At 50.9% G+C, this 68066-nt stretch overlaps 5 protein-coding genes, 1 long non-coding RNA gene and 1 other non-coding gene across 11 annotated transcripts in view; 1 reads left to right on the top strand and 6 right to left on the bottom strand.

The window, feature by feature from the left end:
- Positions 1 to 26838: 26838 nt before the first annotated feature.
- Positions 26839 to 28954, bottom strand: LOC128339086 (uncharacterized). Its single transcript, XR_008312832.1, has 3 exons — positions 28444 to 28954; positions 27907 to 28008; positions 26839 to 27205 (listed from the first exon to the last, which is right to left on the bottom strand). It is a non-coding gene; the product is annotated as an uncharacterized LOC128339086 (long non-coding RNA).
- Positions 28955 to 34007: 5053 nt separating this feature from the next.
- On the bottom strand, positions 34008 to 41545 carry LOC128338819 (lipocalin-like). The gene is made up of 7 exons (XM_053281810.1): positions 41431 to 41545; positions 40100 to 40242; positions 39298 to 39368; positions 37464 to 37574; positions 36480 to 36581; positions 35192 to 35214; positions 34008 to 34138 (listed from the first exon to the last, which is right to left on the bottom strand). The coding sequence occupies exons 1-6, from the start codon at positions 41506 to 41508 to the stop codon at positions 35192 to 35194; spliced, it is 528 nt and encodes a 175-aa protein (XP_053137785.1). The 5' UTR covers positions 41509 to 41545; the 3' UTR covers positions 34008 to 34138.
- Positions 41546 to 42671: 1126 nt separating this feature from the next.
- LCNL1 (lipocalin like 1) lies at positions 42672 to 46568 on the bottom strand. Its single transcript, XM_053282638.1, has 7 exons — positions 46450 to 46568; positions 46174 to 46313; positions 45658 to 45731; positions 45269 to 45382; positions 43992 to 44093; positions 43293 to 43314; positions 42672 to 42870 (listed from the first exon to the last, which is right to left on the bottom strand). Exons 1-7 carry the CDS (start codon positions 46549 to 46551, stop codon positions 42864 to 42866), a joined length of 561 nt encoding a protein of 186 aa, XP_053138613.1. The 5' UTR covers positions 46552 to 46568; the 3' UTR covers positions 42672 to 42863.
- A 2807-nt stretch (positions 46569 to 49375) lies between these two features.
- Positions 49376 to 54340, bottom strand: LOC128338785 (lipocalin-like). 2 transcript variants are annotated; one of them, XM_053281720.1, is made up of 8 exons: positions 54245 to 54340; positions 53879 to 54037; positions 52309 to 52448; positions 51801 to 51877; positions 51416 to 51529; positions 50396 to 50497; positions 50207 to 50232; positions 49376 to 49551 (listed from the first exon to the last, which is right to left on the bottom strand). In XM_053281720.1, the coding sequence occupies exons 1-7, from the start codon at positions 54323 to 54325 to the stop codon at positions 50207 to 50209; spliced, it is 699 nt and encodes a 232-aa protein (XP_053137695.1). In that variant the 5' UTR covers positions 54326 to 54340; the 3' UTR covers positions 49376 to 49551. The 2 variants fall into 2 exon arrangements, with proteins under 2 accessions (XP_053137695.1, XP_053137696.1); XM_053281721.1 differs by lacking the exon at positions 54245 to 54340 and having other exon boundaries at positions 53879 to 54112.
- A 4584-nt stretch (positions 54341 to 58924) lies between these two features.
- C8G (complement C8 gamma chain) lies at positions 58925 to 65246 on the bottom strand. 2 transcript variants are annotated; one of them, XM_053281809.1, is made up of 7 exons: positions 65077 to 65246; positions 62811 to 62959; positions 61884 to 61954; positions 61357 to 61458; positions 60819 to 60920; positions 59372 to 59410; positions 58925 to 59226 (listed from the first exon to the last, which is right to left on the bottom strand). In XM_053281809.1, the coding sequence occupies exons 1-7, from the start codon at positions 65212 to 65214 to the stop codon at positions 59201 to 59203; spliced, it is 627 nt and encodes a 208-aa protein (XP_053137784.1). In that variant the 5' UTR covers positions 65215 to 65246; the 3' UTR covers positions 58925 to 59200. The 2 variants fall into 2 exon arrangements, with proteins under 2 accessions (XP_053137784.1, XP_053137783.1); XM_053281808.1 differs by having other exon boundaries at positions 58925 to 59046.
- TRNAA-GGC (transfer RNA alanine (anticodon GGC)) lies at positions 63779 to 63847 on the bottom strand. Its single transcript has one exon. It is a non-coding gene; the product is annotated as a tRNA-Ala (tRNA).
- A 1375-nt stretch (positions 65247 to 66621) lies between the features above and the next one.
- Positions 66622 to 68066, top strand: part of FBXW5 (F-box and WD repeat domain containing 5) — a 7541-nt gene continuing 6096 nt past the window's right edge. For 2 of the 3 annotated variants that reach the window (XM_053281898.1, XM_053281896.1), the window contains exons 1-3: positions 66622 to 66756; positions 67638 to 67709; positions 67947 to 68066. The exon at positions 67947 to 68066 is cut by the window's right edge and continues 100 nt beyond it. In XM_053281898.1, the coding sequence (XP_053137873.1) occupies positions 67974 to 68066 (93 nt within the window). In that variant the 5' untranslated portion in view covers positions 66622 to 66756; positions 67638 to 67709; positions 67947 to 67973. Of the gene's footprint in view, positions 66757 to 67079; positions 67247 to 67637; positions 67710 to 67946 lie in introns of those variants that run through there. The other variant, XM_053281897.1, reaches the window with a different exon arrangement.

Here is a 68066-nt window from a genome sequence, read left to right as displayed (position 1 = left end):
CTGGGGGGCGGGGCAGAGCAGTGCCACTTCTCCCCACATAGTTTCTAGACCATGGACAGGCCACATTGGCTCTCCAGCTCTTGCTGAACTGCAACAACCATCATCCCCAGTCTATTGTGGCTAAGGATGATGGGACTGGTGGTTCAGCAATAGCTGGAGACCCAACATTGCCTGCCATTGTCGGCTTTCACGAAAGAATCCCCAAGAAATTCTGCCCCAAGTGGGGCTAAAGTGACCTTTGAATCATCACGTGGATGTGCCGGAGGCAGCCACCAATCTCTGCTCCATAAAGCGAGGGAGCTGGGAGCCTCCCGCCCTGCCTTTGGCCTGACTTTCACCTCCCCTCGGATAGGGGTCTGAAACATCTAGGGACACGCGTGGGGTCAGGCTGGGCCCCACAGTGTGAGCCACACCAGCACCTCCTCCACATCGCCTTCCACTGCGTGGGGAAAAGGCCCCACGGTGGAGGCGGGTCTTGTGCTAAAGTCCTCAGGCAGGCGACCCCAGCCATGGGCTAAGTTCAGGATTAAGTTCCTCAGGAGTCCCCCACTGAAGTGAACTGGCATCATCCATGCCAACGTGTCCTTATTTCCTCATTCAATGGAATGTTGGCCGCTATGTTCCCCGGTGAAGTCAACGTGCCCCATGACCTCCGATAAGCCTGCTCGTCAGTGGGGCAGCTGCAGATTGGGGAGGTGGGGAGGTGGGGAGGCTTTGAGTCCCTTCGGGGAGCCCGTCAAGAGGGGACTCGTAGCCCTGGGAGGGGACCGCAGGTGTCAACAATGCTGAGCTGGGTTGGCCAGTCACATTCTGACTCCGATGTTCCTGTGGATCTCCACTCTACTATTACTACTACTACTAATAATAACTGTTGTTGCGCTGCTGTTTAAATGCATCTGGCAAAGACTGTTCTTGGCCTGAGACCGAGGTAGGGAGATAGTTGCCAAGCCCATGCCGACGACAATCTCGAGGGTCTGACTTGGTAGAAGCGGGCAGCTTCCTGAGCTTGTATCTGAGGATGGGAGAAAGAGACCCTTCCTTCAAACCCCAGCACATTTGGGAAGGCCAGTGAAAACAGAGATGGGCCGGGCTGCAAGACCGCACGCTGGACCCTGAGCGGCAGGCGCCCGTGTTCTCCCCGCCCACCAGGAAGGTTGTCCCACTGAGGGGCACCAACAGACTGAGAGATGACTCACTTTCTAGTGTGTATCTTCCAACTTCGGCAGTTCGTTTCCAAGAAAAATTCTGCGCCAGGCATTTAAAATCTCTATGGGAGGAGAGTTGGTCATGTGGTAGCAAGCATGAATGGTGCCCTTTGCTAAGCAGAGTCTGCCCTGGTTTGCATTTGGTGGTTATGCCTTCTCCCGATGATGTTGACATGGAGAACTAGATTTGGGTGCCATCAGCGTACTGATAACACCCTGCACCAAGTCCCCTGATGATCTCTCCCAGTGGTTTCATGTAAATATTAAACAACCACGGAGAGAATATGGAGCCCTGAGGGACACCATACGAAAGTTCAGATTCTGAAGAACAGCAGTTTCCAAGGGACACCATCTGTAACCTGCCCCAGAGGTAGGAGCAGAACCACGGTAAAGCAGTGCCTCCCACCACCAATCCCCCCAGATGCTCCAGAAGAATACTATGGGTTCCTGACGAGGAGTTCCTGACGCAGACTGTTGCCAGGATGAATACCATGTCGTTGGTCCTTGGAATGGCTGCTTCCTCCCACTGGCTTCCGACTTCTGCTGACATCCCTGTACAGCCAAACCTTGTCCTCAAAAGGGTAAGGGAGTGGTTTAACGACATGAGCACGATTGTGGATTTCACAATCTCAGATTTATCTTGGGCCATAAACTACCATGTGATGTGGGCTCACACCAATGTTGGTAACCCACATTAAGCCTAGATTCAAATGGTTGTGTGAAACTGACCACTGTCTCTGTTCAGCCTATTGTTAGGCAAAGAAAACTGTGTGGTCCTTGAGCAAAGCACCATCTTGCTTTCAGATGGCCTTATCTGCCTCTCTGCTCCCTTTTCTGAACTTGGTTCACCTCCTCTCCCCCCCCCGCCTCCCAAATTGATGACAACTGGCCCATTTCGACCCTGTGTAAGGCACCAGGGTGTGTGTGGGTGCCTGTTAGACTGCCCAGCCCTCCCAGTGCCTGGCCTGCTGTGTCAACCATGTCTTGGGCTGTCAGCAAGCCAGAAGGGCTAAAACCACCTGGGTCAAGGGTGCCTTTGGGTTGCAATGCCAGGCTGAGCATTTACCCCACCATAGAGCTGGGCTAGAGTGGTCCTGCCCATAGAGTCAGGCTGGCTAGAGGGGGGCTGGAGGTTCAAGTCAACCCCTGGGCCCCGATCCTGCAAAGCCTCCCCACAGCTCAACTCAGAAGAAGTTAGTCCTGGGGGGCAGAGAGCAAACATATAAGCTCTTCTTTCAACACGCTTAATTTTCTGCATGAGCAGCATTGTGAAGATGGCGTTACAGGGTTGCAGAATGTTGCTGTTCACTCGCAGAAGAAACCTGTCCTGAGTGATTCTCACATCATGAAAGGAGAGATTGGATTGCAGAGACTCAAGGAAACTTACTTAGAAACGATTTTTTTAACAATTAGGTCTCCATTGCTCTGAGGCGTTATTTTAAAGCGATTGTCCTCTAATTTCATCGGCACCGGTTGATCTGCCACCGTTCCAAGGAGAAACCATTTCCCCTCAAGCTGGAAAGAGAAGGTTGCTCTGAGTTTGTTCTCAAGAAAGATCACTCACTATCTCAAGCAGCCCAATGAACTTCTCCCAAGGACAGCAGTGGATACCCAGGACAGGGGTGGGTAACCTTGACTCTCTAAGCTGTGGAGGAACTACAACTCCCATCATCCCTGGCCACAATAAACAGCAGCTGGGGATGATGGGAGTTGTAGTTTGGCAGCATCTGGAGGCCCACCAGTTGGGAACCACAGTTCTAGAACACACCCTTCTGCCACTCAGGGGCAGGCTGCAGAAGAGGAGGTCACACTTGGAGTTGTCCAGCACTGGAGGAGATGTGATTCCGAGAAGAGTCCCTTCCTTAAAGGGACAGAGCAACTCCCAGCCCTGCTTATCGGAGGAAATGTTGAGGTAATAATGGAGCCTTTCGACAAGCACCGTAGTGAAGCTGCTCACCTAGTCCTTAGAGGGTTAGGACAAGTTCCTCCCATCCAGCTTCAGGAAACGTGTGCCTTGCCATTTGGGGGTTGTGTGCTAGCAAAAGCCTAGGTAGAAGGCAGGGAGCGTGGCCGTCTGGGACACAGGAGCTGGGTGGGATAGCTTCACACACACACACACACACACACACACACACCCCACAGCTTGTTAAATTGCTGGGCAGGACAGCGCCATCCCATCCAGAGCCGTCGTGGTGCAGGCAATCGCACTCCCTACTTCGGTTTTCGCTAGCACACAACTGACAACCGGGAGTATGCACAACTCCCGAAGCTGGGTAGGTTGCTTGGCTTGCTGCCACTAGAGATTGTGTGGACAGCCCTACTATGAGATATGAGCACTGGGTACCAGTATGACTCAGTCAGCCATATTAATACCAGGGTTAGTATTGGGACTCAGTCCGGAAAGGAGCTGGCTGGCCAGGCCAACCCTTCCTTTGGCAGAGTCTGAAGGTGCACATTCAGCTCCCAGATTTGGGATGAAACTCCCCTTTGGAGATCCTTTGCTCTCACCTGTTTGCCTAGGGTGATCACGTCATTGGGAAGGGGAGACCCAGCTCCGAGTGAGGGTAGAAAGACCAGCACGGCACTCCACAGCACGCCTCGCATCCTTTTAACGGTCCTTTCTGCACACCAGCAGGGGAAGCTTCGAATGCCCAGAGAGATGCAGGGTCTTTGATGCCACCTTGCTTTATATTGCCAATGTTCATCCAAGCAAATCCGCCCTAGTACCGGGAAGTGAGTTCTACAGGGAGGAGAGAATGAGGCAAGGCAACAGGGTAATTTTCAGAATAGTTTCACTGGCAGGCATGTTCCAAAAATACGGGAACACTGTGCCCATCACTGGTATTTGGCTGAAATAAACTGCACTTTGAGGTCCCCCCCCCATCTCCAGGCCTGCCCCAGAAGTGTGGGTGAAGATTCACGATGAGCCTTACAGCCATCTCATCAAAGGCTCTAGGCCACAACGGTCTCCATGCTCACATGCAATGCTCTCAAGAGCGGTCAGCATCAAGGCAGTGCTATGAGTCCTCCAGTTCTGACAGCTCAGAGAGAAAGGAATCATCGGTGCAGTGAGAGAGCAGCATAACGGAACTCCCCAATGAACTGCACTGGGTAAGGGGCCATTGTTGTGCCACTCAAAAATATGTCTTCGAGGGCAGTGTTACCTTCAGGGACATATTTTCAAATGGCACAGAGGGCTGTCAAAATGGCATGGATACATTTTATTGGGAAGTTCCGGTCGGCTGCTTTCTCGCTACACCGGTGTGTCCTTGCTCTGAATGTTGACTGTTAATTCTCTTCTCAAAGATCATGTTTGTCAAAGGAGCACAAGTTAGCGCCCCCCTCCAATTCATTTCCAATGGTTCATGTTGTTTCTATGCTGTTCAGCACGTCTGCTTTGTCTCAGTTTTTCTGCATCCTAGAAAAAGTTTCATCTGCAGAATTCCTGCCTGCCACACAGCTATGGATGCCACAGGAACCACGCCTCGGAACATTGTTGTCTTTATAAAAAGGGCTGAAAGTTTTCATTTGTTACAAATGGCCGGTTTCCTTCCTCAAAGAAGCAAAGCCAACGATATACGGATGTTTTGCTGCTGCCATGTACATTTGCAACATTTCATCCGTACACTTCAGATTCCTGATTCAGATTAGGGGAATGAGGGAGAGGGAGAGAGAAGGTAGATTCAAACAAAAAGTGGAACCAACTTGCAATTTCATTCATCCCATTGTCCACAGGCGTGCGAACCCTAACCCTGTGGCAGATCTGGAGGTCCACTCAGGGCCTCAATGTGTGACTGTTTCATAGCTGCTTCCCTCATCAATGCAAAGCAGGCTTGGGTTTGTTTAACTCAGCTTTATTCAGAAACAGCTCCATGTTTCTCCTTCCCCTTCCCCCTCCCTTTCCTTTTCTGACTCCATCTGTGACTCTCTCTACAGGACTCCCCTTGGGAGAAACCTCTAATTAACAAAGCAGAGAGGAAAGTAACGGTTGTGCTGTCGAGTTGGTGTTGACTCCTGGCGCCCACAAACCCTGTGGTTTTTCTTTGGTAGAATACAGGAGGGGTTTACCATTGCCTCCTCCCACACAGTATGAGATGATGCCTTTCAGCACCTTCCTATATCGCTGCTGCCCGATAGAGGAGTTTCCCATATTCTGGGAAACACACCAGTGGGGATTCAAACCAACAGCCTCCTGCTCTCTGGGCAGGTTACTTCCCCACTGCAAACAAAACAGAAAGGATTGCTAAATGGATTACAACAGCAACCAAGAACAGCAACCCCAAGGTCCCTCTCCTGGTCAGTCACAGACAGCTCAGCTCCCATCAGAGTATATGCGAAGTTGGGGTTCTTTGCCCCAATATGCATCACTGTACACTTGCTTACATTGAAGCGCATTTGCTCTTTTGTCATCCAGTCAGTCACCCAGTTTGGAGAGATCTCTTTGGTGTCCCTCACAATCCGTTGTGGATTTCACTACCCTAACTAGTTTAGTGTCATCTGCAAATTTGGCCAGTTCACTGCTTACCCCAACTTCTAGATCATTTATGAACAAATTAAAGAGCACTGGTCCCAATATCGATCCCTGTGGGACCCCACTTCTTACTTCCCTCCATTGTGAAAACTGTCCATTTATACCTACCCTCTGTTTCCTGCCTTTCAACCAGTTACCCATCCACACATGAACCTCTCCCCTTATCCCATGACTGCTAAGTTTTCTCAAGAGCCTTTGGTGGGGAACTTTGTCAGAATCTTTTTGGAAGTCCAAATATACTGTGTCAACTGGGTCACCTTTATCTACATGGCACTCTCAAAGAACTGCAAAAGTCAGGAAAACAAACAAATGGATCATAGAACAAATCTATCCAGAATGTTCACTTGAGTCACCAATGACCAGGCTCAAACGATCATACTTTGTACACATTATGCTCGCTTGAGAAGTCCATAATGCTGGGGAAAGTGGAAGGAAAGAGAAGAAGAGGACGACCAGCAGCAAGGTGGATGGACTCGATTACGGCAGCAATGAAGGCACCACTGAGAGACCTGAAAGGCCAAGTTGAAGACAGATCATCTTGGAGAGAATCTATCCATGTGGTCTCTAAGAGTCGACACCCACTTGATGGCACTCACTCAGTGGCTCAATCAGTCAACCAATCAAACCATACTGAGCTAGTTGACATTACTGAGCCATAATTCCTGTTTCTCAGGAATTTGGGAGCCTCGTGATGGAGCTTCAAAAGGCTCTTTTTTAAAAAAAACCAGGCACTTGGGGGTCACGGTGGTGGTGGTGGGGGTCAGGGGACATTTCCTCCAGGCCTCCTTATTTGTTTTTGAAGGAAAGAAAGCTTGTGCCTGGCACGCTAGTTCCTTGCAGGACCTTTCAAACACACAACAGGAGGCAGAAGTGGGATAACCCTTGGGGTCTTTTTATTCACATGGGAGTACGGAGCCCAGGACACCAGGGCAGGAACCTTGTTCGTATCAGGCTCAGGAAATTGCTGTAAGGGTCGTCTTCCTTAGAAATGAGGCCCTGGACCCCTGGAATCTGGCAACGCTCCGCGAGGCTCCGGGGTTTCCTGCAAAAACACAAAGAGATCTTGGGAGCGGCTGAGATGTGGGAACAAGGTGCGTTCCAGACTCTTTTGCACCTCACAGGCATGTAGTACACGCAATGAGACAGTTCAACAGGTTGGGCTCAGTTACCCTCTTCACACGCCTTTGCCAGCCTAGGGGTGGAGTTCAGGTTGCCAAGCCCCCAAGAGGGTCCAGGAGTCCCCAGGAATTAAGTTCCCTTAGAAAGCAAGGCTGGACCTTGGAATGGTTTGATAACTGGAGTGGGTATCTTCCTGTGTTGGTGCTTTGAAAAATAATTACAAACACCAACACAAACTGTAATGACGATCTCTCTGACCCCCATGACAGACTGGCCTGGGCATCCCACTGAATTCCAACTCTAAAGCAAACATGGTCAAAGCAATCCCAGACTCTCTTCCCCAGTGGGCTAGTGGCCAATTTCTGAGTCATTTCTGCCAACTCAGGAGGAGTGGATTCTGGAATTCTCTCCCCACCACCTCACATCAACGTCCAGGTTCTTAGCGCATACCTACGGCATCGATATCGTGTTGCATCTCGCTGTGGAAGAAAGAAAGAGATCAAAACAAGATGTGAAGTCCCAGAAAGCAGAAGCAGACGGAGCTAATTTTTAGCACTCCTGATCTGTCGTTCAGTAACTTGAGTCCAATGGTCATGGTGGCTCAACATAAGGGGGCTGCTTCCTATCGGCTTGTTAGGGAAGGGGCCATAGATCAGTGGCAGACCCTCTGCTTAGCATGCAGAGGGTCCTAGGTTCGATCCCTGGCAGCCTCTCCAGGGATTCAACCTGAGCAGGATCTAAAATTAACTGAACGGACTTCAAAAAACATGTGTGTGTGCACGTAGCCATTTGTGCCTTAGAGGGAACGCTGGTCCAGGCCAGAGCTAGAAACAGCTACCTCAAATCTCAAGGTAAGCTAGGAGGTTCAGAAGACCACCCCCCACCTGGGCCGTCTCTTCACAGGAGTGGCCCAGCCTAATCTCCGCCTGCGGCCGGCTTTCATCCCACCCCCCACCCCCACACTTGGGGCAGATAATTCCTTAGAGTTGGCCACAGTTACCTGGTATGCCTAGGTAGTCGATCTTCCTCTTGTCAAATCCCAGCTGTGTGGCGGTATTGCCCAATAACGTTTTCTCACTTCTCGTGGTGGCCCAACTCCTGGCTTAAGAAGACCCAAAGAAAGGATTCGGTTGAGAATGAGGGCAATGGAGGAGGGGCAGATGTGCTTGGCATCTGCACGCCTGTCTCTGTGCCCTCTCCCTTGGCCGTGATGGGAGTAGAAAGGGGGTGCTTGCAAGACCCCAGGGACTGGAGGGGCCTTCAGGAGCCACCCACAACTCCATCTGTGCTCTAGTCGGGGGCCCACGAGGGCCGCTCTGTTGCACGGCTCCCTCTCCTGAACCGCCTGGACAGCCCTGGATCTCAGCACGGGCCCAATCATGCCTCTGCCTGATCAAGAAGACTCCCACCCCAATTTTCATGCAAAGCAAGGCACAGCTTTGGACCTCCTGCCTTCACCTGGGAGTTATTCACAGTAGAAATCCTTGCTTCCTCTCTGTCATGAATTAAAATGCAGCCTCTGTCAGCTCCGACACAAAGGGCTCAGGTTACATTGGAACATGGTTAAGCTTCCAGCAACATCTGGGTATATGTAGAGCCTAGATTCCTATGGTGACCAGGCTTCAATAAGACGAAGCCCAACTGGAAAGCCTAGGAAGACCCACATTTTGCATGTGCTTTGGGAATTTCTCCCCCCAGCTCCCCCAGGGTTCGCCATTGCAAATCCCTCAGAGAACAGACCAGACCGAGCTGTCAAACTCTCCTTCCTGCCACTTGGTGTTGCGAGTTGGAGCCCGGGGGGGGGGAGAGAATTATTGGCAAGGGCCCCTCCACACATCACCGATAGGAGTCGGGGTTTATCAGAAGCCTCGGGGTTTCTTTTTTTAAAGGCCGCTGGAAATAGAGGATTTCTTTTCGCCGGACATAATTCAGGCTAAGCCAGAATGCGGAGCAAAACAGTCTCATGTCCGAATTGCTCCCTGATAGCTGGCAGCGACTTCGGGATTAATCAGTCTGTTAAGTGGACCAGCAGCCTCCATTCCGGAGGAGATTCAAACTAACAGCCAAGTGTGTAAAAGCTCCTGGTGGCAAGTATCTTCCAGCCTCCACTCACGATACTTACTGAGGAGAAAGAGTGCATTGGCATCCTTCGTTTGTACATGTTGGATGCAAAACTCCTTGGGATCCAGCTCTAGCACTCGGATGTTGCTGCCAGCTTCATTGGAAACAGAAGCATGAAAGGTCCATTAGATCTGGGCGGAGGGGTGGCAGGTGTGTCAAGAGGGGCCTCGTAACCCTGGGAGGGGACCGCGCGTGTCAACGATGCTGAGCTGGGTTGGCCAGTCACAGTATGACTCCATAGAAAGCAGCTTTCTGATGTTCCTGTGGGACTCCACTCTACTATTACTACTAATAAAATTTGGGAAGGCCTGTGAAAATGGAGATGGGCCGGGCTGCAAGACCGCACGCTGGACCCTGAGCGGCAGGTGCCCATGTTCTCCCCACCCACCATGAAGGTTGTCCCACTGAGGGGCACCAGCAGATTGAGGGATGACTCACATTCTGTTGTGTATCTTCCTACATCAGCCATGGGTTTCCAGTGATATTTCTCCTCCAGGCATCTTCCTAGATCTCTATGGGAGGAGAGTTGGTCATGTGGTAGCAAGCATGAATAAACAGAGAAATTGAATAAATAACAACAACAACAACAACAATAATAATTAGTATGAAGGTGCCCTTTGCTAAGCAGAGTCTGCCTTGGTTTGCATTTGGATGGGAGACTACATGTGAGCACCGTACGATCTTCCCCTGAAGGGAGGAGGCCCAAGCTCTGTGGCAGAGCATCTGCTTTGCACGCAGAATGTCCCAGATTCCCTCCCTGGCATCTCCGGATAGGGCTGAGAGTGGCCTGCAACCGTGGAGAAGCCGCTGGCCGTCTGTGTAGACAGTACTGGGCTAGATGGAGCAAGGGTCTGACTCAGTATATGGCAGCTTCCTATCTTCCTATGGACCAGGGTCTGATCTGGGAGCATTCATGTCCACCTCAGAGAATAGACAAGCCCTGGGAGTAATGGCATCTCTCTCCAGCAATGACCAATGGTGGACTGAGAGAGGGAGGGAGGGAGAATGGAAACTCAACCTCATGGCTTTATGGTGTTGGAATATGAGGAAAGTTGGTTCTCAAGCGCGGGTCCCCATGTATTGTTGGATTACAAATCCCATCACCCATAGCCAGATGTTCAACTACAACTCCCATGATCCTCCAGTTCAACCAGTCTCCCATGGTTGTGTTCCATGCACAGGTCAAAGCACCCTTCACTTCATGGAGGCCGATTATGACAACGATATCATGATTCATATCAAGACCGCAGAAGACACCGGGATCTATCTCTGACTGCATTAGGGAAATTCCCAAACTGATGGAGGGGGACAGCAGAGAACATTGTCGCTTGGAGTCTGGAGTCAGGGCCTGGTCTGAATGTGTCTTTCTGTCCCCTGATTCACCCCCAAATAAGGAAGAAAAAAGGAAGAAAACAGAGCTGCAATTCCCAGAAGTGTTGTGGGCTGCACAGAGTGGATGTTACTACAGCACAAAGCTGGGGTAACTCCCTACCCGATCTGGAGTGGGGTCGGATCTTTCTGGAGATTCTGAGCTGCTTGCATCCAGCACCAGGAGAGTCACATGACTTTGCTTCCTTTCAGCAAAAACCTAATTTAATTTGGCAAAATCTGCAGATATATTAATTTCAAACTTTGGCTCTGAATAATACATTTTGATGGCCACCTTTAAGAACTGAAATTGGATCTCAGCATCTGAATACCATCTCTTTGGATTCAGAAATTTAGACTTCCAAATATTTGATTTCTAAGGACTGTCAAACCTGGTTGCGCCTACAAAACCTTTTGTCAAATGCTTGAACTGGATGCCAAGTGCCAGAATGGAGGACCAAATATTAGCCAAAAATTCATAAATCATGAGGACATTTGCCAGCAGCTGTTACGGAGCCTTCTAAGGATCTGTTTTTCTGCTGCAAATTCATTTAAGCTCTTTTTTCCGGTACACTTAATTTTCTGCGTGAGCAGCATTGTGAAAACGGCACGACTGGGCTGCAGAATTTTGCTGTTCACTCGCAGAAGAAACCTGTTCCAGGTGATACTGACATCATGAAATGAGAGACTGAATGCAGAGATTCAAGGAAACTCACCCTTCAGTGATTTTTTCAACAAGGAGGACTCCATTCTCCTGAGGCACTATATCAATGAGATAGCCATCTCGACTCCTCGGCACCGTTCGATCTGCCACGATGGCAACGAGATTCCATTGCCCTGCAAGCTGGAAAGAGAAGGTTGCTCTGAGTTTGTTCTCAAGAAAGATAATTAAATATCTCAAACAGCTCAACAAACTTTTCCCAAGGAGAGCAGCGGACACCCAGGGACAGGGGTAGGTAAGCTTGACTCCTTAAACTGTTTAGGAATTACAACTCCCATCATCCCTGACCACAATAAACTGCAGCTGGGGATAATGGGAGTTGTAGTTTGGCAGCATCTGGAGGACCACCAATTGGGAACCGCAGTTCTAGAACACACCCTGTTTCCACTCAGGGGTTGGGGCAGGCTGCAGAGGAGGAGGTCAGGCTTGGAGCTGTCCAGCACTGGAGATGTGATTCCAAGAAGAGTCCCTTCCTTAAAGGGACGGAGCAACTCCCAGCCCTGAATATTGGCAGAAATGCTGAGGTAATAACGGAAGCCTTTCGACAAGCTGCTCACCTAGTCCTTAGAGGGTTAGGACAAGTTCCTCCCATCCAGCTTCAGGAAACGTGTGCCTTGCCATTTGGGGGTTGTGTGCTAGCAAAAGCCTAGGTAGAAGGCAGGGAGCGTGGCCGTCTGGGACACAGGAGCTGGGTGGGATAGCTTCACACACACACACACACACACACACACACACACACACACACACACACACCACAGCTTGTTAAATTGCTGGGCAGGACAGCGCCATCCCATCCAGAGCCGTCGTGGTGCAGGCAATCGCACTCCCTACTTCGGTTTTCGCTAGCACACAACTGACAACCGGGAGTATGCACAACTCCCGAAGCTGGGTAGGTTGCTTGGCTTGCTGCCACTAGAGATTGTGTGGACAGCCCTACTATGAGATATGAGCACTGGGTACCAGTATGACTCAGTCAGCCATATTAATACCAGGGTTAGTATTGGGACTCAGTCCGGAAAGGAGCTGGCTGGCCAGGCCAACCCTTCCTTCGGCAGAGTCTGAAGGTGCACATTCAGCTCCCAGATTTGGGATGAAACTCCCCTTTGGAGATCCTTTGCTCTCACCTGTTTGCCTAGGGTGATCACGTCATTGGGAAGGGGAGACCCAGCTCCGAGTGAGGGTAGAAAGACCAGCACGGCACTCCACAGCACGCCTCGCATCCTTTTAACGGTCCTTTCTGCACACCAGCAGGGGAAGCTTCGAATGCCCAGAGAGATGCAGGGTCTTTGATGCCACCTTGCTTTATATTGCCAAAGTTCATCCAAGCAAATCCGCCCTAGTCCCGGGAAGTGAGTTCTGCAGGGAGGAGAGAATGAGGCAAAGCAACAGGGTAATTTTCAGAACAGTTTCACTGGCGGGCATGTTCCAAAAATACGGGAACACTGTGCCCATCACTGGTATTTTGCAGAGATAAACTGCACTTTGAGGTCCCCCCCCATCTCCAGGCCTGCCCCAGAAGTGTGGGTGAAGGTTCACGATGAGCTTTAGAGCCAACTCATCAAAGGAGCCAGGCCACAACGGTCTCCCTGCTCACTTGCAATGCTCTCAAGAGCCTTGAACAGCATCAAGGCGGTGCTAAGAGTCCTCCAGTTCTGACAGCTCAGAGAGAAAGGAATCATCGGTGCAGTGAGAGAGCAGCATTACGGAACTCCCCAACGAACTGCACTGCGTAAGGGGCCATTATTGTGCCACCCAAAAATATGTCTGCAGAATTCCTGCCTGCCACACAGCTATTGATGCCACAGGAACCACGCCTCGGAACATTGTTGTCTTTATAAAAAGAGCTGAAAGTTTTCATTTGTTACAAATGGCCAGTTTCCTTCCTCAAAGATGCAAAGCCAACGATATACAGATGTTTTGCTGCTGCCATGAACATTTGCCACATTTCATCCGTACACTTCAGATTCCTGATTCAGATTAAGGGAATGAGGGAGAGGGAGAGAGAAGGTAGATTCAAACAAAAAGTGGAACCAACTTGCAATTTCATTCATCCCATTGTCCACAGGCGTGCGAACCCTAACCCTGTGGCAGATCTGGAGGTTCATTCAGGGCCTCAAAGTGTGACTGCTTCATAGATGCTTCCCTCATCAATGCAAAGCAGCCTTCAGTTTGTTTAACTCAGCTTCATTCAGAAACAGCTCCATGTTTCTCCTCCCCCTCCCTTTCCTTTTCTCTCTCCATCTGTGCCTATCTGATAATCCAGACTTTCCAGTAAACCTCAGAAGCCCAAACTCCAGAGTCGCAAAACTCTCCAACATAAGCTCCCAGCAGATTAGACGTGTTTCCAGCAGTTGGTTCAAGGCACAAGCTTCCAAATCTATAGTCAGCAGCCACATGCACTTAATCAACACTCCACCTCAGCCAGCTGCCGTAGATTCAATCCAGCTCCTGCTGCCTCCTTGTCAATCGACTACTTCTCCATAATTCCCTCACCTGCTGCCAACGTCTTTCCCACCTGCGTCCTCTAGGACAGGCTTCCCCAACCTGCAGCCCTCCAGATGTTGTGGGACTACAACTACCAGCATACCCAGCCACAATAAATTTATTTATTTATTTTATTTTTGCATTTATATACCGCCTTTCGTTAAAAAATAACCCCAAGGCGGTTTACAAAAGTTAAAAACATACAATAAAAAGACAATAAAAATATCATGTTAAAAATATAAAAACATAAAAACAGCCATAAAAACAATACAACAAATAAAAACACAAAGAAGCTGCAGTAGAAAACGATCATGTAAAAGCCTGGGTAAAAAGCCAAGTCTTTAAAAGCTTTCTAAAAGCCGTGATGGAGTCCGAGGAACGAATGGCCACTGGGAGAGCATTCCAGAGTCTGGGGGCAGCAACAGAGAAGGCCCTGTCCCGAGTGCACGACAGCCGGGCCTCCCTCATTGTCGGCACCTGGAGCAGGGCCCCCTCAGATGTCCTTGTCAAGCGGGCAGCAACCCGTGGGAGCAGGCGGTCCCTCAGATACCCCGGGCCCAAACCGTTTAGGGCTTTAAAGGTCAAAACCAGCACCTTGAATTGGACCCGGAAACGAACCGGCAGCCAGTGCAGCTCTTTCAAAATGGGGGTGATATGTTCCCAACGGGCAGCTCCGGATAAAACCCTAGCTGCCGCGTTTTGCACTAGCTGCAGTTTCCGGATATTCTTCAAGGGCAGCCCCACGTAGAGCGCGTTACAGTAATCCAGCCGCGACGTGACTAAGGCGTGGGTAACCGTGGCCAGATCTGCCTTCTCGAGAAAGGGACGCAGCTGGTGCACCAGCCGAAGCCGTGCAAAGGCACCCCTGGCCACCGCCTCCACCTGAGCTTCCAAAAGCAGAGCCGGGTCCAGTAGTACCCCCAAGCTGCGTACTTGCTCCTTCAAGGGGAGTGCAACCCCATCCAGAACCGGTAAAATCTCCTCATCCCGATTGGCTCTCCAAATTGTGGTAGGAATGCTGGGAGTTGTAGTTCAGCAACATCTGGAGGGCCGCAGGTTGGGGAAACCTGCTCTAGGAGATAGTGGCTGTTCCATCTCTGGCTCAGATCTTGACCCTTCTCTCCAAAGATCACTCGGCCCTGCTGGCCCCTCCTGCAAGAAACACTCACCCTGGCCTGTCTCAACCGCCTCCCCATGCAAATCACCAGCCTGCTCCTCTCCAGGTGCTTCCCCACTTTCTAGTAAGTCCCCTGCCCCCCCTCCTCTCCAGGGTCCTCAGGTGGGGGCAGGACAATGTGGGTGCGATGACATCAAGGTGTTGTCTGCACATGGGAAGCCTTCTTCCGGGTTTTATCTTTACGTTTTTGTGTTAGAACATTGCATGTGCATCCAAAAGAAAGAAAGAAAGAAAGAAAGAAAGAAGAAGCTGCTGCATTTTCCTGTTTTAAGAGGGCTGTCCTGCCGTTTCTGCAGTGCAGTGTGGTGTATATGGAGGGTTCATTCAGCAATTTGATGTACCAGTATCTTAATCTCCTGAAAGGATCCTTAAAAGAAAAAAATTCCTAGGTGGTCTTGCGCAGAACGGCATCTGTGCAATTTCCTTTTTCTTTCTTTCTTTCTTTTTTTGCTCCTCTCCCTCCTTGTGATTATATTTCTTTTTATATTTCTATGCTTATGTTTCTTTCTGTTCTCCCTTTCCTCTTTCAGCCTCTGTCACTGAGCTATTTAAACAGTTTAAACAACTAGTTGTCAGCCATGGCAAAGAATAGTTTGTGCAAGCTAGAAAAGAGTGCTCCCGCTCCAGGTGGCTTTGCACCAAGCCAACAAGAGGGAAAAAGTTTTCTTTTAAAGGCTCATCACATCATCGTCCCCTGCCTCCTCTGCGACCCCAGTGGCCCAAACTGGGGCAGTAGGAAGGCATGTCTTACAAACAATATGAACAGTCCCTGCTGGGAAAACACGTTGTTGTGGGTGGCAATATGAAGGCGAAATGTGCAACCAATGGCCTCCACCCTCTCTTTATGGTTTGAATGTGATCCCGACAAGCCGAATTATTTTACACCACCCACAACCATTGTAGAGCTTACAGTCTGGAAAGGGCCCAGCTGGTGCAGGACTACAACTCCCATAATCCCCAGCCACAACAAACGGGTGTCACACTGATTAGAATCGTTTGGACCATGGTTTTCCCCGTGACACTCTATGGATGCGAAAGCTGGACTTTGAAGAAGCAAGATAGAAAAAGTGTTGAAGCTTTTGAACTTGGGTGTTGGAGAAGACTTTTGAGGACATCATGAACAGTCAGGAAAACAAACAAATGGATCATAGAACAAATCTATCCAGAATGTTCACTTGAGTCACCAATGACCAGGCTCAAACGATCATACTTTGTACACATTATGCTCGCTTGAGAAGTCCATAATGCTGGGAAAAGTGGAAGGCAAGAGAAGAAGAGGACGACCAGCAGCAAGGTGGATGGACTTGATGACGACAGCCATGAATGCAGCACTGAGAGACCTGAAAGGCCAAGTTGAAGACAGATCATCCTGGAGAGAATCTATCCATGTGGTCTCTAAGAGTCGACACCCACTTGATGGCACTCACTCAGTGGCTCAATCAGTCAACCAATCAAACCATACTGAGCTAGTTGACATTACTGAGCCACAATTCCTGTTTCTCAGGAATTTGGCAGCCTCGTGATGGAGCTTCAGAAGGCTCTTTTTTTAAAAAACCAGGCACTTGGGGGTCACGGTGGTGGTGGTGGGGGTCAGGGGACATTTCCTCCAGGCCTCCTTATTTGTTTTGGAAAGAAAGAAAGCTTGTGCCTGGCACGCTAGTTCCATGCAGGACCTTTCAAACACACAACAGGAGGCAGAAGTGGGATAACCCTTGGGGGTCTTTTTATTGACATGGGAGTACGGAGCCCAGGACACCAGGGCAGGAAACTGGTTCGTATCAGGATCAGGAAACTGCTGTAAGGGTCGTCTTCCTTAGAAATGAGGCCCTGGACCCCTGGAATCTGGCAACGCTCCGCGAGGCTCCGGGGTTTCCTGCAAAAACACAAAGAGATCTTGGGAGCGGCTGAGATGTGGGAACAAGGTGCGTTCCAGACTCTTTTGCACCTCACAGGCATGTACACGGGATGAGACAGTTCAACAGGGTGGGCTCAGTTACCCTCTTCACACACTTTTGCCAGCCTAGGGGTGGAGTTCAGGTTGCCAAGCCCCCAAGAGGGTCCAGGAGTCCCCAGGAATTAAGTTCCCTTAGAAAGCAAGGCTGGACCTTGGAATGGTAAGATAACTGGAGTGGGTATCTTCCTGTGTTGGTGCTTTGAAAAATAATTACAAACACCAAGACAAACTGTAATGACGATCTCTCTGACCCCCATGACAGACTGGCCTGGGCATCCCACTGAATTCTCATATTGACTTCTGGGTGAAGATATTTGGGATCACATCACACATCCCCCCACTCCATGCCACATTGAAATCAGAGGTCCTTTACAATATTTAACTTATGGGCACACCTCGGCACCCCATTTCAAAGCTGCAAATGTGAATTCCATCCTTCCCCTCTACTCCAAAAATTCCTCCCCCCCCCCCCCATTCCTCATCGGTGCATATTTTGTTCCAGCTCTAAAACAAACATGGTCAAAGCAATCTCGGACTCTCTTTCCCAGTGGAGTGGGATAGTTGCCAATTCAATTTCTGGGTCGTTTCTGCCAACTCAGGAGGAGTGGATTCTGGAATTCTCTCCCCAACCACCTCACATCAATGTCCAGGTCCTTGGCATTTACCTACGTCATCACTATCTTGTTGCATCTCTCTGTGGAAGAAAAGAAAGAGATCAAAACAAGATGAGAAATCCGAGAAAGAAGAAGCAGACGGAGCTAATTTTTAAAACTCCTGAGCTGTTGTTCAGTAACTTGAGTCCAATGGTCTTGGCTCAACATAAGGGGGCTTCTTCCTATCTTCTTCTTAGGGAAGGGGCTATGGATCAGTGGCATAGCCATTGCAAGACTTTATTCCCAATACAGAAAAGCAACATACTTTTTTTCACATACTTATGCTGTTTTTTCAAATACATGCATGGTTGTGAATTGAATTTGTATTCATCCTCAACGATGATTTTTTGTTCAATTTACTGAGATGTAATACCTTTGACATATGTATGTGCAGATATAACTTGCAAGACAATTGTTATTGCTATTTATTCACTCTATGACTATTAATATAGTATCTCCAGTCACAGAAAAAGTGGATCCATGTCTATTGCCTCCATATAGATTCCTATATACAGCATAGCTTGTGTTTTTGCATTTTCTGGCATTTTTTGAGGCCCCTCTGTCCCATTATTGTGCACGGTTTATTTTTTGTTTTTCCCCTGTTATTTGGCGTGCTTCCTGCTTGTTCTCTGCCTGCTTTAAAGTGCCTGCGGAAGCCGAGCCCCCGGGGTGAGTCAATGGCTTCCCCATCTCCCAGAACGCTGACACCAGGCAGTAAGTCCGAAGATGGGGAAGCAGGACCCTAATCTGGGACAGAGATCCCCCAACATTCAGGAGAGAAGCCTCTCCATCGCCACACTGATGGGGCCTCCTCAGGCCAGAGTTAGAGACAGCGGTGCCAAATTTCGAGGGCAGTGGCTTACGCTTGGAGGTTCAGAAGACCCACCTCCCTCTTGGGCCACCTCTTCACAGGAGTGACCGAGCCTAATCTCAGCCTGCTGCTGGTTTTCATCCCACCCACCCCACATTTGGGGATGATAATTCATTAGAGTCGGCCAAAATTACCTGGTCTGGGTAGGTAGACGATCTTCCTCTTGTCAAATCCCTGGTGTGCGGTGAATTCCTCAAATATCATTTTCAAACCTTCCGTGAAGGCCCAACCCCTGGCTTAAGACCCAAAGAAAGGATTAGGTTGAGAATGAGGGCAAAGGTGGAGGGTGCTTTGCATCTGCACGCCTGTCTCTATGCCCTCTCCCTTGGCCATGATGGGAGTAGAAAGAGGGTGCTTGCAAGACCCCAGGGGCTGAAGAGGCCATCAGGAGCCACCCACAACTCCATCTGTGCTCTAGTGGGGGGCCCACGAGGGCCCCTTTGCTGCACGGCTCCCTCTCCTGAACCCCCTGGACAGCTCTGGATCTCAGCACGGGCCCAGTCTTGCCTCTGCCTGATCAAGAACACTCCCACCCCAATTTTCGTGCAAAGCAACATGCAGCTTTGGACCTCCTGTCTTCACCTGGGAGTTATTCAGACATGGCTTCATGCCATGGGGAATCTGAAGAGCGAATCTGCTTTGCAGCAGATTCACAGATGTTTAATTTGGGGGCTTAAATGGACCGTTCACATAGGGTTGGCTCCTCTCCGCAATCCCTGCAGATCTTTTTCCTGTGTGCGTTCCCACTGCTGGTTCTGGGCTTTTTCCTCCAACCAATCACATCCTAGAGGAGGAGGTGAGAGACCTTTTTGTTGTTGTTAGTTTGACAGTTAGTTACGAAAAACCAGCAGGACAAGTTGCCTAGCTGCCAGATCAAACAACAGAACGCTTAACCCAAGCCTGTCGGATCTGACCCAAATCTTGACTGTTTTTTATAATGACCTTGCCTTTTTCACTGCCTTCACCCAGACCATTTAATAGTAGGCAGGGAGATTTAAAGTAGAAATCCTCGCTTCCTCTCTGTCATGAAGAAAAATGAAACCTCCATCAGCACCGACACAAAGGGCTCAGGTTACATGGTTACGCTTCTGGCAACATCTGGGTATATGTAGAGCCTAGATTCCTATGGTGACCAGGCTTCAATAAGTCAAAGCCCAACTGGAAAGCATAGGAAGACCCACATTTTGCTTCTGCTTCAGGAATTTCTCCCCCCCCCTCCCCCAGGGTTCACCATTGCAAATCTCTCAAAGAGCAGACCAGACCAAGCTGTCAAACTCTCCTTCCTGGCACTTGGTGATGTGAGTTGGGGCAGGGCGGGGGGGGAGAGAATTATTGGCAAGGGCCCCTCCAAACATCGGGGTTTATCAGAAGCCTCTGGGTTTCTTTTTTCAAAGGCCGCTGGAAATAGAGGATTTCTTTATGCCGGACATAATTCAGGCTAAGCCAGAATGTGCAGCCAGAATGCGGAGCAAAACAGTCTCATGTCCGAATTGGTCCTGGATAGCCGGCAGCGACTTCAGGCTTAATCAGTCTGATAAGGGGACCGGCATCCTCCATTCCAGAGGAGATTTGAACTAACAGCCAGGTGTGTAAAAGCTCCTAGTGGCAAGTATCTTCCAGCCTCCACTCACGATACTCACTGAGGAGAATCAGCACTTTTCCATCCTTGGTTTGTACACGTTGGATGCAAAAATTCTTGGACTCCACCTCTAGCACTTGGATGATGATGCCGGCTTCATTGGAAACAGAAGCACGAAAGACCCATTAGAACTGGGAAGAGGGGTGGCGGGGTGTGTGTGTGTCACTTCTCCCCACACAGTTCTAGACAACGGACAGGCCACATTGGCTCTCCGGCTATTACTGAACTACAACTCCCATCATCCCGAGCTGCAGTCTATTGTGGCCAAGGATGATGGGCGTTGTTAGGAGAGGGAGGCCGTGTCGACCCCTTCCCTGGCAGCCCCTCTGAATGAGGGAGATCATGAAGAAAACAGGGAGGGGTGGAGCTGGGGGCCCTCTTTGAACCCCGCCAGTGGTTCCGCTAGGGAGCCAAAGTTCCCTTTCATAAAAAAATATCCCCAGAAATTCTGCCCCAAGTGGGGCTAAAGAGACCCTTGAAACATCACGTGGATTGACAGATGCAGCCACCCATCTCTGCTCCATAAAGCGAGGGAGCTGGGAGCTGCCTGCCCTGCCTTTGGCCTGACTTTCACCTCCCCTCGGATAGGGGTCTGAAACATCTAGGGACACGCGTGGGGTCAGGCCAGGCCCCACAGTGTGAGCCACACCAGCACCTCCTCCACATCGCCTTCCACTGCGTGGGGAAAAGGCCCCACGGTGGAGGCGGGTCTTGTGCTAAAGTCCTCAGGCAGGCGACCCCAGCCATGGGCTAAGTTCAGGATTAAGTTCCTCAGGAGTCCCCCACTGAAGTGAACTGGCATCATCCATGCCAACGTGTCCCTGTCTCCCCATTCAGGGGAATGTTGGCCGCTATGTTCCCCGGTGAAGTCAACTTGCCCCATGACCTCCGATAAGCCTGCTCGTCAGTGGGGCAGCTGCAGATTGGGGAGGTGGAGAGGTGGGGAGGCTCTGAGTCCCTTCGGGGAGCCCGGCAAGAGGGGACTCGTAGCCCTGGGAGGGGACCGCGGGTGTCAACGATGCTGAGCTGGGTTGGCCAGTCACAGTATGACTCCATAGAAAGCAGCTTCCGATGTTCCTGTGGGACTCCACTATACTATTACTGCTAATAAAATTTGGGAAGGCCTGTGAAAACGGAGATGGGCCGGGCTGCAAGACCACATGCTGGACCCTGAGCGGCAGGCACCTGTGTTCTCCCCGCCCACCAGGAAGGTTGTCCCACTGAGGGGCACCAACAGATTGAGGGATGACTCACATTCTGTTGTGTATCTTCCGAAATCAGCCGTGGGTTTCCAATGATATATCTGCTCCATGCACTTTCCATCTCTATGGGAGGAGAGTTGGTCATGTGGTAGCAAGCATGAATGGTGCCCTTTGCTAAGCAGAGTTTGCCTTGGTTTGCATTTGGATGGGAGACTAATGTGAGCACCATACGATCTTCCCCTAAAGGGAGGGGGCCCAAGCTCTGTGGCAGAGCATCTGCTTTGCACGCAAAATGTCCCAGATTCCCTCCCTGGCATCTCCGGATAGGGCTGAGAGTGGCCTGCAACTGTGGAGAAGCCGCTGGCCGTCTGTGTAGACAGTACTGGGCTAGATGGAGCAAGGGTCTGACTCTGACTTATATGGCAGCTTCCTATCTTCCTATGGACCAGGGTCTGATCTGGGAGCATCCATGTCCACCTCAGAGAATAGACAAGCCCTGGGAGTGATGGCATCTCTCCCCAGCAATGACCAATGGTGGGTTGAGATAGAGGGAAGGAGGGGGAGAGAGAATGGAAACTCAACCTCATGGCTTTATGGTGTTGGAATATGAGGAAAGTGGGTTCTCAAGCGTGGGTCCCCATGTGCGGTTGGACTACAAATCCCATCACCCATAGCCAGATGTTCAACTACAACTCCCATGATCCTCCAGTTCAACCAGTCTCCCATGGTTGTGTTTCATGCACAGGTCAAACCACCCTTCACTTCATGGAGGCCGATTATGACAACGATATCATGATTCATATCAAGACCGCAGAAGACACCGGGATCTATCTCTGACTGCATTAGGGAAATTCCCAAACTGATGGAGGGGGACAGCAGAGAACATTGTCGCTTGGAGTCTGGAGTCAGGGCCTGGTCTGAATGTGTCTTTCTGTCCCCTGATTCACCCCCAAATAAGGAAGAAAAAAGGAAGAAAACAGAGCTGCAATTCCCAGAAGTGTTGTGGGCTGCACAGAGTGGATGTTACTACAGCACAAAGCTGGGGTAACTCCCTACCCGATCTGGAGTGGGGTCGGATCTTTCTGGAGATTCTGAGCTGCTTGCATCCAGCACCAGGAGAGTCACATGACTTTGCTTCCTTTCAGCAAAAACCTAATTTAATTTGGCAAAATCTGCAGATATATTAATTTCAAACTTTGGCTCTGAATAATACATTTTGATGGCCACCTTTAAGAACTGAAATTGGATCTCAGCATCTGAATACCATCTCTTTGGATTCAGAAATTTAGACTTCCAAATATTTGATTTCTAAGGCCTGTCAAACCTGGTTGCGCCTACAAAACCTTTTGTCAAATGTTTGAACTGGATGCCAAGTGCCAGAATGGAGGACCAAATATTAGCCAAGAATTCGTAAATCATGAGGATATTTGCCAGCAGCAGTTACAGAGCCTTCTAAGGATCTGTTTTTCTGCTGCAAATTCATTTAAGCTCTTTTTTTCGGTACACTTAATTTTCTGCGTGAGCGGCATCGTGAAAATGGCATGACTGGGCTGCAGAATTTTGCTGTTCACTCGCAGAAAAAACCTGTCCCGGGTGATACTCGCATCATGAAATGAGAGACTGAATGCAGAGATTCAAGGAAACTCACTTTTCAGCCCTTGTTTCAACAAGGAGGTCTCCATTCGCCTGAAGCACCATATTAATAGGAAAGCCAACTCGGGTCTTCACCATTTGATCTGCCACCATGGCAACGAGATGCCATTTCCCCGCAAGCTGGAAAGAGAAGGTTGCTCTGAGTTTGTTCTCAAGAAAGATCACTCACTATCTCAAGCAGCCCAATGAACATCTCCCAAGGACAGCAGCGGATACCCAGGACAGGGGTGGGTAACCTTGACTCCTTAAACTGTTTAGGAATTACAACTCCCATCATCCCCGGCCACAATAAACTGCAGCTGGGGATGATGGGTGTTGTAGTTCAGCAACAGCCGGGGAGCCCAGGTTGCCTACTCCTGCTCTGGGATTTGGGAAGCTGCAGGAGGGACCTGGCCAAAGACCCCTTGGGTCAGTGGGCCCTCTTTGCTTCCAGAAAATCATCTCTCATGACCTCTGCCCTCCTAGGACAAACTACGCAGGGTGGGAACCGCGCCACTTTTGCAGTCGCGATGGGCCGTTTCCCACAATGGGGACCCCGGCAAGCACCCAGCCCCGATACCTTCTAGAACAGCCATTGCCATCCAATGGTCCTCCAGATGTTGCAGCTGGAGATGATGGGAGTTGTGGTTTGGCAGCATCTGGAGGACCACCGGTTGGGAACCGCAGTTCTAGAACACACCCTGTTTCCACTACTCCGGGTTTGGGACAGGCTGGAGAGGAGGAGATCACGCTTGGAGCTGTCCAGTGCTGGAGATGTGATTCCAAGAAGACTCCCTTCCTTAAAGGGACGGAGCAACTCCCAGCCCTGCTTATCGGCGGAAATGCTGAGGTAATCCTGGAGCCTTTCGACAAGCACAGCAGTGAAACTGCTCGTGCAATCATGAACGGGTTAGCAAACACCTAGGCGGGGAGTATGGCCATCGGTGGAAAAGGAGCTGGATGGGATGGCTTCTCCCCTACCTGGTTAAAGTGCTGCGGAGGATGGCAGCATCCGATCCCACAGCCAATCACGCTCCCCCACCCACTTAGATTTTTGCTGGCTCACCACAGAAAATTGGGACTATGCACAACTCCCGAAGCTGGGTAGAACTCTTGGCTTCCCCCCATTACAGATGGTGTGAACAGCCCTATTATTAGATATTAGTTCTTAGTATCAGTATTACTCAGTCAAGAATATTAATATCCGTATTAGTACTGAGGTTCAGTCCGGAAAGGAGCTGGATCCTTCGGCAGAGTCTGAAGATGGGAATTCTGCTCCCAGATGACGTTTGAGATGAAACTCCCCTTTGGAGATCCTTTTGCTCTCACCTCTTCACCCATGAGGATCACTTCTCCTGGATGGAGAGATGCAACTTCAAGTGAGGATAGAAAGACCAGCACGGCACTCCACAGCACGCCTTGCATCCTTTTAACGGTCCTTTCTACTCACCAGCAGGGGCACTTCGGAATGCCCAGAGAGATGCAGGGTCTTTGATGCCACCTTGCTTTATATTGCCAATGTTCATCCAAGCAAATCCGCCCTAGTCCCAGGAAGTGAGTTCTGCAGGGAGGAGAGAATGAGGCAAAGGAACGGGGTAATTTTCAGAATAGTTTCACTGGTGGGCATGTTCCAAAAATACGGGAACACTGTGCCCATCACAGGAACTTTGCGGAGATAAACTGCACTTAAGTTCCCCCACTCCAGGCCTGCCCCAGAAGTGTGGGTGAAGGTTCACGATGAGCTTTAGTGCCATCAGATAGGTGGATTGTGCCCTTAGATGCTGAGAGTCCTTTGGAAGGAGGACATCTCATCCAGGGCTCTAGGCCACACAAGTCTCCCTGCTCACACACAATGCTCCCAAGAGAGGTCAGCATCAAGGCGATGCCAGCTGTCCTCCATGCCAAGAGAGCAAGGAATCATCAGTGCAGAGAGAGCGCAGCATAACAGAACTCCCCAACGAACTGGACTGGGTAAGGGGCAATTGTTGTGCTACCTAAAAAATATGTCTCCGAGGGCAGCATAGCCTTCAGGGACATACTTTCAGGTGGCACAGAGATCTTCCTGGGAGGGAAGGAGGGCCTCAAAAATTGCTCTTTCCCTGCTGCATGGATACAGTTTATTGGGAAGTTCTGGTCGGCTTCTGTCTCACTGCAGTGGTGCGTCTTTGTTCTGAATGTCAAACGTTAATTCTCTTCTCAAGGAGCATGTTTGCTGAAGGTGCACAAATTAACGCTCCCCCCGCATTGCATTTCCAATGGTTCATGTTGTTTCCATGCTGTTCAGCACGTCTGCTTTATCTGTTTTTCTGCCTCCTGGGAAAAGTTTCTTCTGCAGAATTCCTGCCTGCCACACACCTGTTGATACTGCAGGAGCCACACCTCGGAATATTGTTGTCTTCATGAAAAGGGCTGTGTAAGTTTTTGTGTGTTCCAAATGGCCGGTTTCCTTCCTCAAAGCCAACTATATATGGATGTTTTGCTGCTGCCCTGTACATTTGCCACTCCCTCAGGGAAGCATTTATAATATCTACCAGGCTCACTACAACAATCCCCCTGCTAGACGGAATAAGCCATGTTGGACAAGGGGCAAGAGAACAACCCTAACCCCCTAACCCTTTTGCACAGCATGCACAAGCATATGTTATTTTTTTCCTCCACCACTAATAATCACTAGCAGTCATATGTCTGGTCTTCATTCAAGTGCCTTGGTTCATGGTAGCACCTCATGGATGGACACAGGTTCTCCGAGTCTGCGTGACATCTTTGCAATGAAGATCAGGTCATATTGAGACTGTGGTTCGATAAGCATCAACATTTTCTTCAAACCCGATTGCTTGCACTACAATAGGCTCTGTTGCTGCCACAGGCTCCGTTCCGTTGCAGGATTTTGTTGCTGTTGTTGAAATGCATGCTGTTGTTGTCTCATAACTCTCTTATACTTGTGGGGGTGGCGGGGAGTTACCTTGCTGTGCCACTGCCAGCAAGGATCTGAACCTGATCTGCTTCAGGCCCGCTGCCAAAGCAACACACACAGGCCTCAGCTTTGCACATATGTAGTGGTGGGGTTGTGTTCTTGTTGATGAAATGCTTGGTCCTAGTAGTCTGCGCTGGCACACTGGCTTGCTGGCTGCTGCTGTTATCCTGAGTTTGGGGTGGGTGGGTGGCGTGGGCAGTGCATTTCGTTGTTTCGCACTGTTGTGTAGATCAATTGAATTTCTGTGCAGGGGGAGGGTGGGACTCAGCGGATGTGGTGTGTGATCTTTGGAATCCTTTGTTGAAAAGCGGTTTATAAATATTTGTTGTTGTGGATGGTGTGCACTGCACCACCCATGGGGACAATGGGGACACAAGTGCCCATTTCTGCCTGTGGATGTCTCCTAGGAGTGCCACAGTGGGTTGGGTAGTAGTGATCAATGGGTAGCAGCTACCACCCAAATTCCACAGAAATTGGCCAAAGGGGTGATTTTTACAAATAAATTTCTGAAGTTTGCGCAGTTTTATTTTTTCCCCATAAGGAATAATGGGGGTTAACTCTGCATGGGTGGTGCCAGGGTGGCCCAAAGTGGGCTGTGGTGTAGTGCACATGGGGTGCCAACCACACCATCTCCCCCCCCCAAAAAAAACCCCACAAGCCCATGGGGTACTGGGCTCTGTTCTTATTTTCAATTTTTGAGGTGTTCTGAGTGGATTCTTTGGAGCAAAATGAATGACGAATGACCAAAGAATACACTCAGAATCATTTTGCACCAAATAATCTGTGGCTGTGCTGACGGTGGATTGCACAAGTGAGAAAGCTAGCTTGGCCTTCAGCCCAACATGTGAAGAGAAAAGCTCCCTTTCCCCGGGGTAACAGATGGCAAAATCTACACCAGCCTTAGGATGCCCCCAAACGCCCCAGCTTCTCCCATCCCTCTTCAACACAGCTTTGCTCCATTCTATGCCAAGAGCGAAGTGTTCAGTGGATATTTTGCATGGAGCCAGAACCTTGCCTTAAGGGGAACCATCAGTACAGAATCCCTTACAGGAAGAGGAATGGAAATCTTACAAAGAGGGTGGCATGCAACATCTGAGCTACACAGAACCTTGGTTTCAAATGCAAGAGGAAATGATGACATGGAGTATTGTGGCAACTTGAAGACTAACATGTTTATTGCAGCTTAATTTAGCAAGATGGATGTTTTGGAGAATATATCCAATGGCTCCCCCATCTCTGCTGAGCCTAGTCAAGCAGGGTCAAATGTGCAGTGAATCCCAGCTCCACCGCTCCACAGAAGAGTCTCCCTTGGAAACGGAAGGAGGGAAATTTCCGGGTCTGTTACAGAATGTGCAGAGAGACCAGTTTGATCTATGTAGACATGGGAGATGGACGTCATTGGCTCATGCCTCTAATTTCTCCAACTCTCCACCCCACTAGAGTATATACATTAGCAATCGTTGCTGAATTTTCACCATAGTTTTTTCAATCTAGAATTTGAAGAAATGCTGCTTCCAGCTATTTTGGACAGGTGTGCTCAGGGTGTGCATTGTCCTGTGGAAGAAGAGAGGAGGAGGTCATTGGAGCCAGAAAGTCAACAAAAGGAAACACCAGCCTAGGAAGCTGCCGTATACCAAGACCATTGGTCCATCTAGTTAGTACTCCTGACACTGACCGGCAATGACGCTCTGAGGTTCCAGCCAGCAGGAGTCTCTCTCTCAGCCCTACCTGGAGATGCTGCCAGGGAGGGAACCTGGGACATTCTACATGCAAAGCAGATGCTCCTTTCCTAATCTACGGCCCCCTCCCCAATCCAGGAGTCTCTCTCAGCCCTGCCAGGGACTGAACCTGGGACCTTACGTAGGCAAGAACACAGATAATCTTCCACTGAGCTATGGCTCCGTCCCCTAAGAAGCATATATTACAGTGCTCACATGTGGTCTCCCATCCAAATACAGAGCAAGGCTGTCCCTGCTTAGTGAAGGGGACAATTCTGGCTCACTACCACAAGACCAGCTCTCTCTCTCTCTCTCTCTCTCTCTCTCTCTCTCTCTCTCTCTCTCTCTCTCTCCACACACTCCCACCCTCTGCCAAGGCATTTAGTTGCCCCTGAAATCCTGACACCCCAGCACTCGCCTGGTTGGCGTCTGTGCTTGGACCGTCCTCCACAAACCGCAAGGATGCCTCCGAGGGCAGTTTCTGAATCTCAGACACAAACACACTGCCATAAAACCATGAAGACTAGCTTCTCTTACCATCTCTCTTGATATGGATGATCTTATCCTCAGGATACCCCTGGGCCAAAGCCAGTTTCTTGAATTTCTCTTTGATGTCATCTCCCACTTGCAGGCTTCTGGCTTTAGGCACAGCAAAAAAAAAAGTGAGCATGTCTTTGCTCTCAGAAGGGACTATCAGCACCATCCTCAGCTTATTTACTTGGAAGTCAGTCCCTGGAGTGTTCCCAGGTGGAGATTTTACTGTGCTTCCCCATGGAAGGGCAGGTGTGCATCCACATATCCTCCAGATTTCGCTCAAAGTCCCTGCGAGCTAAAAAAACCCCAACCACTTTTTGTGTCATTTGGTGGGGGGTGGGATTCGAACTCACAGTCAAGCCTCTCAGTAAACCTGCAGTAAAGCCTGCTTTCTGGGAAGGCTCCTGTTCTGCCTTCTCCTGCAGATTTTTCTTGGGCAACCAATAAACGGGACCCATGCAACATTAGCGAGCCCCCCACTCTCCGATCTGGAGATGCTTCCAGCCTGAGAATCCTACTTCCCATCCCCAGAACACCTACCAGAGAGATACATCCCGGTGTCTTCTGCAGTCTTAACACGAGTAATGATATAGTTGTCGTAATCGGTCTCCATGAAGTGAACGCTGCTTAGCTCTGTGCAGGAAACAGAACCATGGGAGATCAGTTCAAGTGGGGGGTCGTTGGGAATTGTCGTTCAACCTCTGGCTATGGGGGAGGGCATCTGTAGTCCAGCAACCTATGGGGACCTCCCTTCCTCATATTCTGCTTGTTAGCTCCTCAGGGGTGGGATGGAAAAACAATTAGCCTCCAGTTTATTAACGCCCAACACTGTGAAGCCATGAGGCTGAGTTTCCATTTCTGCATATTCTCTCTCCCTCCATCTCTCTCTCTCTCCTTTCTTCCCTGCATATTTGACTTTTCTTCCTTCCTTTCTTCCTTGCATAGCTTTTTGTCTCCCTTCCTCGCCTTCCTATATCTCTCCGTCTCTCTTCTCCCCTCCCTTTTCCCTCTGCATATCAGTTACGAGAAATGGCATCTCTCCCTCCCTCTCTCTCCCCCTCTTGCTCTCACTCTCTCGTTTGATTTATATTAGGAAGCAGTCCCAAAATGTCTGACGATGCATCACAGACGCACGTCCAGGTGCCCGTCTTTAGCCAAGCGCTGATTGAGGGCTCCTCTCCAGAGCGTAGCTGCTGACAGCCATTGAAATGGGTCTGGTATGGTGTCATATTAAATGAAGATACGTGCGACTAGCCCTTGATGCCTGGTGGCGACTAGCTATTTTGCACAGTATAGGCGACGGCTTGGCCAACTTAGGCAGAGGCAGAAGGGACACAGGTTACATAAGAACATTACATAAGAGCATGAGGACAGCCCTGTGCTGGATCAGGCCCGAGAAGGCCCATCTAGTCCAGCATCCTGTTTCCCACAGTGGCCCACCCGATGCCTCTAGGAAGCCACAGGCAAGAAGCGAGGCCCCGGACAAGAGTGATGGTCTTGTCCGCCATGAATTTGCCCAAGCTGGTGGCCATCACCACATCCCCTGGCAGAGAATTCCACAGATTAATGGTGTGTTGTGTGGGGAAATGCTTCCTCTCGTCAGTCCAAAATTTTCTGGCAATCGGTCTCATGGGATGACCCCTCCTTCTGGAGAGGGAGAAAAATTTCTCTCTCTCCACACCATGCAGGTTGGGTATCTTGAATTCTATCTATGTATCTACCTATGTATCTCTCTATTGCGTGCACGCGCACAGACACACACACACACAGAGCGCAATTGGAGCACCAAGATGCATATTTCTCACTGAATGTGTATTTGGTCCCTACGTACTTGGAAAGATGCTCTGAGTTGCTTGTAAAGATCTAAACGTTAAAGTTAAAAGTCCCAATGTTAAAAGTCCCAAAGTCTCCACTTCCATACAAATTTGGACCAGCTGACCTTCTTCAGAGATGGCTTGACCAGAATCTCTCCCTGGCATGAACCTTTTTCTCCCACCCCAAAGGGATGCAAACAGAGACGCAGATTTCAGAAGGTTTGCCCAGATTACAGAAGCCAGATCTCCTGCTGACCAAGCACACCATGTTTCGAGACACTCGCTCAAGCGACATTTGTACTCACTGGCAGTGACGAAGATCCCAGGTCGTTCCCGCGGCCAGAATTTGATGATTCTTGCCTTACAACCCCCAGCCCTGGAAAAGAGGAACAGATGAAGCTGCTGCCACACCTCACAGCCGGCCTGCTGCTTCTGGATGCCTTCGTGGTCTGGGTTTTCCAGCATCCCGGAGAGATGGTTCAAATCCGATCTCTTGGCAACAAAATCGAAAGACTCCTCTTATGGGCAAGGGACACAGGACACATCCAGTCTGGCTTTGGTTCTTCCTGAATCTTGCCACCTTCTCTGATGCTAGGTGAGGGGTCTGAATTTAAAGGGGCGTATGTACTGGGGGTTCGTCACCTCTCCTTCTCCTTCCCTCCCTCCCTTCAGCACCATAGGGCTGGGAACTGGGGTAGTCAATATGGTACACCCTCCCCTAGCCTCCTGGTGCTCAGCACCAGGGTAGAATTTAAAGAGAAACCTTTAAAGGGGGGTGTCACTCATATAAAGCCGTTCCCTACTGCCATGCCTGGCTATAAATATAGAACAGGCAGCCAGAAATGTAAAAGAGCTTAAAGAAAGGAAAATTGGGGTGGGGGGAGAGGGACCCTCCAGGACATCTTCCAAGGGGACCATGATTGGTGGGTAGAGACCCATATTATAATTTTAAATCAAGTTTGGGGGAAGTGATGTTTGGCTCAGTTTTCATTCCAGCACAGGAAAGGGGGCAAGGAGATTTCTCTCCTCAGCTTCTCATGAGCTTTGGGAGATGAGAAGGTGCCCAAGTTCCATCCCTGGCGGCAGCATCTCCAGGTAGGGCTCAGAAACATTCTTGCCTGACTGAAACCTTGGAGAAGCCGCTGCCAGTCAGTGCAGACAATACTGAGCTAGATGGATCAACGGTCAGACTCAGTACTCGGCAGCTTCCTATATGCCTGTGAGAAGTCATCACACAGGCCCCTGAAAAACTGCCCAGGCCAAAGATACTACAAATGAAGTAGTATTCTGGCTTGTTCATGATTTGATTACTGCGAAATATAGAGCAGTCTACCACGCAAATACGCTTGGCTTTTTAATGTACCAAAAGGTCAGGTTTTTAGTTTTGCTCTTAAGGCAACGTCTCAACAACACAGAACAGAGAGGGAAGCAGCATCCGACGGAGGAAACTTACTGAGGGATATTGGCGACAAATTTCAGGCGTCCGCCCTTTAAGGGTGTCAATTTCATATCCATCCGGATCCTCGTTTGCTCAATTTCGGGGAGCTCTGGAAGAAAGGAGACCATCTCGATGGGGTGCCACAACCCGGCCACCTGGAAAAGAAGGATTCTGACTGGCATTTCAGGAGGTGGGGGGCAAGGGTCATGATTCTTGCTGTACAGAGGCAGCCCAAGACTGCTCTTTCTCTTGCATCAGCTTGGAGACGGAGTATCGTGCCCTTGCTTGGCACCCAAACCAGTCATGATAGGGAAAGTCAGCTGAGGAAGAGCTTCAGTGGCATTCACATGCGCGGCAGAGTGGGATGAAACAAGTCACAAGTCAAATGGCAAATTTGGGAGGGGAGCAGATTCAGAGCCATCTCTGTCCCTGCTGACTCCACTTTGTGGTGGCTCACAGAACCTCCAGCCCCGCTCTAGCCGGCCTGACTCTATGGGCAGGACCACTCTAGCCCAGCTCTATGGTCGGGTAAATGCTCAGCCTGGCATTGCAACCCAAAGGCACCCTTGGCCCAGGTGGTTTTAACCCTTCTGGCTTGCTGACAGCCCAGGACATGGTAGACACTGGGAGGGCCGGGCAGTCTAACAGGCACCCCCACACACAATTGGGCCAGTTGTCATCAGTTTGGGAGGCTGGTGGGAAGAGGAGGTGAACCAAGTTCAGAAAAGGCAGCAGAGAGGCAGATAAGGCAGACTGAAAGCAAGATGGTGCTCTGCTCAAGACAACACAGTTTTCTTTGCCCAACAATGGGATGAACAGAGACAGCGGTCAGTTTCACACAACCATTTGAATCTAGGCTTAATGTGGGTTACCAACATTGGTGTGAGCCCATATCACAATGGTTTATGGCCCAAGATAAATCTGAGATTGTGGAATCCACAATCGTGCTCATGTCGTTAAACCTCCCCTTACCTTTTTGAGGTCAAAGTTAGGCTGTACAGGGATGTCTGCAGAAGTCGGAAGCCAGTGGGCAGCAGCCATTCCAAGGACCAACAACATGGTATTCATCCTGGCAATCGTCCGTGTCAGGAACTCCTCGTCAGGAACCCTCCAGCAACCAGAAGGTGGACCCAGCTCTGTAACACCTTGTGGCTTTATAGTGACTTTCCAAAATTATCCGAGTGAATCCACCCATGGAAAAACTCACAATGAGACCAGGGCTATTTCTGGAGGGAGGTGGGGTCATCTGGAGTGGGTATATCGCGGCACACCCTGACCCACTGGCTTTAGATGCTCCTCGGCTTCGGAAGGATGTGGGTTTTATGGATTCGGCCTCTAAAGGTCACTCACAGGGAGTTGATCACAGGTGTGGAGATCTCACTGTTCTTCTGAGAAAGGGAACATCAATGTCCTTTCCAAGGAGCAGATATCCAAGTATGGCACAGGTTTTCTGCTCCTAGAGGTGGTGATGCCAGGAGAAACGTGGGTTTCATCATACACAGGTGTCTAGAAGTCTAGGGACGTGGAGAGCTGCCATTTACTGAGTCAGACCTTTGGTCCATCTAGCTCAGTATTGTCTTCACTGTCTGGCAGCGGCTCCTCCAAGGTTGCAGGCAGGAGTCTCTCCCAGCCATATTTGGAGGTGCTCCTGGGGACTAACCCTGGGACCTTCTGCATGCCAACAAGGGGCTCTGCACTCCAACCCCATCTCCGAAGGGGAATCTCTTACAGCGGACAGCACTCACATGGAGGCACCCATCTGAATGCAAACCAAAGCAAGACTCACAGCTTTGCAAAGCGGACAACGCATGCTTGCTCCCTCAAGACAAGCTCTCTCTTCCCCAGTTTCCCTTCCTCGTTTTGCCCAGGACTTAACGTCCTGTGCCCCTTGAAACAAGCCAATCCACGGGCGGACAGAAACCTTGCAAAGAATGCCCTACAGTGCTTAACTGCGTGGGAAGCCCATTGAGGATGTGCAGAATAAACCCAGGAAGCGGGGACCTCCTGAGCCAGACAGGTGCTTGGTCCACCTAACATCCAACACTGTCTACCCCAACAGGCTGCTGCTATATCCCAAGTCCTGGGCAGAGAGAGAGGGGTCTCTGCTGAGCCTGCTTGCTCCTCGGGATTTGAGCTGGAGATCCTGGAGGCTAACCCTTGGACCTGATGCTCTTCACATGCCCAGGAGCTTTTTCACACCCGGCTTTTAGTTCGCGTCTCCTCCGAAATGGAAGGTGTGTGTTCACAGAGTGGCCAGATTTACCCCCGAAGTCCCTGTGAGAACAATCAGAGAGCGTTCCAGACACGATTTGGGTTGGTTTTTTTTAAACATTTCGTTGCGTGTTAGAGCGTAGCCCAATTTATATCCAGAGTTTAAAAACAAACAAACTTCAAACTCGCCATAAAGCTGGGTGAAAAAGCTCCAGGCTTTTGGGACATGTTAAGCCTCTCTGCTGTCATGAGATCCCTGCTCTCTTTTAGGATTTTGCACATTCCATTTAGGACTGTCCTTAAACATTTTGTGAGTCACTCCAGAAACCTTCGAACTGGAGAGTCCAGGGCAGAGAGTCCTTGGAAGACGCTGTCTGCCTTTTAAGGGGCTGTTGCCATTTGTCTGAGTGTCTTATTGTGTTCTGGGTTTTTGGTTCTATTTTGTGAGCCACCTTGAGTGTTATTTTCATAGCGGAAAGGCGGAATATAAATATCTGCTATTGATTCCAAATCCTTGACAGGACCCCTTCCTGGATTTCCCGAGGGGCCCTGAGTTTCTACAGTTGGAATCTTGTGGTCCCTCCCACTTCTCCACTTACACACACACACACACAGTCGAAGGGTGCAGTTTCTGAATCTATTTATTGAGAGTATAAAGAGGCTTCCACCCCGGAAATTGAGCAAAGCTCCAAAGCCTGTGGGCAAGAAAGAAGAGACACTTCCAAGCTGCAAACAGCATCATCTGATCTTTTGACGAATCCCCTTTAGGCACCTACAAGAGGAGGAGGAGGATTTCTGGTGAATGGATGAAGCGATGTTAGATAGATCTCTGGGCCAGCCAGAACCTCTCCATGTCCACAAGCAGTCTGTCTCTGATTCCCCTGACTTTGACCATCAGCTATTCTTGTTTGGATCTGCCAGGGCCCTCATAGGAACATAGGAAGCTGCCAAATACTGAGTCAGACCCCTGGTCCATCTAGCTCAGTATTGTCTACACAGACTGGCAGCGGCTTCTCCATGGTCACACCAAAACTTCTGTCTTCAGGGGGAAACCACCTGCCTGATCCTGCACCCGCTCCACACGCCGGGTCCCTCCCAAGCCCCGATGCCGGGCAGTGAGCTTCTGTGATCCCAACTTGCCCTCTAACACCTGCAGCCTGGAGCCTTCCCTCCCTCCGGGACCTGCAACTAAACCGAGCCATGCCAGGAGGAGACCATGCCACCTTCCCTTCCCCTCCTTGAGACGCCAGCCGTTCCTGTCTTCTTCCCCCTTCCTGGCTCTCTTTCCCGCCATCGTTTTTTTTGGGTTTGTTTGGTTTTTAAGTTTTTACCAGGATCACTTGCGCAAGGCTGCAATGAAGAAAAGCAGTTGGATTTGGGACAGCACTGCGCCCTCCGGGAGGATTTGCGCAAGGCAGGCGAGAAATTTTTTTTTTTAAGGAAAATCATCACGTCACACACACACCCCGCCCCCCACGACTCCATTGGCCCAAATGTAACAGGAGGAGGGGCAGATAAATGCATTTATGAATGGCCACCCAGTCTACAATGAAGCATTGGATAACCCTTTATTCTCGGTTTGAAAGCGTTGCATTATTGCATCACTCTTTGCAACACTCTAACCGGTGCAAATCTCCTAGTCGGGAAGACTCCCAGCAAATACTCTCCACCTCTGGTCTTTCTCCAGCTCCAACTGAGCATGCTGGACATGTGCGGAGCCTGTTTTAGCTCTATGTATTGAATGTGCTTCCTGGCTGGTCTCGCTGCCCTGACAGTTTCCCGCCCTGCCTTCACCCACCGTGGAATCAAGGCATGAAGAACTCACCTAGTGATTTTCCATGCAGCTCACTGTGGAAACAAAACAAAAACGTAAGGGCAGTCACTTGATCTGCCTCACCACCAGCAAGTCCATCACAAGAGGCCCAAGAGGGAAAGGCCATGATGCATGGGCTTCAAACCTGGGCCTGGAAAAACCCCTGCTAGCCCCACGCCAGTCCCAGGAGGTGTGTCTGCCCATGCTCAGAGGATTGCTTCTCCATTAAGGCCTGCAAAACCCTACATGAATCCATTCTGCTGGTGAGCATCGAGTAGCCTTTAGGGTAGCCGTGCCCAGCCTCTGGGATTCCCTGCCTCAGGAGACTGGTCCTGCTCTTCCCTCCCAGCCTTTCAGCAGCAGCATATATACGTTCCGTAAATAAATAAGCCTCCTCCAAATATTGGCATCATCCTCAGAGGCTCTTCTCCTGGCCTGCTGCCTTCTGCAACCAGGCAAGTGGTGACCAGAGAGGAAAGAGGGTCTTTGCAATGGTGGCGCTCTGCTTTTGGAGACACCCTTCCAGGGAAGGGTCACCCAACTTGCTCCATCTCTTGTAACTTTCTGGTCCCAGGAGAAGACCTTTTCCATTCTCTGTGGCCTCGTGACATCTTGGTTCACCTGGTTCTCTCTCTCTCTCTCTCTCTCTCTCTGTTTGTACACCGCCCCAAACATCTGTCTCTGGGCAGTTAACCACCATCTTGTTCCATGATATAGTCTTGTCCCATGATTTTACAATGCAGCGATGTTTTTAATTGCTCTTATATTTTGCTAGCCACCTTGAGAGCCGCAAAATGAAAACTCAGGCTAGACGTTGGAGGCTGTGCAAATGGGCGCAGGTGCTGCTCTGTGCAAAAAATATCCGTCTCCGTGAATTTATGCAGCTCTCGCCTTCTGCAGCCGTATCACTGAACAAGAATTTTCTCTCCCCCCACAAAAACAACAACAGCAGCAATAACTCTGAACTGTCTCCCAAATAAAACCTTTATAAGCCTCTAGCCCAGGCCTGCTCAACTTAGCCCCGCCCCAGCTGTTTTTGGACTACAACTCCCATGATCCCCAGCCACAGCGGCCAATAGCTAGGGATGATGGGAGTTGTAGGCCAACAGCTGCAGGAGGGCCGAAGTGGAGCAGTTCTGTTCTAGCCAAACTTGCTTTGCACGCATGGGTGTGTTTGGGGTTTTTTTTAACAGTCAATAACAGCCAGCCCCCCCGGCCCCCAAGGACTGGAACGACCCTCCCTGTGGTCAGGCTGGGCTGTTTATTGGGGCTTAATAGTGACAGAACATGGATGTCTTACCTTCTTCGGGCAATATTTTGATGCTATCCTCAGGAATGCCCTGTGCCACAACATAGTCTTTTATTCCCTGCTGCATCTCTGGAGTCATCTCACGTTCCGGGGCTGAACAAAGACGCGACAGAGACGGATCTGAGTCATCTATTATTGTTATACCTCCTGCCACTAGGGTGCAGGTTTCTGTGCACAAGGCACAAGCAAAGCCCAAGACGTTCCAAAGGATGGGGGCTGGCGAGAGGTCGAACCCAAGCCTCCTTCCGCAAGGGGGCAGAAAAGGCTCCTCTGTTTCCCAAGAGTTCTTTCCCAGAATGCGCGCCCTGGACCATCCTGCGCCCACAGGGACGCCGTCCGCTTTCATTTGGCCTGCACCCACCCCACAGCAACACCCGCCGTAGCAAGGAGCTGCTTGAAAATTCAACTGTTCCCTCTTCCCCCAATTAAGCTGGATTTGGGTGCCTGAATGCTAGTCAATGACGATGGATAGTTATATGCCCCTTTCAACCCAAGTTCCCAAAGTGATTGACATAGATGTAAGCAATCAATCAATAAAATGGCCCCCTGTCCCCAAAGGGCTCACAACCTAAAAAGAAACACAAGGCAGATACCAGCAACAGCTACCGGAGGGATGCTGTGCTGGGGTCGGAGAGGGCCAGTTGCTCTCCCCCTGCTCAATAGAAGTGAATCGCCACTTTAAAAGGAGTCTCTTTCTCAGTTAACTGGGTGGGGGACACGTTACAGTCGATGACCAGCTTCATATGCTGAATAATCACTATGAACACATGCATTTAATATCCCAAGCTGGAGGAGAACTTCAGGGGGCCATGAGACTCCATTTGTAACGTTGCCGACCATTATCAGAAACATTTGTGATTGGAAGCCACACCTTGAGTGTACTGAAAACATCTGAGTGGAGTCAAGCTGTGCCTCCTCTCTTTCCCCTGCCCCCAGCTGATGGTGGCAGCAGGCCACGTCTGGGGTACTACATACCGTGAAGCCCCAGCATTATACACCGTTGGCCATCCTTCTCCTTGATTGCTCTGACAAGGACCCAGCCAGCCTCATTTACCACCATATCGTCAATGGTTTTGGTACCCCAGGCTGGAAGAAAGGAGGAAGAGGGAGGCTTCAGAAGTAGGCAGCAAATCTCTCACACCTGGCCAGAGTTGTCTCACACAGGGGCTTTACCCTCAATCTCCTCCGGAAGGGAGGGTGTGTTCTCACTACAGCCAGAATCCCGTGGATAGTTGCCATGCCCACCCCCCAGAATCCCGGGTTTCACCCAGATTTCAAGCATCTCACCCGGATGGCTTAGCCCACCCAGATTCGCCAGGATTTCAGCTTTCATTTAAAAACAAAAAGCTAAGCTCCAGCCCTTGTAAAAGCAGAGTTATGGAGCAAAATGTGCAGTCACTATTCTGTTCCACTGCTGGACTTGGATTAAGAGAGGGAAAGAGAGTCTAGCTGGGAGGGTTTCACTTTCACAAGTCCAGTAACCCCTGGAGGAACGTTGCCTTTGTTTTTTATCAGCAGGGGATCTCTATTGGGCAGTTGAGAGGATAGCTTGCTTTTGATGTGAATCACTACCTGCCTACCAGGTTGTGTATTGTAACGTTTAAGGATTTTCTTGGCTTTACGTTCAATGCATGCCTACATAGAAGCACTGTTGATTTCAATCAGATCGTCTCTCAGATAAGTGTGAGAAGATCTACCCCGCCTCCTCTAAGAAGCCATTGGCCACAAGGAACAGACAGAAGTGAGTTGTGTGTGAACCTACACAAAATAAAACTCACAGTAGAGAGTGGAGGGGCTGCTACCCAAATGCTACGAGTTTCATTTGACGTGGCTTCCCTCATCGGATACTCTGAGAGCTGGAAATCCACGTGGCAAAGCTCCAGGGAGCTCTCCACACAGCAGGCTGTACCATAGGTTTTTCTGCTAGGCTTTACTGCAAACTCAGTGCTATCCAAAAAAAACCTGATGCAAAAAGTGGGTCTTTTAAACCTCGAATATAAATCGGGTTGCACTCTAACGCGCAGAGAAAAACCTGACTTGTGTGTGAAGTGCTCCCCGAGAGCTCTCGTTTACTTCAGGGTAAATCTGCCCAATATGTGAACACACACCCACTCCATTCTGGAGGAGACGTGGGCTAAAAGCCGGGGGTGGGAAACTGCAAGGTATTCTATATGAGTTGTTCACACCTGGCTTCTTGCTGCGGGGTAAATGTTGAGCGAAGCCAGTTTGAATCCCCAAGTCAAGAAGATCTGGGATTCCCTGTTAGAGGGAACGCTTCTCGGAAGCTGCTGTCTGTCTGCTGAGTGAGACCCTTGGGCCCCTGTGGCTCAGGTCAGACCAGCCAGCCGTCTCGACACTGACCAGCCGCAACTCTCCTCTCCAGGGTCTCAGACCGGGGACTTTCCCAGCCCTACTTAGAGATGGCCAGGGCTGGACCTGGGGGCTTCTGCATCCCAAGGAAGCAGGTACCCTACCACTGAGTTGTAAATAAATAAGAAGCTGATCAGGCCACTGGTCCATCTTGGTTTCAGAAAGGGGTCGTGCCAAAACATTGCAAAAATATTGGGCTCTGCCCTTCAGATAGGGCTCATTCCCATCACCTGGGGACCTGGGACCTCCCAGATGCAAAGCAGAGGCTCTGCTGCCCATGATGAACTACCACCGTCCGCCCCGTTTGCAACTGGCCGGGGCTTCCCCGCCTGGCAGTTGCCAGCACGCTCGTTTCGAAGCCACCCCTTAAAGAGAAGGCTACGCTTTCTGAGGCAGCAGCCTCCAAAGGGTAAAAGACCGAAATTTCGCGCATACAGACCGCACTCGTGGATGTAGTGTCCATTTTCATTTTCCTTAAAGTTCAAGTGAAATTTGTTGCAATTCCCCTTGCTGCAAAATAAGAGCAGACACCCTAGCTTAGGGGTGGCTAGTATACTTGAAGCTGTCACCTACTGAGTCAGACCACTGGCCCATCTAACTCAGGACTGTCTGCACTGACTGGCAGCAGTTCTCCAGGGTTTCAGGCCAAAGTCCTTCCTATCCCTACCTGGAGATGCTGCCAGGGATTAAACCTGGGACCTTCTGCAAGCAAACAGGGGCTCTCCCGCTGAGTGGTGGCCCCTCCCTTCAGCAGACCACCCACAATTCCTGATATAGAATTTTTGTTTCTCCCCAAATCTTATTTATTATTATTATTATTATTACTTTTTCTATCCCGCTCTTCTTCCAAGGAGCCCAGAACGACCTATTACATACTTAAGTTCCTCCTCACAACCACCCTGTGAGGTAGGTTAGGCGGAGAGAGAAGTGACTGGCCCAGAGTCACCCAGCAAGTCTCATGGCTGAAGGGGGATTTGAACACGGGTCTCCCCGGTCCTAGTCCAGCACTCTAACCACTACACCACGCTGCCAACCTCTCCAAGTCTGAAATTTCAGATGTGGACTCTGAATTCTGCGTTCCGAATTTTCAGAGGTCGCGTTCAGAATCTCCCGCTTTTGTGCCTGACAAGAATAGAGGTGGCCACTCCCCAGCTCACACACGGCCCTCGAGACGAGACGGCAGCAGCCAAGCTAATATCAGCTGGGGCAGAAACAGGCTTGCTGCACACCTGGGCACTTACAAGGGAATACTCAATTCCATGTCGACAGACTTGTCGTCCAAGGCCGTCAGCGTCACTTTCATCATCTTCATATCATCCTTGTGCTTCATCATACACGTGCAGTTACCCGCCACGGCAAGTGAGTAAAGGGGAATCCCTGATATCTGAAAACAAAAGACGGTGTGTCAGGGGCCCAGGCTGGCCTCATCACAAGGTGTGGGGGTTAACAAGGGTCCACGCCAACGTTCCCTGACCCAGCTGCCCACCTGGAACAAGAAAGCTTTCGTGCAGTGCTGGGGAACTTCCTGCCCCTGTCAAGGTGTGGGCTCAGGTCCCAGGGCATTTACTCCCGTGGCCTCTGCTTTGGATAGGAATTGCTAAAGGCAAAGTGTGCCATCAAGTCAATTTCGACTCCTGGCACCCACAGAGCCCTGTGGTTTCCTTTGGTAGGATACAGGAGAGGTTGACCATTGCCTCCTCCCGCACAGTATGAGATGATGCCTTCCAGCGTCTTCCTATTTCACTGCTGCCTGATATAGTACCAGTGGGGATTCGAACCAGCAACCTTCTGCTTGTTCGTCAAGCATTTCCCCACTGCACCTTCTTATAAACCCCTACTCACTTGATCGGCAGGCCAACAAACATGCTGCTTATTACTGGATGACTGGGCAGAAATAGGAAATATAAATAACTGGAGATGAGAAGTCTATTAATGTGGGTTTTGCTCCAGCCCACATTAACACGGATTTCTAAATGCAATCCCATCATGATCAGGCTTCTACCGCTTGGGCCAATCCCTTTATCCCAATCCCTGTTCTTGGGAAACAGAGGTTCAGCCCTCTCTCTCTTTGTAGCCATGAACATCTTGAGCCGGGGCAGAGAAACATACCCCATGATATGACCCTACTTCTGGGCCCAGTCACTCCTGCCAATATAAATAAAAGGACATTATTAGGAGCATCGTCTTTTGTATAAAACTGGAGGGCCCCCTTGCTCTTGAAGAGGCGGGATGGATACAGGGTGAGGATGGAGCAGGAAAAGGCACAGGAGGAGGTAACCCAGATGGCCAGGGAGCGGAGGCCATTTCCCTGCGAGGAGAGACGGAGACTTAGAGAATGGATAACAGGTGGCAGGAGCACGATACAGAGGGCAAGTGGAGTGTCTGGGGGATCCGAAGACTGAACCTAAGAAGCCCCCTGTTGGATCTGAGCACAGAGCCGTGTGCGAATCTAGGCAAGGAATGATCCGCTTGACAGAATTCGTCGACAGAGCTCAGAACCTAAGAGGTTTACCTCGGGGCTACCAACCAATCGACATCTCGTTTAGTTCTCGATTGCCCCCGGATCTGTTACCTTCTTGACATTGTCGACAGGAGAAGCCGAGGCGGTGCAGAGCAGGGCAAGCCCCAACGCCACCAGACCGACCTTCATCGTGCACCTCCGCCTTCTCGCGTCTTAGCAAAAGAAGAATTGGAGACACCAGTTGGCCGAGGGCCTCCCAGCTTTATAGGGCTGTGGAGGGCAGAATGGCCACCGCCCCTCTCCCCCAAAGGCTTGCATCACCTCTGCGACGTCGTCTTCTTCCGCCCTACCCAGCCAGGCGTGCAGCAGCCACAGAGATAAGCAGGGTTGTTCTTGGCTGCCCCAAAGGTCACTGGATGGATCACCTCACGCAAGACAAAAGAGCCATTGCTGTGCCCCAAAGAGAGGGGCCGTTTGCCTTGGCCCCAGCCCCACTGAGCATGTGGCCTGCAATCAAGCAGAAAACGTCTTGCTTTTCTAAGACGCCTGAGATCTCTTCACTCAGGCCGGGGAAGCAGCGTACAAGGGCGGAGGTTGTCGGTACAGCCATGGTCTTGACTTTGCCAGGCCCTGGTCCCTTTCGTCCAGCAGTGCCTGCACGGACAGGCAGCAGATTTACAGAGTGTCAGGCAGGTTATGTGGCAGCAAAGTAGGAAGAGAACCTGGGTAGAAGTGATTGCATAGGAAGCAAGGCAGCCTCATGTGGCTGCTTGTCAAAAGGCGCTGCCGCTTGGGACCTTTCCACACCTTACGGGGCAGCAAAGATGTGCTTGTGGGAGAGCATTGCCATGACGGACAGTTGCAGGCACACCTGGCTGTCCTAAGAGCATAATTGCACTATGCATCCCCTTGCAGACAGATCTACACACGACATTTTCCGGTGTGCATTTAGAAATCAATTTTAGGTGCACCCCAAGAAACATAATGTGTGAATTGGTTCTGGGAGTTCTCTGTGTATGACACACCTGTTGCAAATCCTCTTTTTGAAACACGGATTTGTGTGCACCTCACAACCAGAAGTGGAAATGTTGCATACAGCGATGTCCTTTAGAGGGCAATCATGTGCTAGATTTTGGAACTCTAACTTATGGTCTCCAATCTCTCTGCTTGGGTGTTCATTCATGATGGACACGTTTCTGTGCTTATGCCCAAACAGAATTTGCTCCTGGGGTGCCTCATAGAATGCTGATTCTGCGATGCTGTTTCTGCGAGCCAGAATTCTCCCACCTTCTCCACACCAGAATTCTGCGTGCATGCACATGCATACACACACACACACAGAGAGACACACCTCAAAGAAACACTTTTTAATTCAGGAGAAAGAGATGGGTTGTGGACAAGGCAGGGGGGGCCCACATTACAGAGAAAGTGGAGGAGGAAAGGTTGTGGGGTTGAGGGTGGGGAGTGAGGTGTGATCAGCAGCGACAATTTCATGGGTGCCTCGGCAGGGGGATTGCTCTGTCTGCTGGTGGATCAGGTTCTTCTCAGCCACTACAAAAGAAGAAATAGGGATGGGTGGTGAGCATTGAATTGTCAGTCTATCCAAACATCATCTCTTTGAGGATTTCAGTGTCTCTAGGACAGTTGCTGGGACAGGATTTGTATCCTACACACACACACACGGCAGAAGGTGGGCTCCACTCTCGCCTCCTCCTGTGGGGTGGGGTGGGCAGAGGAAGCAACCGAGATTTGTCTGGAGACAAGCTTCCAGACCAGTGTGAGGGATTAAGCGGGCTCCGGAGTCACCTGGAATGGGGATCACATGCACACCTGTGAACCCAAAGGGCAAGCCCTAATTACCAGGTGACGACTGAGGGGCGGACCAGTTCTGCCCAGAGATGCTCCTCATGTCCTCCCAGAGACCAGAGGTCACTCTCTGCCCTCCACCCCCAGAAAGACTCTTCCCCGCTCACCTCAAGGCCTTCAGGCATAGATCTGCAATGCAAAGAGAGAGAGAGAGAGAGAGATTTGTTTACATTAAAACAAAACAGTTAAAATCAATTAGCATAGAAAAAACAGAGGTTGTAAAACACCATAAAACCATAACAGTTGCAACATTCAAAACAGCTCAACAACCCTGAAAAACCAGGTTACAACGTTAAAACCGTTTACAACCATATTAAAAACTCTGGAAGGCCAGGCCAAACAGATCGGGTTTGAGGGCTCTCCTGAAGGTCAATGAAGAATGCAGGTTACGGATTTCTGCCGGGAGTGCATTCCGCAGCCCAGGAGCAGCTACAGAGAAGGCCCGCCTCAGAGTCGCCACCAGACGCACCAGCGGTAACTGGAGACGGACCTCCTCAGATGACCGTAATGTGCGGTGGGGATCGTGCAGAAGGCGGCACTCACTAAGGTAAGGCAGATAGTTACTATGATTGTTACAAATATTTATATACCGCTTTTCAACCAAAGTTCCCAAAGCAGTTTACATAGATCTAAATAAATACATTTATTTATAAATAAAATGGCTTCCTGTCCCGAAAGAGCTCACAAACTAAAAAAGAAACGTAAGACAGACACCAGCAACAGCTGAGTTTTGACACAAGACGACGGGGATGCCTTGACTGGCCACGCTGAACCGGAGAGGTGGGGAGGGAAGCAGGGAGACTCACCGGACTTGGGCAACATGACCATCATGTCATCAGTGAGGCCGATCTCATGATAATGCTTCTTGAACTTCTCCATCACTTCCGGGCTCACCGTGGGCTCTCTGGCTGCATCCGGAGGAGAGCAGAATGAGTCCCCATCCACACATACGTGCCACTTTTGAGGATGCAGCAACAGGGACTTCTTGCCCTCCAGCATTCATGGAGGGAGCAATGGTGGAGAAAAGCCCTTGTCCAGGGCCTATATCCACACTGCAGCATGGAGACAGGCAATCTTTCTCAAAGCACGGGTAAGAGCTTGAAAAGGGGAGTGGGGGGTCAAAGCTCGTGGTGTGGACATCCATCCCACTTCTACATTCATTTTGGATTGTTTCAGAAAGATTGCTTGACTAGAAAGGGGGATGGAAAACATGTGCATGCATGTCACAGGACACAAAATCTCTCTTAAAAACCATAGCCTGTCTCCAGCTTCTGACCTTGTCATTCCTGGTCATGAATGATCGTTCCTTCTTAAGACCATAAGAACAACCCTACTGGATCAGGCCCAAGGCCTATCCAGTCCAGCACCCTGTTTCCCTCTGTAGCCCACCAGATGCCTCTGGGAAGCCCACAGGCCAGAGGTGAGGGCATGCCCTCTCTCTCTCCTGCCGTTGCTCTCCTGCAACTGGTATTTGGAGGCATCTTGCCTCTGAGGCTGGGAGGTGGCCTATAGCCACTAGACTAGTAGCCACAGATAGGTCTGTCTTCCATGAATGTGTCTAAGCCCCTTCTGATACCATCCAAGATGGTGGCAGAGAATTCCATAGCGTAATTATGTGCTGGGGGGGGGAGAAAGTACTTCCTTTTGTGAGTCCTAAATTTCCTGGCCTTCAATTTCGTGGGATGACCCCTGCTTCTAGTGTTGTGAGAGAAGGAGAGACATTTCTCTCTGTTCACTCTTTCTACTCCTGCGCTCTGTCAGCAACCAGTTGTGAAGGAGGGCTGGATTTTGCATGGCGGGGGAGAGCTTGGAAGTTGAGACACAAGCACCGTAGATTTGAAAGGAGCATCCTCTCCCGTTTTGATGCAGCAAGAGAAGGCTATTCATTCATTCTCTCTCTCTCTCTCTCTCTTTCACACACACACAGACACACTGCAGACCAATCGATTAGCCGAGAGAAACAGCCTCAGTCCAGCCACACTACTCTGCTCGTAGCTTTGAGCCAACAACAGTTCAGGCAAGATGTCGGCTCTCAGCCACACTGCAGCCATCTTTTCTTTTGCACAATCAAAGGAGCACATACTGTATAGCTGGATGGTGTTGCTGGGGGCATCCTCGTTGGGCACCTTGTAGGTGTAGAATAAGGCGAAGTTGGAATAGTCTGTTTCTATCACACGCACGTCTCTCTTTGCCATCTCTGCATGAAGAAGCAGAAAGAAATCTGGCTAGGTCCAGCTGGGACCTGAGCTGTAGAGTGGCCAAGTCAATTCCCCCCCGCTTCCTTCCCTCCCCCCCTCCCTCGGGAAATGTTCAATGTGCCTTGAATTTTCAGCTTACATTAAAAGCAAAACCAAGTCTCTAGTCCCTTTGACTCAAAAGAGGTCCAAGCCAAAGTCTGCAGGCAAGATTCTGCCCAATTGCTCACTAAGGAGTAAATGTCCTCCCCGCGACTCTTTGCAGAGTGTCACTGACCATCCTTTTGGGTAAAGTGTCCAAGCTGGTCAGTCTTCTTAAAATACAGCACCACCTTCTTGCATTCTTCAGGGCTGAAAAACAGAAGTAAACGGCAAGGAGTAAGCCCATTTAGCTAGAGCATCTCAGCAGCAAAGCATCCCAGGAATCGGAAAGAAGTCTTCCCCAAAAAATTTGCAGATAAAAGTTGGATCTGACCATGCTGCTGCCATGCTTGCTGGCTACTTGATCCAGCCAATCAGGGGATCACACAGCCATCATGACAGTCCCAGGACCCCACAGGGCCAATCAGATTTGGATATGTGACAATATCACAAAGCCATTTCAGAGTGAGGTGACACTTTTTGCCCTCACTCTGAATGGGCGATGATTCTTGTTATTTTTTACAGATGCACAAATTATCATGGGGGGGGGGCTTTTTCATGACAGCCCCCTCCCACTTCAGCTCTGGTATAAAAGGGGCACTGTGTGAAGACTTCCCTATGACCAACAAAGCTACTTACAACGGATACTTACAAAGGGTATCCAGTGGTTATCTCCATGTCACCGTTCGGAATGGGCTTAACAATGGTGACTGAAGTTTTCATCAAATCCTTCATGCCTTGGAACACGGGACAGTTGGACACCCCGCTCATAATGTGCCACGTCCCTGCAAACTGGAGGAACAGATCTGGGTGAGGCCAAAGACGACCCCGAACACCTTGCAAGCCATCAAGTGCTTTTGCCTTTCTGATTCCTCCATTTAGGATTTGCAACGCTTGGGCCATTTTGAAAATTTCAGCTCCTCCTTACCTTCTCAAGATCAAAATCTTCTTGCACGGGGACTTCAGCCTGAGACCGGACGGCCCACAGGAGGACCACCGTAAGAACTGGCAGCATGCTTGAACGTCTCATGCACGGACAGAGGACGAGCTGGGCAGAGAGTTGTACCAACCCCTTGGAGGTGCCCGGCTTTATATCTCTCCCCTCGGATGTCGTGATGGGCCGAACCACCCTACCACCTGCCCCCCCCCGCCCCGCCCCACCACTTATGCAACACTTTGGCCAAGAAGAGGTTTGTTATCTGGGCTGGGGGTGTTGGGTGACACCACCAGCCGATAATTGCTAGGCCACATCTAGCAATAACGGGACCTTGGCACACGGCATCCCAGCAAAGAAGAACAGCTCCTGGAAAATTGCTGGTTTGGATGCAGTTTTGTCTCCACTCCAACTATTTCACTGTGCAAATTATGGCTGCCTCCACCCCCTGCATCTTGCATATAAGGGGGGCCATTGTATTCCTCCCTTGAAGGTGCAACCAATCAAGTCTGGTTCCCCCCCCAACTCCCCACACCTAGCTTTGTATAAGTCGATTGGCTCATTTGCTCCGCTTACTTGCATGGGGAGAAAAAAGAAATGGGGTTTTGTGGTCAAGGAAACTGGGGAGGTTACAGCTATCCCTTCACCTCAGACTCCGTTGTCCACAAGGTCTGCCGGGGTGGGGAAGTTGGTCGCTGGTATTTCTGTGTGTGTTTGTGTATCATTTTTACAAGGGTTTTGCCTTGTAAAAAGGCAAACCCAGAAGGCCTCAGCATGAGACAGGCCATGTGAGAAACTGGAGGAAACAGGTTCCCTTGTTGCAGCAGTTGGGCCTGTGTGATCTCTTTGGGGACCTGGACAGTTCTGGGACTGGGATACAGAGGCAGTCCTTGGACAAGGCATTCTTGGGCCTGTTCCCACACTGACCCCACCCACAACTACTCTAAATTGATATGCACAGTAAGTTCCAAGCAATGCAGAATGGAGCTATTACAAGAGTTCTGGTGCACGGTGCTGTTTCCCACATAGCCATGTCCCCACCCTAGGCAACCTCCTGTATCTCATTTGGACGGCCTAGGTTGGAGAAGGTCAGAGACACACGTTGCCCGGAGCAGAAGGCTGCCATGAGACGTGGCTTTCGGAAAGGCTTCAGTGAATGCATGGCGGGCAGACCTATCCAGGGCCACTAGTCTGAGGAGGGCGCTAGGCACCCCTTCCCCTCTTGCCTGTGGGCCTCTCAGAGGCATCTGGTGGGCCGCTGTGGGGAACTGGAGGCTGGACTAGAGGGGCCTCCTTGGGCCGGATCCCGCAGCAGGGCTGCTCTGATGTTCTTCTGGAATGGTGCAATCAGGAGAGGGGGAAGGACAGCAAGCTGATCTCCCCCTTATCTAAATCCTCCCTTAAGCCTCACCCGCAGGAGGAGCAGTTCAACAGCTTCCCCTCAAGTCCCCAGTTCCCTCCCTGAGGCCGGCATTTAGGCAGGGAGAACTCCGAGGAGTGCCGCTTCTCTTGTCCACGGCAGGGCCAGGGTGAGATAAGCTGCAGGGGTCGGGCTCAGGCGGCAGGAGGACACAGCAGCCTTGGCCAGGAAAGGAGCCCAGCGCCCTGCAGGGGCGTAGCTATAATTGAGCGAAAGGGTTCAAAGAACGCGGGCCGCCAGCTCCTGAGGGCCCTCCAGCTCCATCCCTCCCTATTTTCTTCATTGTCTCCCTCACTCTGGGGGGCCGCCCGAGAGAGGAATGAGCACGGGCCCCCTCTCCCCTAGCTACGCCCCTGGCGCCCTGGTTTTGTGGGGGGGAGGGAGGGAGGGAGGGAGAGTGGAACTGGGTTGGAAGAATAGCGGAAAGCTGGGGGGGCGGGAATCAGACAGGTAACCCATGGCAGTCTTGGGTGTGCCACACAAACGCAGGCTAATGGCTCTTCCCCAGATATTCATTCACAGAGGGGGGTTGCCTGCTGCACCTTTAGGAGTTACTGTACTCACTGGTCCTGCTGGGGGTGAGTAAGAGAGTCTCTCAGCTGGGAATAAGTCATTCGGCCCCGTGTCGGCACTGGGTGCAATCGATGGATCCTGTTCCCAAGACTTTGTCGTCAACGGAACAACGTTGGGGAGGAGAGCTGGTCTTGCGGTAGCGAGCATGAATGGCCCCCTTTGCTAAGCAGGGTCTGCCCTGGTTTGCATTTGGCTGGGTGACAACATGAGAGCGCTGGAAGATACTCCCCTTCGGGGATGGAGCTCCCTGGAAGAGCATCTGCTTTGCATGCAGAAGGTCCCAGGTTCAATCCTTGGTAGGGCTGGGAGAGAGACTCCTGCCTGAAACCTTGGAGAAGCCGCTGCCAGTCAGGGTAGACAGTCCTGAGCTAGGTGGACCAAGGGTCAGACTCAGTAGAAGGCGGCTTCCTGTGTTCCGATGGATGTATGGACGGTGTGGAAACTACCCACTCAGGAAGAAAGCTTTGCTTGCCAGAGGTTGTTCTCCCAGGATAACTGCTTCAGGGGTTGGGTATCTTTCAGACACTTCCCCTGGACAAAGACTTATCGGGAAAATAACACCCCCCAAAAGGGGTACCCAACTCGTCAGTGCTGACTCACTGTCTTGAACAGGTGTAGAAATTCGCGAGGTATTTTTCCTCCCAACAGAGATGTGGTAAGGGAGGATGGTGTACCGGTTGAATCTCTGCCTGCCACACAGTGTTAATGGTGTAGGCGAGAGGCTCTGTCAGGGAGAAAACCCAGTGCCTCCTCCAAGTTCAGGTTCAGGTTTAATAATAATAATAATAATAATATTTATATACACCTCAGGCCCTCTAAGACAGGAACTCCCCAAGGGCGTAACTGAATACGAATAGGACAAATATTTATATACCACTTTTCAACAAAGTCCCCAAAGCGGTTTACAGAAATAGAAACACCGTGGTCTTGTGTTACACCTTTTTATTGTTTATCAAAACAAGGGAGACTATGACACAGAAGGGATTTAGCTTGACACTGCGCAGTTCTTAACGGGAAAAGTTGCTACTTGGATTGCGGGGGAAATCCAGGACTGCCGGTGAGAATTTGGCTTCCTCTCTCGCGACGAAACCCGGATGGTCGGTCTGGCAGGGAGGGGGAGAAACACAGCCCTGAAGGCTTCTGGGCATTCTGCTCGAATCGGAAAGCATGCAAGCAAGCAAACCGGAGTGCAGGCTGTCCAAAGCGCCCGCCTTGGCTGAGCAGCATTCAAACCTTTTATAGAATCCATACGATGAGATGCCGCAGGGGTGACCACCAGCTTAGATGGCTTTTAAGAAGCATAAGACATGTCCGTGGAGGACAAGTCAGTTAGCAACTAGTCGTGATCACTGAATGGAACCTCCCTGTTCCAAAGCAGTCTACCCTGGATACCTGTTGCTGAGAAGCAGCACCAGGGGAAGGGGGTCTTGCCTTCCTCCAGAGGCCTGTTTGAGGGGTTCCTAGAGGCATTTGGACCACCCACTGTGGGAAACTGGAGACTGGACTAGACTGATCTTTCATCCCATCCGGCAGAAATCTCCTTATGCTTTAATGCAATACTTTCACGGCAACCAGGTACCAAAGGTGCTGCAGGCCCCATGAAAGAGCAGGGCGAAGAGCGTGATTTGCACCAGGGACCAACCTAACAGCGGGTTAAAATGACTCCTGGGCAGGCGAAGGGTGCCCTCTGAATTCCTGCCCTGCCCGTGAATAGCACAGGAGCCCTCGAACCCACAGAAGGATGGGTCAGCCACTCACCTACACCGTTTCTGCCATGCACAGATCTGTCGGAAGAGAAAAGACAAGGCGATGTCCGAGGGTCGGAGCGGGGTCCAAAGGCGTTTGGGCCGGCATGCAGGTCAGCTATGGAGGCTATGCCCCACAACACAGTTTGGGGAACGCTCCATCCCCAGCCAAGACAACCCCAGCCGACCAGATTGCTCTTACCAGTCCTGGGCAAGATGAGGATGTTCTCCTCGGTGAGTCCTTCTGCCAGCGCCAGCTGGGTGAACTTCTCCTGCAGCTCAGGCCGCGCCATCTTGTTTCGGCCTTCAACCAGAAAAAGCAGAATGCTGTCGGGCAGGGTGGAGGAAGAGAGGGGCGGACACCTCTCAACGGAGACAGAGAACTGGGGAAGCGGGAGAGGCCTGGGGAAACTGGCTGCGGCCCCAGGACAGACCCACAAGAGGGGGTATGTTTGTATCGTCGTGAATAAACCGATTCTCCCAAAACCCAAGCCCTCCACTCTCCTCGACCCTGCAAAGACGGCCTTGAACTTCTTGCTGCTCAGGGAAGGCCGAAGGCAGGCCTAAGCAGGTTTGCATTGGGATATGGTCCCTGGTGGGTGTAATTGGCTTGGGTTTCCATGCAAACCTGAGCCAACCTAAGATAGAGCCACCCCCACACCCTGGACCAGAAATGACACTTGTTTCTCCAGCAGCAGCCGTGCCGGCTTAGAGGGAGAGGACATCTCTCCTTCAGAAACTCAACACTGCAACCTTCTCTCTCAAACCTCCACCTCTCCCTCTGGGCAGTCATAGGGACCGAGGAAGCTGCCATATACTGAGTCAGACCCTTGCTCCATCTAGCTCTGTATTGTCTACCCAGACCGGCAGCGGCTTCTCCCAGGTTGCAGGCAGGACTCTCTCTCAGCCCGATCCTGGAGATGCCGCCAGGGAGGGAACTCGGAGCCTAGATACTCTTCCCAGAGCGGCCCCATCCCCTAAGGGGGAATCTCTTGCAGTGCTCACACTTCTAATTTCCCTTTCATGCAACCAGGGTGGACCCTGCTTAGCTAAGGGGACAAGTCATGCTTGCTACCCCAAGGCCAGCTCTTCTCTCCATCAGCTAGGAAAATAACACCATCTCCCCAGTCCTGTGTCCCCGAGGTGGACAGCACAGGAAGGGTGGAGCTATGGGGGAGAAGGGCTGACCCCTGGTAGTGGGCACAGGGAGGCAAGTACGTACTGTAGAGTGTCACCATGGTGAAGGTTTCCCCGCCTTTCGTCAGCTTGGCGTGCAGCAAGGCGTACTCGTCGTAGTTGGTTTCCACCACACGGATATTATGCTGGCTTCCTGAGCCTGCAAGGAGGGGAAGCGGACAAGGAGAGAGGAAAGAACCAGAGAGTACCCAGAATGTTGGGGGCAATATGCTAAATCATTGTAAACTGCTTAGAGAGCTCTGGCTATAAAGCGGTATATAAATGTAAGTGCTATTGCTATTGCTATTGCTAAATGGCCCAGACGCCTGTGGCTTCAAATACCCACCCGGTTAGGAGGGCCGTCCCCTCTGGAAACTGGGGGTGGCTGTGCATCATCTGGTTCAAGCAGGGGTTCTTGTACCGTCACTTACGTGGGCTGGTGAAGCTGAAGAGGCCAGGCTGCTCAGTTGGGACGAAGACACTCCTCCTCGTCTCGCACTGGTCATGCCTGGAGAGGAAGGCAGGGTCAGGGTTACACGGGGAGGCCAGGAGAACCCTCTCCGGACAGAAAGGTGGGGCTGGTTTCCCCACCTCTGGGAAGCTGAAGAGAGTTGCCCAGACCTCAGGCAGGCTGGGCACCCGAAGCTGGGGGCCTCGGAGGCCTGCTGGTGTGTTTATCAGGCAGCAGCCATCTAGGAAGGTGCTGAAAGGCATCATCTCAGACTGCGCGGGGGATAGCCATGGTCAACCCCTTCTGGATGCTACCAAAGACATCCACGGGGCTCTGTGGGCGCCAGGAGTCGACACCGACACTCGATGGCACAACTTTCCTTTCCTTTAGTCCACCACCTCTGGGAATGCCTCTTCCAGGGGGGCCAAGTCCCCTGCCCCGTTGCCCAGCGGCCCCGGCTAGCACCGTCCTCTCCGCGGCCCCCTTACTTGGGATAGGTGCTGGCGACGTCCAGGTTTCCGTCTTCCGTGGCCGTCACCACTGTGGTGCACATCTTCATCACGGACTTCTTCTCCTTGAACCACCGGGAGTTGGAGGCGATGCCGATGCTGTACCATCGCCCTGTGAACTGAGGACACCAGCCCGCCCGTTAGAGAAGGGAGAGCCGGGGGGCCAAGGGTCAGGGAGTCCCACAACCTACAGAAGCGGGCAGTGACTCGGTGGCTCCCGAACCCTTCCCATGCCAGGGTACCACCCTTCTCTTTCTCTCCGTCACCATCCTTAGCGTCCACCCCATGCAGCATGGACCCTCCTCCTCCTTTTTCATTAAAATATACACTTTATGAAACACCTTAGCTCACCAATCTGGAGTAACGTAGAGTTAAAAACACAGGAAAAATAGTCAGAACCCAGGAAACGATCTTCTACTATCTCTCTAGCCTTGTCTGCTTTTTTCCTCAAGATTTGCCTCCAACTCCACCCTCACATCCAAGTTCTGCCAATTTAATTGGCGGATTAAGTGGCCCAAACCGAACTGATTCATGGACAAAGAGGTACAGACAAAAGCCACAGACCAAGCTATTTTTTCAAAAGGTTGTCCTCATTTGAACACAAAGGTCCAGAATTCTTTCCTGCATTTTAAGGCTATGCTTAGGGAGCGTAGCTAGGAAACTGGCATTCTACCTTTCAAATAGACTGTCTGGAGGAAACACACCACCAGCATGACTTATGGGTAGGATCCATGCCAACAACTGGTACAGAGGATGAACAAAGTCTCTCTCCAATCACCTTGTCTGGGCATTGGTGAGATGGCTGAATTCTCTCCATCTTCCTAATAAACAGGACTAAACTCAGTACATTTTCTGTGCCAGAGCTCCACTCTGGGACACTCTTATAGAGAGGATGAATGAACGAAAGATTTGCAGTTCTGCTCATAGGAATGTAGACAACTGCCATATACTGAGTCAGACCCTTGGTCCATCCAGCTCAGCATTGTCTGCTCTGGCTGGCAGCCGCTCTCCAAGTCTGCAAGCAGGAGTCTTTCCCAGCCCTACCTGGAGACGCTGCCAGGGATTGAACCTGGGACCTTCTCCATTCCAGTGCGTAGATGTTCTTCCACTGAGCTGCAGCCCCATCCCCTAAGGGGAATATCTTACAGCGCTCACCTGGGGAGTCACCCATCCAAATGCAAACCAGGGTAGACCCTGCTTAGCAAAGGGGACAAATCACATTCGATACTGCAAGATCAGCTCTCCTCCTCCCTCTCTTCCTGCGCATGCAAAACAAAGTGTCTTCTGCACTTTGCAAAACCTTCAATGGGAGTGGCCCAGGCACTCAGGTTTAGCAAAGCTGATCAGAACTAGCTACCGAGGTCTTGCAAAGGGCTCTTTTTTCACCAGCAGATTCTGCAAGGGTTCTCCAGGACTAGGCCAGGAAGAGGTACGCTTACTAGACACAAGCAGAATATCTTGCAAACCGTGAAACTCTGTTTCCTTGCCAAAGCCCCTGAACTCAGGACAGAGGGACAACGGAGCACAGCACCGCCCCGCCTGGGGTTACCTGATCTTGCTGGAAGTCAGGCTGAACTGGCACCTCAGCCTGTGCCTGGAGCAGGCAGAAGACGGCCAGAACACTGAAGATCTGGGCCCGCATCCTTGATGTCCGTCCCTGTCCGCAGCTGCCGGCCCCTTCGTGCTGAGCCTGTCCGAAAGGGAATGACTACAAGCAGAAACCCAGGTCGCCTGGCTGCTATTTATTGGCCGGCCTAGCAATAGCCCAGGGTGGGACCACGCCAGCGAACGCCTGCCCCCTCTCTCCCCCCACTAAGCTGGGTTATGCAAGGATCGAAGCGGAAAAAGGGGGGAAAGGGACAGCCGCAGCCAAAAGGCCCCCTTCTCTCCCAAATAACAACTCCCCGCTGCTGACCTGGGGCTGTGAAATGTTTGGAATCCTGCAAACCAAACACGGGTTTCCAGCCAGCTGCCTGGACGGCCAGGATCCCTGCATGGAAAAGGCCAGGGGCTAAGGAGGAGAGAAACAAGGCTGCTGGCTCTCCAGGAAAACGCCCCCCCCCCCCCCCCGTCCAGCTGTACAAAGATCAGCAGGGGGCCCTTCCACACTTTGAGCAAACGAGGGCAGGTCAGTTTGGGGGGAGGAGATGCCAGACTCCTTGGACCTTTGGCCTGGCTCGGCAGGGCAACACTTACATCCCCGTTGGGTCCACACCTGCTGGCAGCATTCAGCCACTTTCTTGCAGGAAGAAATGCAGGACGCAGGCTTGGCAAAGACAAATTCAGCACTGACTGGACCTGAAAACAAAAGAATCACTGGCAAGGTTAGGCCAGTTACCTTGCTGGAAGACACACACACACACCCCGTTATTTGGCTGATACCCCAAGGTAGACTGCCTTTGTACATGGAGGCTCCGCTTAGCTATCAGGGTTAACACTATCAGAACATCAAGAGAGCCCTGGCTGGCACAGACCCATCTAGTCCAGCATCCCGTTTCCCACAGTGGCCCACACAATGCTCCAACGGAAAGCCCACAAGCAGGGCAGGCCAAAGGCCATGTTTCTTCCCCTGCTGTTGCTGCTTCACAGAGTGAACAGGATCCAAATCCAGTAGACTGCTCCTGAATATGCAGGTTCTGTATAGCCATCCTGACTACAGGCCACTGGCAAATCTTTCCTCCTCCCCAAATATGACGCTTCCCCTTTGAAAACCATCTCTGCCCCATGGTTTTTTCAATAAACCTATTTAATGGAAATGGATTTCTTGGGGAGAGACGTTAAGCATCGATTCGGTAGCTTTGAAAGGGGATGGGCCAACTCTATGGAGGAGAGAGGTCTGGATTCTTTTAATACATTTATTTCTTTATGTGTTCCTGACACACTGTTGGACAAACAGTGATAAACATGCCATCGTAGCTGGTTTTAAAAGTTGGTTTGCAGCTTAGCTATTCCTGGAAGCTTATCACACGCAGCTTTTGAAGCCCTTTAACTCGCATCTCCTCCGGAATGGAGGGGGTGCGTTCACATATCGGCCAGATTTACCCCCGCAGTTCCTGCAAGTTATCGGGGAGCAGTTCACACACAATTCAGGTTTTTCACTGCACGTTAGAGTGTAGCCCAATTTATATCCTGGGTAAAAAAAAACCCTCACTTTTTGCATAGGTTTTTTGGGACAACTTCGAGTTTGCAGTAAAGCCTCCCAATAAACTCAAGGTAAAGCTTGCAGTGCGTAAATGTCCCAGGAGGTTTTATTGCCCTGGTATTTCCCCCCCAGTATTTGTCAGCGTCTCAAGCCCTCAACATCTCCAGGCTTGCTTTTCAGCTGTTCCAGGAGAGTTGGCAACCCTCCTGTAAACAGGGAGGTCTCCTGACAGAGATGCTGATAGTCAGAGATTAGCTTTGTGGCAAACAATCGGACCCAAACAGAAAGAATCATTTGTTCACTGCAAGCCTTGTTTGGAAAGGTGACCTTTGCCTGGCGGAGGGAAAGGGACAGACCGCCAACGTCACAAAACAAGCTTCAGAAAAGCTCCAAGCCGGGTATCTTTAACCATGATGTGGCAGGCAGAAATCCAACCAGGGCAGCTCCCTCCACTCTCTGCTGTGCTATGAAAGTGCCTGCCACCATAACCATCGGCTTGTTAGGAGCTTCAGGATTCTGGGTCATTTCCTTAAAGGCAAGAAACAGCTGGGAGAGTGGAAACTTTCCCTCACACCTACAGAGATTTGACTCCCCGCTGCCCAAAGGTGATGGCAGGAATTTCCTCCCCGCTGGCCAGAGATGAAGTTTTCCAGGCGTGGAGCTACCACTGAATGGAGAATGGAGCTGCAAGTGGAGGAGGAGGAGATCATCAGCAACCACAACCTGGGCCCCCTCTTCGTTCTTATGTCCCAGAACCCCCTCCATCCTGGCTACGCCCCTGGCAGTTTCCACTGCTATAAAGGAGTCAGATGATGAAGGGAGGGAAAGCTTGCCACATTTCAGGGGTCATGGATCCTCGGGGCTTGGAACTGAAATTCCTCCGGCATGCAAAGAGCATCTCAGGGCCCCCTCACCCCCGAGCAAGAGAGAGAGATTTCATAGTTTCTCCAAGGAGAAATGGGCAACGGGTTTCAGCTGCCAAGGCCTGCAGATCTCCAGCGATGCTTTCAAGAGTCACTTGGAGACGGGGGCCAAATGCTGGAGACCCCAGGCCGGTCCTGGGGTGTTGGCAACCCAGCTGCACTTGCCACACCTCCGCCATTTCCCTCTCCATGGTGCATTTACGTCCGGAGAGCCTTGGCTCAGCTAGGCTTGCGTAAGCGGTTGCCTCCCAGCAGGAGCTGCTCCTTAATGCCCACCCCCCACCCCCCCGACATGCCAAACCCGCCTGCACCCCCGCAAAGGGGGGGGGAAGCATTCCTCAGAACGGCAATCGCTCCTACTCAGCGCTGCCAAAATTAGTTTTATGTAAGAGTTCCTGTGCGTGTGAGGAGACTGTTTTGCTTTTCGCTTCTCTCTCCGCCCGCCACAGCTGATTTGCAGGGGAGAGCCAGAGGGCAGCTTCCACAGCGCCGGCTGCAGGGTGGTCAGGGGCCATGTGGGGCCACCCGATTCCTGGGGGAGCTGATTTTTCTCGCAGGCCCTCGGTCAGCACAACCGGGGCACAAAACAGAGGGTGTTGCTAGAAGCAGCCCACGGGGCTTCACGGGTAAGCACCACGTGCCAACGGTTTGAGAGAAGCATCGACCAAGCAGGCACGGCTTCTGTCACCAGCTCTCTCCGGGGATGGCTTCCTCGGCAGCACCGGCCAGAAAGCACCTTCTCAGCAAAAGCCGGGGCGTTCCAGAGCATTCCAGCCCGCAGCGAAGTGGTCAGGGAAGCTCGTGATGCCGCGGACGCTGCTGAGAGCAGATGCAGGACCCATCTGGCCCCCTGGACGTTGCTCTCCCTCCTGCACAGACCCCCAAAACAAAGGCTACATATTCTTAAATGGGCAGGGAGGCGGGAAAGGAAGGCCCACGTTCTCTCGTGGCGACCGGCTGCTTGCCTGGGCTGGAGAGTGTCTGCTTGTGGCCGGGATTCTTGCAAAGGACGCTGGTCTTTGTCCTGATCACAAGAACATAAGCCCAAGGCCTATCCAGTCTCCGCTGAGCAAAGCCTTCTCCACAAGGTATCTTCGGAACTGTGTTGCACATTAGGATTTAGGAACTTGTGTTGCCTTTGCCCCTGCTAACTGAGCAAAGAGGCACTTTTTAAAAGTGGCGATCCTCTTTGTTGAGCAGGGGGGAGAGCAACTGGCCCTATCCGTCCCCAGCACAGCATCCCTCCAGGGGCCGCCACTGGTGTCTGCCTTATGGTTCTTTTTTAGATGGTGAGCCCTTTGGGGACAGGGAGCCATCTTATTTATTAACCTACATCTATGTAAACCACTTTGGGAGCTTGGGTTGAAAAGCAGTATATAAATATTCCTCGTCTTCGTAACCGTCGTTGCTGTGCTCAGGTGACCATCCACGTGGGTCTTCACAAGCTGGGCCTCAGGACCAAAGCACCAATCCTGCTCCCAAACAGGGCTGTGCTATTGGCTTAAGGCCAAAAAAAACACAAAAAAACCCATGATCCACCTGATTAACAGCAGTGAAAGCATCTGGCAGGGGCCCTCCTATGATCTGTACACTCATGGGACATGCCGAACAGACCGTGTGAACAGGGCGTTCTTGGTGCAAAAGGGATGATGGACTATAAAGGAGCCAGATCTGTCTCCCAACAAGCAAGCCCCCTTCTCTCCCTCACAGGGGCCTGGAGTCCTGTCCGGGATTTAAGAGCAATCGTGTTTGTTGTTTTAGATAAAGCTGGAGGAAGAGGAGATAATTGCCCTATAAGACGTCAAGAGCAGTCCACGGTGTGCCTTGCCAGCTGACACTTCTGCGTGGCAGGAGGAACAGAAAAATGGATTGGAAGCCGTCTTGGAGCTTTTAATGGCTTATCGGGACTAAATTGGGGGCGGGGGGTTTACAGAAATAGCTTCAGACTGAGTTGGTTGGTAACCCTAAAGGAGGATGGGGATGGTGAGAAGGATCCTCTGCACCTTTTGATTTTATTCTTGTCGCAGTCAGTTCCACTGTCACCAAAATCCCGAAACAGCATCATAGCTCACTAAGAAAATGGGCTGCTTCACACGATCGTTGGAATCTAGGCTTAATGTGAGTCGCAAACATGATTTTGGCCTGAGATGAATTTGAGATTCCCTCCTTGGCCTGGGGTACACACAATCAGGCTAATGTCAGTAGCCCACATTAAACCTAGATTCCAACAATTGTGTGAACCTGGCTGAGTTGTCCTGCAAATATAGTTTGCCTGATAATAGCACAGCAATCCTCAAGTTGATTAACCAGCAACCGTCCTTCAGTCATTTGCAGGTGAATTTGCACTTTACAGCACAGCTCAGGACTTTCATGGAGCTGTGTTCCTGCAAGCTCAGCTCCCAGATCTTTAGGAACCCTTGCAGGACCTGAGCTGGGAGTGCTTTGCAAGACAGTACTTGCTTTTCAAATGAAGTCCAGTTCTGCTAAAATTCCGCATCTAAAGCGGAGGTCTACAGACTTAACTCCAGCGTGCCATCTTAAAACATTAGAATGGTTTTTAATACACAGTTGTGCAAATGTTAAAATATCGGACCTGATTTTCTTAGAATCACTTGAATTGTGGCTCAGGATGTTGAGATCAGGAGATCAGACCTGCAGAGGGGAAGGAAGGGGAGGATTCTGTCTTCTTGAGAACTTTCAAAGAAGCTGTCAAAGGTGGGTGTGCAGCTCAGCGTTATCCACACCAGGGTGTGGCCGGATCAGACACAAACCGGCTTCTTCTGTGTGGCCCACTGTCTCTTGGGCTTCATGGGACTCTCTCATACTTGGTCTCTGGAAAGCAAGAAGGAGGACTCGGCTGGAGGAAGGAATCTGCCACCCATTCCTAAGGACCCTTGCAGAATATGTGCATGGCCCTGTTTATGAGCGGCGGGAGCGGCGGGAGGGAGAGACGAGTCCCCTAACGTTGACAACTCACCATCAAGGATGTGGAACTGGTCAGCCACATCACAGAACCCTGCCCAGGAAACACCAAGGAAGACATTAGAAGCTCCAGAGAAAAGTAACATTATTGGGTGCTTAGCCTTCAAGCAGGCAGCCGCAAGACAGAATGCAACCAACTCACAACATAAGCCCCAGAGATTGGATTTCTTTTTCACAGGTGCAAGCAGTCAACTCTGCACAACAGTCACACCCTCAGACCTGGAAGCCCTTGCAGAGCTGGCTGCATGTGCTTTTCCAGTGGTTAGGCACTCTGCACATGCTCAGGGGGCGGGGTCATGAATGCTGCTTTGAACGACCCACGGCATGGAAAGCCACCTCCAGGGTCTTTTACACACAGCAGGCTTGACCGTGAGTTTACTGGGAGGCTTTACTGCGAACTCAAAGTTGTCCCAAAACACTGACGCAAGCAGTGGATTTATTTACCGCGGATATATATCAGGCTAGACTCTAATGTGCTGTGAAAAATCCGAATTGTGTGTGAACTGTTCCCTGGTAACTCACAGGGACTTGGGGGTAAATCTGGCCGATATCTGACGGTACCCCTTCCATTCCAGAGGAGATGCGAGTAAAAGGGCTTTAAAAGCCCCGTGTGAAAAAATTCCTGGGCTAAATTGGGGGGGATTAAACACTGTATTGCTTGTTACACTTGCTGTTGAAAAATGGCGATGAGACCCCAGGTTCCGCTTCTGATCCTATGGGGTGCAATTTGGGGGGTGGCTGTATTTAATTATGCTTCTCTGGATACTTCTAGTATGAAGAGGATTTAAAAACAGAAGAATCTACCTTACTCAGAGCCATACATTTGGTTCAACTAACCAAGTATAACCTTCTCTGACTGGCAGCATTCTCCAAGGTCCTGGGCAGAAAGAGTCTTCTGCCCCATCCTCGGCTTCCCGATACCCTTTGAACGGGAGAGATCCTGGGGACCGAACCAGGGCAACTTCCAGATTACCTGCTACAACCCTATCACTACATGTCCTCCAAGTGTGCTACCATACTGCCTGTGCTTTGACACCACAGGCCCTGCGCTGTCGGGAAGATGCCGTTCACATTTCCGATGCCTTGTTTCGGGTTTTATTGCTGCATGATAGTCCTATAACATCGCATGTGCGTTGCAAAAAAACCAAACCTGTATTTTCCCATTGTAGGAGTTTTGCGCAAGCTAGAAAAGTCGACTCCCCCTGCTGGTGGCTTTGCACAACAAACAGCTTCAACCCTTTGTTCTATTTATTTATCATATTTACATTTTGAATGCGATCTGCCCAGCCAACGCTTTTTGCCGCTATAGTAGTGGGTAATCTGGAGAGCACCTTGGGAAGCTTCTTGCAAGCAAAAGGTGTGCCTCCCAGGTAGATGTCTGTTCCCACCTTGAAAACCCACCAGCTGTGACTATGGGGGCCATGGGGCAGTCCGCAACTCACCATAGGTGGGGAAATAGTAGGTGAGGTCCTCGTTGAAGCCCACAGCAACCACCCGTTCCTCAAATTTAGTCACCATGGCGTCGCTGACACGGATGTTCCGTCCTGTAGGGAGTTCAAATAAAGATATGTTAAGAGGGGCTCTCAGACTTCGGTTCCGAGATGTCATTGGGTCACAATTCCCATCATACCCTGCCCCATTGTGGCAGGGAGTGATGGGGGTGTAGTCCAATCGCATCTCAGAACCCACGTCTGAGAACCCCTGGGTTGAAACATCAGAAGGGCTATGGGATCAGAACAAAGGCCCGCCTCTGGGAAGCCCACAATCAAGGGAGGAAGGCAACAGCCCTCTCCACATCAAGGTAGACTACCTCTGAACACAGAGGTTCCACTTAGCTGCCTGACTAACGGCCACCGATAGACCCATCCTTTGTGAATTTGTCACCAAAGCTAGCCATAGCTTGCGGTAGTGAGTCCCATCAATTCACTGTGTGCTTAGGCGCCTTGAGAGAGGCATAGACCGGTTCCAAGGAGTTCCCACCGTAAAGCTTCGCCGTGATCTTCCGCGCCTTCTGGTAATACACGATGGCATAGCTACTGTAATCCGTCTCCCCTACCACCACGTCCACGGGGCTCCCACGACCTGGGAGAGACAAAAAAGAACCAGGTGACGGAATTCCATCCCTGCACTCCAGCAAGAACCACCAGGATGCCTCCTGTTGATGGACAGAGCCTCTCCGCCTTTAACAGCCGCAGCAGAGGCAGAGACCCAACAGGTGAAGCTCTCCCCGGCATGGGGGCGGAGAGAGCTGTGGGAGTAGCCCTGTCTGCATTCAGCTCAGCAAAAGTTCCCTTGTTAACCACAGGGAAATCCAGGGTTTATTCAAGGATAAAAATAGGGGGGAGAATTATACGGAGCCCTGAGCTTCCTGGAGGAAAGTGGAGGAGGAATCCAACCAATACATTGCTGAGTCTGCTTGGAGGACATCGCACAAAAGCGAAGAATGGTGGTTGGGAGGGCAGCGTGATGGGGATGCTCGGGCCCTTCTCTGGTCTCTGCAGACGCACCTTTCAAGAGGTACCTGCCCGGGGTCTTGGTGGCGTGGTAGAACTGCTTAATGTTCCAACAGATGCCATCCCTGCGGAGACGTCGGAGAAAAACAAACAGATCCCAAATGGGTATTTGATCCCAGCCAGGCTCATCTTGAAGTTATCATGCCCCAAACTAGGAGCAGCCAGAGCTGAAAGGTAAATTCCTTCCACAAAAAGATAAGCAGCAGGTCATATGCATCATGCCTGCTGTGTGAAATAGTGCTGTCTTTGGGTAGTGGGCTCAGGACCGAAGGAAACAGGGAGCGACACTGAAATTCTGCTGAGAGCCAGACCATTGGTCCTTCTAGCTCAATATTGCCTACTCTGGCTGGTAGCCCTTCTCCAGAATTTCAAACAGGGAAAGATCATTCCTGGCCCTACCTGGAGATGCTGCCAGGGACTGAACCCGGGACATTCTGCATGGGCTCTACCACAGTGCCCACCCTCAATGAAAGCTGCCATCTACTGAGTCAGACCCTTGTTTCATCATGCTCAGTATTGACTACTCTGACTGGCAGCAGCTCTCCAGAGTTTCAGGCAGGAGTCTTTCCCAACCCTACCTAGGGACTATGCCTGGGACTGAACTCAGGGTTTTCTGCATGCTATGACTGAGCTACAGCCAGCTCATAACTTCACATCTCATCATCTAATTGATATATGGGACTCACTGCCACAGGATGCAGCAGTGACCACTGGTTTGGGTTTTATTTTTTTTTTATTTTTAATGCGCTAGATACCTTCATGGAGGAGCAGGGACCTAATCAATGGATAACTGAGAGCTAATGGAGCCTCCATGTTCAAAGGCAGTACAGCTGAAAACTGGTTGCCCCAAAGGCCAGCATATCTATCCACACACACCCACAGGTAAGCGCCATCCAAGCACAACTGCGCACAGCCACTCACATGGGGCGGGAAGTGCCGATCAGCAAGGATTTCGAAGGGGTTGTGCCTGCCACAGACACCACTACGTTTGTGGCTTCAAGTTGGTGGCTGTTCTCACTCAGATAGCTGCATCTGGAAGCCACCCCGACCAGGAACCATTTGCCTGCAAACTGGAGGAGAAGAGACATTAGGCTCTGGACAACATGTCATGAAAACATCTAGGGTGCTGGTTTCTCCAGAATCAGTCCATCAGGGAGGAGAGCTGGTCTTGTGGGAGCAAGCATGAATAGTCCCCTTTGCTAAGCAGGGTCCACCCTGGTTTGCATTTGAATGGGAGACTCCATGTGTGAGCGCTGGAAGATATTCCCCTCGGGGGATGGAGCCGCTCTGGGAAGAGCATCTAGGTTCCAAATCCCCTCCCTGGCAGCATCTCCAAGAGAGGGCTGAGAGAGACTCCTGCCTGCAACCTTGGAGAAGCCGCTGCCAGTCTGTGAAGACAATACTGAGCTGGAGGGCCCTGTATTGGCATCTTGCCCTGTATAGGCTACTCTGACTGGCAGCGGTTGTGTCCAGAATATCAGAAAGGGGTCTTTCTCAGCTCTACATGGAGATGCGGTCAGGGACTGAAACTGGGACCTTCTGCATGCAAAGCAGATGCTATGCTACTGAGTTATACAGGCTCATGCTGAGCATAGGAAGCTGCTGTCTACTGAGTCCGACCCTTGGTCCATCTAGCTCAGGATGGTCTACGCGGACTGGCAGCAGCTTGCCGGGGTTTCGGTCTTTCCCAGCCCTGGAGATGCTATTGAACCTGGGACTTTCTACATTCCAAGCCGGGCCTCTAGCACTGGGCTTTAGGCCCTTATTCACCTATCAAGCTGCGCCTTATACCGAGTCCGATGCTTGGTCCATCTAGCTCAATATTGTCTACCCTGACTGGCGGTATCCTTCCAGGGCTTCAAACAAGGATCTCTCCCAGCGCTGCCTGGAGATGCTGGCAGGGATTGAACCTGGGACCTTCTGCATGCCAAGCAGAGGCTCTACCACTGAGCTACGGCTCAGCATAGATAATCTCCCATCCAAATGCAAACCAAGGCAGGCACTTCTTAGCACAGGGGACAATTCATGCTCGCTACCACAAGACCAGCTCTTCTCTAACTGGGGGTGACAGACCATCCACCAGCCCCCCACTGTACTGGGCCAAACAGGAAAACCACCTTTTATCAGGTCGGCAGCATCAAAACTCCCAGAAAAAGAGTACATTTTCTGCCAGTCACAGCCAGAATTCTGTGTCTCTCCAAATCATACAGAAGATCTGAAGTGTCCGTTGGGGTTTTTCAAACATTGAATTTTTGAATTTGTAAGGAACATCTCAGCCTTTTGAAACTAGGACCTGGGCGTTTTTCACCCAGGGGGGGTTTACCACAAGGCTTTACTGAGAGTTCGAAGTTGTCCAAAAAAACCCCCGATGCAAATAGTGGATTTTTTAACCCTGAATATAAATTGGGCTACCCTCCAATGTGCAGTGAAAAACCCAAATTATGTGCAAAGTGCTCCCCGATAGCTTGCAGGGACTTCAGGGTAAATCTGGCCGATATGTGAACACACCCCCTCCATTCAAGAGGAGACGCAAATGAAAAGCCGGGTGTGAAAAATGCCCAAGAGTTTTTGTAAAAGCTGTGATGCTGAGCAAGCTTCCTTACAATGCACACAGTCTGAAGTTTAAAATAAAAATAGAGAGAGAGAGAGAGAGAGAGAGAAGGGCGGGAGTGAAGGTTTTTGGCTTCTCCACCTGCCCCTGTGGAAGCTTCATCAAGAACTGCAGCCTGCATTGAGGTCTCCTTTGTCAGGGAATTTCCTGCCAAGCCCAAGATGCTGATAAGGAGCAGGTGAGGCATCAGGCTGTAACAAACACCACACTGTGAGAGGAACAATGGTGATAGGTTCACAGCGCAGGTTGCCTCCCAAATGACTCCGGGCATATTTTGCAGATATCTTCCAGAACCTTCCGCTCCGCAGAACATGCCAGGAAGAGTGACAGGGATATAAAAACAGGAGCTGTTAATCACGAGCAAAGCACCCTTTCGAATTGGATCCGGGAACACGGAATTATGCGCTATCCACTCCCCTGCTACAGTGCTTTTGAACATTCTATGACATCACAGCAGCCCAGCCAATGGCAGGGAGAACATGCCTCACATATTAATTTATCTATATGACTCAAATGGTGGGTGGGTGTATATTTAAAAAACCACACACGCCTAGCCACCCCCTCCTGTCTTTGCACCTGGTTGGGATCAAAGTTTGCCTGGATGCTGATCTTGTCGATTGGATTCTCTGCTGGGGGTCTCATCCAGCGTCGTTGGGCACAGGAGGGCGACGCCAGCAGCAGAGCGGAGAGGAAGAGGAAGGTGGCGGGCCCCATGGTCTGATTGCAGTGGCTCAGCAAGCAGGCGGGCGCTTGTGGGCAGGATGGGGAGGGCAGCCTGGTAGGTCAATAACCAGCCCCACAACTCTTCCCGGAAGGGATCAGAGGTCAGGTTTACCCAGCGGGAGCAAATTCCCAACAGCTTTAGCGTCACAACCTCCAAGCTACGCACCCCATTTTGCTCCCCAGATCACAGGAGGGAAAAGAGAAAGAGAAACAAGCAACATGTTATTATTTACTTATTTTAAACCGATGGGGTGTGTGTATATAAAGATTTTTAAACATTTTAATCTACTTTAAAACAAAACAAAACAAAACAAAAACCACACACACAATAAGGTCTGCACAGAGACAGACAATTGTCAGGACCAGCCAAGAACATAAACTCAAGATTTCAGACGGCCTCGGAGATTCCCGTATTCAGAGGCCGTCTGAAATCTTGAGTTTAAGATCTTGGCTGCTGGTCCTGACAATTGTCTGTCCCTGTGCAGACCTCACTGTGTTTGTTTTTTAACTTCATGTAGCTGTTGTCATGTCCAATAGCTGTCGATAGATTTACCCTCTTCAATGAACTTGCCTAACCATTTTTTAAAAACACTACCTAAGTTAGTGGCCTTCATTAGCATCTTGTGGCAGTGGGCTCCACAGGTTAATTGTGCACCTGATGAAGAAGCATATCCTTCCATCAGTCATAAGAACGTAAGCAGAGCCCTGCTGGATGAGACTGGAAGATGTAGGCCAGGATTTTGCCTTCCATTTGTAGCTGCTGAGATGCCTCTGGGAAGCCCAGAGGCACAGGAGGGCATAAGGGAATATCCTTCTTTCCTGTTACCATCCTCCAACATCCGGCACTCAGAAGTAAACTGCATTTGTACAGGGAGAAAGTTCCACTGCATTACTGTGGTTAGGCACTACCTTGCTGCATCAGACCCAAGGCTGGCCTCCTGTTTCCAACAGGGGTGCTTCAGGGAAGCCCACCAGCTGGGCAAGAAGGCAGCAAGCTCCCTGCAAATCTTTGCCCCAGCAACTAGCATCGAGTGCCCCTGGAGGTTCTATTTGGGTCATAACAAGGGACATCTGCCCTCCTTGCATCTGTCCAGACTGGAACAAACAACACTCCCTCTATCTCTACCCCTTACACGCAAACTAAGAATCCTTCAGATGGTTTTTAATGAAAGGCGGTATATAAATGCAACAATAAATAAATGAATGAATAAAATCAAGATCAACGAATGCTTGCTTCTTCCTGCCTGGCAGAGAAAGAGCAGCGGGCTCCCCCTCGTGGCGGCTCTAGGAACCTCTCCCCATCTTTCGCCCTCTGGGCTCGGCTCGTCAGGTCTGAGCCCCTGCCATCGGCGACTTGGGTGTGCCTCTGGCTGCCCTGAGCGAGGAGAGCCGGCGGGAGCGGGGGTGCCTAGAGCGGCGGCCCCGGCCACCAAAAGCGGAAGCGGGCGAGAGAACGCCCGCGAGAGGGGACCGGAAGTGACGGAGAAAGCAGCTGGGGAAGTCTCCCTGCTGGAGGAAGGCGGGGGGGTGGAGGTTAGCGTTGGCTGCTTGATATTGGGAAGGGGGTTGCATGGGGGGAGGGGCGGAATAAGAGGGAGGGGCTGCAGGAGGACGCGGGGAGGGGTCTCCTGCTTCGGGAGAGGAGGAGGGAAGGGAGGCTTGAGACACGATTTCAAAGGCGCTGCCTGCCTGCCTGCGCTGCCTTTTCAATCAGTGCATCTGCAGACTAATGCAGGGAGGAGGAAGAGGAGTGGGTGGGTGGGGGGGAGAGCCCAAGGGGGTTGTGGCTGGAGAGGGGAGGGGAGGGGAGGGGAGGGGGTCCTTGAAGGGAGCAGCAGGGCAGGGCAGGGCAGGGGCAGGCAGTCTCCTGGGGCCAGAGGGGAGGTCCCTTGTGGAGAAGCCGCAAATGCACCCGGGAGAGAAGCAAGCAGAGACAAGGCAGGGAGCTGCTGGAGGACGCGGGCTAAGGGAGGAGAGCTGGTCTGGTGGCACTAAGCATGAATGGTCTCCTTTGCTAAGCAGGGTATGCCCTGGTTTGCATTTGGAAGGGAGACTATGTGTGTGTGTGAGCACTGTAAGGTATTCCCCGCAGGAGATGGGTGGGGCTGCTCTGGGGAGAGCAGAAGGTTCCAAGTGCCCTCCCTGGCAGCATTTCCAAGACAGGACTGAGGGAGACTCCTGCCTGCCACCTTGGAGGAGCCGCTGCCAGTCTGGGTAGACAATACTGAGCTAGATGGACCGATGGTCTGACTCAGTACAAGGCAGCTTCCTATGTTCCTGTGACATCAGGGATGTTGGGGTGGGGATGGGATCATGGAGGATCTGGCTATAGAAATGGGATTCGAGTTGGCGGGAAAGCAAAAGGCCCAATGAATCGCTTGGGTGATCCGTTTCATTCTCTTTCCTCTGCCCAGTAACTTTGTCTGGATGTCGGATAAGATGCTGCTCTAACCCGCGGCCCGTCTTCTGAGAGGCCATCGCAAGTGGTGAGTTTTCCTTAGTTCTAGACAGAGTCTCTCCTTGGCATCTTGACTTCAAGATGAAGTCAAGTCAAGACTTCTCGACTTGAGGATCAAGGGTTTCATAGCGGTTTCCAAATAGTCGCTCACGTAGTCACCTTTGGTGAGCTAAGACTTGGCTCAAAGGAACCAGGCAGGTCCGTCATCTTTCATTCCGTTTCCCCGCCCTGATGTTCTGTTTCACCCTCCGCTTGTGTCTTCCAGGGAGCTCGGCAGTGACAGAATGACACCATGGATCGTGGGGTTAACCCCCTTCTTCCCGACAGCATCCTTTTTGAGATCTTCTTGTACTTGGACTATACCGATGTGCTCTCGGCGGGGCAG

The sequence above is a fragment of the Hemicordylus capensis genome, chromosome 17 (assembly GCF_027244095.1).
Source record: "Hemicordylus capensis ecotype Gifberg chromosome 17, rHemCap1.1.pri, whole genome shotgun sequence".
In the NCBI taxonomy this organism is placed as follows: Eukaryota; Metazoa; Chordata; class Lepidosauria; order Squamata; family Cordylidae; genus Hemicordylus; species Hemicordylus capensis.
The sequence above is the reverse complement of the archived record's forward strand: the minus strand, read 5'-3'. Positions and strand labels throughout refer to the sequence as shown.

Excerpts from the sequence above, each read along its gene's own strand:
- LOC128338819 (XM_053281810.1), bottom strand. The coding sequence starts at position 41,508 with ATGAAGGTCGGTCTGGTGGCGTTGGGGCTTGCCCTGCTCTGCACCGCC. Across the intron at positions 37,575-39,297 it reads ACACTACATCCACGAGTGCG|CCTGGGGTACCAAAACCATT; the intron begins GTCTGTATGCGC and ends CCTTTCTTCCAG. Across the intron at positions 36,582-37,463 it reads TATAATGCTGGGGCTTCACG|CCCCGGAACGTGAGATGACT; the intron begins GTATGTAGTACC and ends GTCTTTGTTCAG.
- LCNL1 (XM_053282638.1), bottom strand. The coding sequence starts at position 46,551 with ATGAGACGTTCAAGCATGCTGCCAGTTCTTACGGTGGTCCTCCTGTGG. Across the intron at positions 46,314-46,449 it reads AAGATTTTGATCTTGAGAAG|TTTGCAGGGACGTGGCACAT; the intron begins GTAAGGAGGAGC and ends CTGTTCCTCCAG. Across the intron at positions 44,094-45,268 it reads CAACACCATCCAGCTATACA|CCAGAGAGCCCACGGTGAGC; the intron begins GTATGTGCTCCT and ends CTCCGGATGCAG.
- LOC128338785 (XM_053281720.1), bottom strand. The coding sequence starts at position 54,325 with ATGCAGGGATCCTGGCCGTCCAGGCAGCTGGCTGGAAACCCGTGTTTG. Across the intron at positions 54,038-54,244 it reads CAAACATTTCACAGCCCCAG|TCATTCCCTTTCGGACAGGC; the intron begins GTCAGCAGCGGG and ends TTCTGCTTGTAG. Across the intron at positions 51,878-52,308 it reads GTCGCCAGCACCTATCCCAA|GCATGACCAGTGCGAGACGA; the intron begins GTAAGGGGGCCG and ends CTTCCTCTCCAG.
- C8G (XM_053281809.1), bottom strand. The coding sequence starts at position 65,214 with ATGGGGCCCGCCACCTTCCTCTTCCTCTCCGCTCTGCTGCTGGCGTCG. Across the intron at positions 62,960-65,076 it reads CAAACTTTGATCCCAACCAG|TTTGCAGGCAAATGGTTCCT; the intron begins GTGCAAAGACAG and ends CTTCTCCTCCAG. Across the intron at positions 61,459-61,883 it reads GGGCAGGTACCTCTTGAAAG|GTCGTGGGAGCCCCGTGGAC; the intron begins GTGCGTCTGCAG and ends TGTCTCTCCCAG.